General features: G+C 34.4%; 4 protein-coding genes across 8 annotated transcripts; 2 read left to right on the top strand and 2 right to left on the bottom strand.

Moving 5' to 3' along the window:
* Positions 1 to 21: 21 nt before the first annotated feature.
* On the bottom strand, positions 22 to 6125 carry LOC133668880 (histone acetyltransferase MCC1-like). Of its 3 annotated transcripts, XM_062088875.1 has the most exons (8): positions 5950 to 6125; positions 5781 to 5835; positions 4290 to 4503; positions 4033 to 4177; positions 3494 to 3593; positions 3172 to 3400; positions 2078 to 2178; positions 1606 to 1761 (listed from the first exon to the last, which is right to left on the bottom strand). In XM_062088875.1, coding segments are annotated over exons 3-8 (684 nt in total). In that variant the 5' UTR covers positions 4397 to 4503; positions 5781 to 5835; positions 5950 to 6125; the 3' UTR covers positions 1606 to 1759. The 3 variants fall into 3 exon arrangements, with proteins under 3 accessions (XP_061944857.1, XP_061944859.1, XP_061944858.1); XM_062088874.1 differs by lacking the exon at positions 1606 to 1761 and having other exon boundaries at positions 1914 to 2178; XM_062088873.1 differs by lacking the exons at positions 2078 to 2178; positions 3172 to 3400; positions 3494 to 3593; ... (2 more) ...; positions 5781 to 5835; positions 5950 to 6125 and adding exons at positions 22 to 574; positions 1855 to 1998 and having other exon boundaries at positions 775 to 1761.
* Positions 6126 to 50240: 44115 nt separating this feature from the next.
* On the top strand, positions 50241 to 56093 carry LOC133670111 (heat stress transcription factor A-1e). The gene is made up of 3 exons (XM_062090575.1): positions 50241 to 50633; positions 53898 to 55210; positions 55788 to 56093. Exons 1-2 carry the CDS (start codon positions 50409 to 50411, stop codon positions 55170 to 55172), a joined length of 1500 nt encoding a protein of 499 aa, XP_061946559.1. The 5' UTR covers positions 50241 to 50408; the 3' UTR covers positions 55173 to 55210; positions 55788 to 56093.
* A 1654-nt stretch (positions 56094 to 57747) lies between these two features.
* Positions 57748 to 59823, top strand: LOC133669476 (NAC domain-containing protein 71-like). 3 transcript variants are annotated; one of them, XM_062089640.1, is made up of 7 exons: positions 57748 to 58122; positions 58212 to 58241; positions 58381 to 58572; positions 58663 to 58925; positions 59049 to 59166; positions 59252 to 59352; positions 59420 to 59823. In XM_062089640.1, exons 3-7 carry the CDS (start codon positions 58404 to 58406, stop codon positions 59603 to 59605), a joined length of 837 nt encoding a protein of 278 aa, XP_061945624.1. In that variant the 5' UTR covers positions 57748 to 58122; positions 58212 to 58241; positions 58381 to 58403; the 3' UTR covers positions 59606 to 59823. The 3 variants fall into 3 exon arrangements, with proteins under 3 accessions (XP_061945624.1, XP_061945623.1, XP_061945622.1); XM_062089639.1 differs by lacking the exon at positions 58212 to 58241; XM_062089638.1 differs by having other exon boundaries at positions 57749 to 58241.
* A 1712-nt stretch (positions 59824 to 61535) lies between these two features.
* LOC133670119 (protein TORMOZ EMBRYO DEFECTIVE-like) lies at positions 61536 to 70984 on the bottom strand. The gene is made up of 14 exons (XM_062090585.1): positions 70561 to 70984; positions 70246 to 70428; positions 69056 to 69205; positions 67273 to 67490; positions 66836 to 67121; positions 66289 to 66423; positions 65965 to 66083; positions 65126 to 65282; positions 64793 to 65039; positions 64625 to 64701; positions 63361 to 63480; positions 63025 to 63155; positions 62765 to 62939; positions 61536 to 62167 (listed from the first exon to the last, which is right to left on the bottom strand). Exons 1-14 carry the CDS (start codon positions 70858 to 70860, stop codon positions 61859 to 61861), a joined length of 2607 nt encoding a protein of 868 aa, XP_061946569.1. The 5' UTR covers positions 70861 to 70984; the 3' UTR covers positions 61536 to 61858.
* Between the last annotated feature and the right edge of the window lie 1105 nt (positions 70985 to 72089).

Here is a 72089-nt window from a genome sequence, read left to right as displayed (position 1 = left end):
ACGTGCGCGCACTCCAAGAGAAACACCAAGAGAGCAAGTGAATTATACATTGAATGTTGGCACGTTGAATTTGATTTTCTACAAGGAATGACTTTTGAAAAGCTATACAATTAAATTTTCACCTCTCCCTTTAATAGTACGTTCATGGCTTGCTAAAGTAAGGTCCAGCATGACTTTGTTTTAGGGTTCCAGACAGCAGGGATCAAGAACTTCCTACCCCTTGATCCATGGCCATTAAAACCCCCTCCGGTTTCTGGATCAACACGTACTTTTCCGGTGTAGCCATCGAATGCTCCGCTTCCGAAAATGCCCCAGCAAGCTGATGCGGCCTCCACGGTTTTGTTGGCATTATTACTGTTGTCCTGGAAAAATCCAGTCTTATATGGGTTGGTCACAGCTTCAACCAACGCCCTTGCGAAGGCGATAACCATGGCATCCACGCCCAAATTGCCATTTGGCGGGTTCAATGTTATAGATAGAGGCCCTTTGTCTGGCTTTTGGAATGGCCAAGCACAAGACCCTGGGCATTCACTTTCTGGATTGCCCACCACAATATATGGCTGCTGATGATCACCTGCTATTTCAAATCAGTAATCAGTACCAATATAAAATATAATGAGATCGTTGCATATGTTCTCAGTGATTTTCTTTTCTGATAGCGATATTTTCCGATGATGTGATCATGCAATGAATATTGATATTATCATTTTTTTCTGATAAATGCAACTAAGCTAAGACTATCATTGATAGAAAGGAAACATTAAATAAAATTACCAAGCATTCCATGTTGTGAGCATTTTGTGAAGCACAGCCCCTGCATTTGAACATCTCTAGCAGTAAGAATAACAGGGATGGTGTTGGAGTCTCCACCAGTCGCCTTCCGCAAAACTTTCTGAATAAATTCGCTAGTAACAACTTTCCCTGCTGAATATTTTAGATCATTCACTTGCTTCACAACTTTTACGTTGATAGGGCTGCTTCCCTTCCCGGCAACCTCTTGGTAGCTCTCAACAACATTCCACCATGACGAGACTTGTGGCTGTAAGTTGGCTCCCGCATTGTAATGTAGAGATTCAACAAAGGCCCTAATGACATTTTTATGGACACGCCCAAATTGACCGTACCAAATAAGAGCTAGGTTTAGGTTTCCTGTCAGGAGAGGGCCCCCATGGTAGGTTATGGAAATGCTATCGGTAGCAAGACAGACAGGGAAGAGGAGCAAGTAGAGAGAAAGAACAAGAGGGCCACTTGGGAGAGATGATGCCATTCTCAAGATTTGCTGCCTTTCTATTCCATCGGTCACCATACATCCATCTTTCAATTTATGGCTAGTTTGCTTCCATGGATAGGATGTTAGTACTCTAAAAATAGGCAGGTTATGGTTACAAGACAGCTGTTCTTACTCGAATCCTTCAAGGAGCTAATTTCATGGAGCTCATTGCCACAGTTGTTTGAGTTTTTGCGGGCATTTCGGTTTTGAGACAGGAAACGCTTTATTCATTCAAGTAATTTTGTGTTGGATAGATGGGCGTGGGAGAGACAACTAACTCCTCCCTGTTGTCTAGAGAAAAAACAAACTCCTCCAATGCAAACACACATTGAAGATGCTAAATGACTTATTACATCCTTTTATTAAGCTAGCAAGGTAACCGAACAACACAATCAAAATTATACGGCGATGTTATATTTACAACTCTGATTACATCAGTAAGCAACCAGGCATTCACACAAGTCTTGATCATAGACATGCCAGCACATATCCTGCAATGGAAAAATCAGTAATCATATTTATGGAACACATTGAATGACTAATGACTTTTCGCAGAAGTGATAAAAGAAGCAAAAACAGGTCACCCCTTAATGAAGAAGGAGAGGAGAAACCAGATGATACATAGAAACTCCAACAGTGCAGGTAAGGGGAGAACATTTCGTATGCATCAATTTATTCCTCCTTTTCTTCCAAATCCAAGTGTGTCAGACAACAAAGTGAGCATACATTACACACATTCATAACCAGTGCATTGGGTTGTGATGTTTCTCTTGGTTTGCATTGATATAAGAGATTGGGTATCTTTACATTTGGGCCATTTTGCTGTCTTCTCTTCATTTTTCCTTATCCTTGCAGCTACTGACTTAAGACCACTTGTCACGTAACTCACCACAGCTAAAAGAAGCTCTCTGCACACAAATTAAAAAGAATCTTCAACATTAAGAATTCTGGAAATGTTTCTGGCCACGTCAAACAGAACAAGATATAATAAAATGCATGCTGCAAGAATATCACGCTTATAATGAGAAAATACGGAAATAAACAAGAAATGAAGAGAAAAGTGCATAATGCAAAATCTGGCATCATTACATGCTTATGATGCACATAGCTGCTAACATATACATGGAATGTTGTTCCATCTTGTCAGATTGAAAACAAATTGTCAGCCTAGTGCCAGTTGAAATTTCATAAGTTATGAGTATCACAGTTCAGATGATCGTTTAAGAAACTCAGAATTTGCAGAAAGAAATAACAAAAGTAATGCAATTTATAATTCAATACCTCCAGTTACTATTTTGCAAAATTTATGTATGATCATCAGTTAACAAAACCATAAACCACTCTTACTAGTAAATTTATTTGAAAGAGCCATTGTTTTGTCTCCAATGAGGAAATCACAATTTCCCTTTTCCAGTTATACTTAAAAAGTTAAATTATATGTTTATTTCCTGTCACTGGTGTTTTTTTTTTATATGGTGATCATAGAATTAAAAATGAAAAAGCAAAACAGAAATCTATGGATAAAAGAATGGAATACAAGGAGATATTCAAGAAAAAATAAAAAGAAATACATGGACATAAGAAATTACGACCATGTTCCCAGTCAGAGCGACAAAACAAACAATAGAATGGGCACACACTGACAAGGTCAGTTATCCAATCAGACTTTGGTCTTCTAAAATTTATGAGAGCATGTGAGAAAATTTCAACTGTCAGGGTGAATAAAAGAATATAACCCAAAAAATGTCTCCTGGAAAATTTCTACCTTTCTGTAATTTATGTTTTCCTCACAAAACAGCAGATACCACCAAAAATATTAAAAAACAAATCTTGCAGAAAGGCACAAATGCAAATTATCAAATAAAAGGATATTATAAATAAAAGAACTGCTTTCTACTTACAATGGTGAGCAAGGAGAACGACCACCATTTACATAGTAAACAAACAAGAATGAATCATAATGCTGGCCGTTGATTAGATAAAAACCTTGCAACCTTCGTATACACTTGAAGGACATTTTTTTGTACAGATGAATGGCAGGAATGTTGTAAGAAATCACATGCAGGTAGACTGCACGGCATGTTGGAACACTTGAAGCATATTTAATGACCTGACGAATAAGAGACCTTGCTGCAAATCAAACAACCAAGTAATTAATCATAAAGCAAGAAATATTTCAAACAGACATTTCAAAGTAAAGTTCCTTTGCGGTGCATATCCTACCTATACCAAGATTTCTGTAAGTTTCTACTACTCCAAGCGTCAGGATATAAACTAATGTTTGATCTGGTTTTGAGGGGTCATATCTGAGCAAATCTCCTATCTACAAAGCAGTTGTGAGTTCACATGAGTTAGTAGAAAGGGAGACATAATTTGTGGAAAGCAATAACGATATCAGAATTACACATGTTATGCATTTGGGTAATGAAAAAAGAACAAAGCTTGAATGAAGAATCCAGGTTGCATCCTACATATGATGAATGCATGTGGGTTGCAATTACAATGTTAAAAACCAACCATAGCTCAATCCCACTACAGATGCAACATTAAAATACCATGGGCGTTAGAATGAGGAAATTCTTTGGCTCATATTTGTCACAGGAGTTGCATAAAGCACATGAGCTTGAGTTATCCAGTCATAACTGGCTTGACACATATAGGGAATATCTTTTATTAGTTGCTGCATCACACAGGTATATGCCAAATATGCCTATGTGATGCACAGATGCAAGCGATGCCCCTTGAAAAAGTAGAAAACCCACCCCAGCTTCTTTTGCCATTGCAATCCGTGCAGTAACAAAACCAATAAGTTCATCACTGTGACCATTAGGTCGGCTGCGGTCGACTGCAGCCCAAGAAACAATATCACGTTCATGGACAACACTTTGGAAAAACTCTGACTCGTACCTGAAAGGAGGAATGCATTTCCATTTAGAAGCAAGAAAAGCATATTACAGATTAAAACCCACAAAAAAAATTCAAAAGAAAAGGAAAAGGAGCATTAGATGAAGCTATCAACCTGATAGGAAATATCTCAGCATGGATTCGCTCTAATACCTCCAAATCAGAAGGTTGTATAGGTCTGTAGCATATGGTTGGATGATGAGAAAAGTTTTGGTTTGCCATTGATGGTTTTGCTTTTAATCGCCTTCAAAGATATGGTAAACTTGGAGAACATGCAGCTGGACTTCTTCCATTTATACCACATTAGTCATGTCTCCAAGCATCAGTTGCTGGAACACACAGAGGATTATCCTATCATAAGTTTGTTACCGTGGAAAAATACACAGAAATTACCAGAAAGCAGCAGCACAGACAAGAAACACATGTCAGGAGATAGAAAATAGGTAAGAATAAAAGAATACATAACATCTTCTTCTTCTTTTTATATGGGAGGAGTCATATGAAAGGTGCATAAACCCCAGATCATGAGAACGATGCTAAACCATGGACCGCTCAATCATGAGCAGGTCACCCATACACAAGCTTTTTTGTCCTGAAAAACATGAGGGAGATGAACGTGGATGTGCATCTTGAGCTCATCTCTTTGCCACTTGAGCCAACCCCACAGGATTAAAAGAATGGCTAAGATCAGAAGATTGTTGGCCTCCCATTAATCCTGTTTTTGCTTACCATAAGCAGCCAACTTCATATAACTTTCACAACTAATATCTTTGCCTTAACATATTACATTCTTTGAGCTACAGTACATGTATTCTAGTATGTTTTGTCCATAGGCAGCAAGGATGACAGAGTCTTAATGCTAAAAATGTTTTCCTAAAGAATACTGATTCTAAAAACTCGTTACTGGGTTCCCATGCTCCTCAAGTCATTCCAGTATGATTCATATGATTCTAATGATTCTAATTGATTCCAGATTGGGAATTGCAAGAATCAGCACTAAGACGTATCACCCATTCCCCCACTAAATCAAAAGCACTACAAGTGTACAATAAAATAACACTACGAGAAAAAAAAAATTCCCATGCACAAATAATTAAGCAAAAAGCGGATAGAGATTGCACCATTCCACTCTCTTGAAAATAGCAACTTCACATCATTTCATTCAATTCAATTCTTAATAATCAGACGATAACAATTTAATTAAGCTGAGCAACAATACCAGGGTTGACAGAGACAGAGACAGAGACAGAGACAGAGACAGTAAGCCATGTTATCAGTTCTCCTTTCCAAATTTGAAACCCACAATCCCCACAGAAAAACAGAGAGTGTCAAAAACTAGCCATCTCTAAACTAAACTACAATCCCAGTTCTTCCTTCAATCTTCTTCGATTCATGTAAAAAAAAAAGACTAAAACTTTCGAATTGCAATGTCAAAAAGCAAAGAGATCAAACATACACGACTGTTCTACTGTAACAAATTCAAACAAATATTAATTAACAAAGCGAAGTTGAAGAGAAATTTAATAACAAAAAGTTGTCAAATTTGGAAGAAAAAACAAAGACCCAGATGAGATCTAATATTGAAAAATAGAATAAAAGTACTTACCTGCTTGATTCTCTGCAGGCAGCTTTGGAGGCTGATTATTATCTTGAATGAAAAGCTGTAGAAAGAGGAGAAGATTGGGAACTTTTATGGAAAGAATGCAAGAAAGAAAGAAAGAAAGAAACAAGGAAGGAAGCATGCTGAGATTCTGATAAAGGAATCTGATACTTGCCTTTGCTTTTGATGGAAAACTGAATCTTCTTCTCTTTAATAAACCAGAGAGTTTTGTTCTCAGATTATTTTGCAATCTTGGAATCCTAGTCTACTACTTTTCATTATATTCCGGTGACTTGACTTTTCACTTCTCTTTATTTTTGTATCACCGGCACAAGAAGGTCACCTTTGTATTCCCTGTTGTCCTGTGATTAATTTTTTATTAATATAAAAAAATTATCATGTGATAATAACGATTCTAGAAGGAAGAAGAAAAATTTAATAATCTGAAAAATAAAAGATATCTTACAGACTTACATGTTACAAGAACGATGATCTAGAAAATAAATAAAATAAAAATGTATGAAAAGAGTATCTTATACTTACACTCAAGTAATTAATTTAATTTAATTAAAAAAATAATTTTTTTATTTAAAAAAATCTAGATTCAACAAAAACTAAAAATAAAAATATAAGTTAATCCTTTTTACTTTTAAAATGACAAAAAAACTCATTGAAAACAAATAAAAAAATAATAAAATGTTGGGATGAAACCCAAAAAAAAGCTTAATAAAGGAGAAGAAAATCAAGTAAGTTCAGGTGAACCTTGTAAACCCGGGTTAATTTCTCGAACTTGTAACACATTAAATTATAGACCTGGAGTTAATTAAAAACGCTCAAAAATTGCTCAATTAAATGTTGGAAGATAAAATTAATAAATTTAATTTGATTAAAAAACAAAATTCCTTTAAAAAAACTAAATATAACAAGGACAAAAGGAACCCTAAGGAAACCTTTGTTATTTTAAAAAGACTGATAAATCTTATAGAAAGGGAATAAAAAGAGTGTTCGAGGATAAAATCAGAAAAAAAATAAACTTAAAAAAAAAGAAAAAAAATCAAGTAAGCCTGAGTGAACCTTATAAGTTCAGGTTAAACAGTTAAATTTTAGACCCGAATTCAACTCATAAGCTCAACACTTGAAAATTTAAATATTGGAGGATGAAAGCAATTAATTAAATTAAATTAAAAGACATAATTTATTTTTAAAAAAACTAAATCTAACAAAGAAAAAAAACCTTAAGGCAACTCGTGTTATTTTTAAAATGATTAAAAAATCTCATAAAAAATAAATTAAAAAAAAACTAAGGAAGCTCAAGTGAACTTTATAAACTCGGGTTAATTTTATAAACCCACGAGCTGTAAGATTTTAGACCCGGGTTCACCTAAGAAGCTAAACACCCGACTAATTAAATGTGTAGGATAAAACAATAAAAAAATCAATTTAAACAAATCTTCCAAGGTAAAAAAAAATAGCAATATTAACAAAAAAACTATATATATTATATTTGATAGGAAAAAAAACTCAAGGATTAAATTGTAAAAAAAAGCACAAATTTAGAAATAATCTTTTATAAAAAAATAGTAATCAAAAGAATGAAAGCCAAATTTTAAACATTAAAAAATCTACGGGGGATGAAATTGAAAAAAATCTTTAATTTCTTTAATTATTCTAAATAAAAAAAATTTATTCAAGAGAATAGGGACTAAATCTTAAGGATAATAACCTGAAGGGCTGATTTGATTTTTTGGAAGACCAACGTGAAAATCGAGTAGAAAAGAGGAAATAAAACATTCACACATGTCAAACCAGTTACAATTATGTAACACAAGTTGCTTTTAAGTGGAGGGGACACCTAAACACTTTAGTCACTGCCCTGGAAGCTAGGTTTTGACCACTGAACAACATCACACGTGTCTTCTGAAGGCAGCAGTTGTTGTTCATCCATTTCTCTCTTTTTTTTTAATTTTTTTACTTATGAAATTATCCTACTGCCTCCAATGACATCTAATAACTATCAAATATAAAAGACAAAAGAATCTCTAAGTCAAAGGCATTTTTTTTTTAATTTTGAAGAGCAATGAATAACATAACTATGTAAAAATTAAGTAAAAAACTAAAAAGCCTATTAACCCAAGTTTTTTTTTAAAAAAAGTAATTAAGTAATCACACCATGCAATGAAAAAAAGTAAAATTACTATGTAACCTCATCCTTTCTCACAATAATCAAGGTGTCATGTTAAAAAGATTTTCCTATCTTTCTCACAATAGTGTGAGTGTGCAAAATGCACATTAAAACACTAATATCTTTTAGCTTTATTTACACACACACACACGTTTACATGAACACCAGTTGAATCAAAAGTTATTTAAATATATAAAAAAATATTCAAGTCATAAGAAATTATTTAGTATTATTATTAAACTCAATCTAGTAGGTTAATTTTAAAACCTCTCGACTTGATTACTTGTCTTGACTTGATCCAGTCGATTTGACGAACATTAAAACAACTCGAATACTAAGCAAAAAACGTGGTTTAGGTTTAAAAAAACTTCAAGATGACATTAATATTTTTTTAATATTGAGACAAAAACCTATTATATTGATCCGAAATTTACAACTTAACTCATCAAACCAACGATCATGGTCATGGACTTCACTGGATTTAATATTTTTCTTTTTAAAAAACTATTTTTTACTTGGGCCTTGTTTGTGTTACTGGAAAGTGTTTTCTTGAAAAACATCTTTTTTTATTTTCTCATGTTTGGATATATTGTGAAAAATTAATTAGTCAAAGGAAAACATATAATATTATTAGATGGAAGGAATTGTGTTTTTGTTTAAAATACTAAAGAATACTTTCCATGAAGGATCCAAAAACTAAAGTGGTACAATACTTCATTATTATTTTATATATATATCAACAATAATATATTAATAAAATACTTTAAAATATAATATTATTAGAAAATAATAAATTACTAATATATTTATATAAGAAATAATACATTAGGATATATTAAGATATAATATAAAAATAAATTAATTTGATATATTGTTGGATATAATATTTTAATTTAGATAATATTGCTATAAAATAAATTCAAATACAAAACATTGTTATATTATAAAATAAAAAAATATTTTTTAAATCAAGCTAATCAAAATTTCTCATATTCTAATTAGACATGACAAAAGTTAAAAGACACACAAATGGTGTAATTGAAGAAAACTGGTTGTAATTGATAAAGTTAAAGGACCAAGGACAAAAATTATCAAATTTACATAATTTAGGAGATCTTATTAATTCAGTCAGGGGTTTAATTGAATAAATTTCTAATTTTATAGAAAATTTTAGCTTTAATCGAAAAGTTTTTCAAATCCAGGGACCATTTTAAAAATAAAAGAAGTTGAAGGGATTCTTTAATTTTTTCTAAAGACCTAATTAAATAAGTTTATTTGTTTGGTTTGATTTTTTTACTCAATTGTATAATTAAAACTTTGAGGGTATTAAAATAAAAAGGTGCTGACATTTAAGGAACAATTTAAAATTTTACCTCATTAAACATTGTCGTTTTGTGATTTCTATTTATATCCTTAATGACCCTTTGTCTTGTTCTTCAAATGCCAAAACTTAGAAACCTTAGTTGCTTTGTTATTTTGCTCTCGGCCTAATCCTCATCACCAATATTGGTTGGCCTAGTTTAGGCATCATTTCGATTGATATTTGTGTCTATCCTTCATGTTTTTTAACGTGTTGTTTGAGGTAGTTTTTATTCTCAAAGTAGATATAAAGGCCTTGATGTTTTTTTTTATCCTCAATGGTTTTCTTGGTGATTTTTGTAAGAGAGCATTTTTCTCTTGTACTGGCCTATCAACTGGGTATATCCTTTGTTTTGTTTTTTTCATGTTTTCTAACGTGTTGTTTGAGGTAGTTTTTATTCTCAAAGTAGATATAAAGACCTTGATGTTTTTTTTTTATCCTCAATGGTTGTCCTGATGATTTCTGTAAAAGAGCATTTTTCTCTCGTACTGGCCTATCAACTGGGTATATCCTTTGTTTTGTTTTTCTATTAAAGGTTTAAATGGCATATCTGCGATCTTAGGATTAATGTTTTTTTTTAAGGTCTTGAGCCTAAGTTGGTTTCCCTTCCCTTTATAAATGTGTTGGTTTATGGTTTTAAAAAAGGAGTAACGGTAAGAGAAAGAGGAGATTGATGACATAAATATATAGAGACAAATGGTAAGAGGAATAAAAAGGATTAGCTAAAGGAAAATTTAAGGTAAAGATTAAGATTGAAAAGATTACGTTTTTAGGATTCCAAACAAGAGAATTGTGAGGATTCTCAGTACTCAAGTTTGGGAAATCTAAGGCTTTTAAGGAATCCTGGGTGGATAACTCACTGTCCATTCTAGCCATTCATTAATCTTTCAACTTCTGTATATTTTTCTGTTTTTCTTATTTTATTTAAGTTTTTAATGCTTGTTTAATGTTTATGAAATTGTGTGTATGGCTATAAGTATATGGAAAACTAATGTTGTTTGGTAATGAATCCATTGTTATTGGAACTCATTTTGTATGCCTTTTTTATAGGAAGTTTTGATGGTCAGTTATTGATGAGGCTTATCCTTGAAGAACCTAAAAGAAAATTCACAGCCTGAAGTTAGGCTAGTAGGGGTTTGCATGCTCACTCTTGTTTATGTTATATTGAAAGCTTAACACTTTCTGTTATTTAGGACATGTGTATGTTGGGTTAACTAGGGTTTTGTTTTTTGTTAATCTAATGTTGTTATGTGAGCATGGTACCCTTATGTGTTTCATAGTATGGTTGCTAATTTATAAGTGATTGTATGGTTCATTCTTTTGTTGTTGCCTACTATGTCTAAAATATGCATTATAATCATAAAAAAGTCTTTATTTTTTTTTTGAGTTAGCAGAACCAAATCCAAGTCAAATTAGGTCTTTCAATAGACCTTTCTAACCTCCTTGTTTGTTTTAAAATCTATTTAGTTTTCATTTTTTTTCTTGCATTTGGTCAAGACCATTCTGGGTTTCTTCTTGTGAGTGACATGTTCTTAATCATATCTTGCATTGTTATTGCTTAATTGCATCTTGATTCTAATTTTGAGATTGCCTATGTAGTAGGTAAGCTCTTTATCAGTTTTCAACAAAAAAATTAAAATAAAATCACACATGTATTTGAGCTTTAGAACAAGTTTATAATGCCTATTGGGTTGACCTATATTAAAAAAAGTTCACATTGGTTAAAATTCCCATCATCTAAAAAAAAACTTTTATTTCCTTTCAAATCATATAAAAATTATGATTTTTCTTTTGTTATTCACTCGTAGTGTTTTGGGTAATGAACTTATAACAAGCTATTACCTTTGATATTAATAAGGATTAACACCTCACTCCCTTTGTTTTCAAACAAAATCAGAGAAATACTTTCTTTTCTTTGTATCAAAGTTAAGTTTTTGATTTGTTATTTATTCATAGTATTTGGGGAAAATAGACTTACAATAAGCCACATTACCTTGGACACTAATGAAGAGTGTCGATACACGACGTCGGGCGATGGCTCCCGTTTTTTTTTGTTTATTTTAACAAAAAGGGGTTTTTTTTCTTGATTGGGGGAAACAAAGATTTTATTGGAGTCGCCATCTAGTAATTTGAGGGAACTAGAAATCCCAAATTAGACACTGGTCCCAGAGATTCGGGTACGGGGTTAGTTATGATTAAGGGAAGGTAGACACCACCCTTAAAACATCCTTTCAATAGAAAGGTTACCCTTACTTGTGTGTTTTCTATTTGATTCAAATGCGATTATATTTTGGGCTTATTGGTAATTATTTTAAAATGATTAATGTCGGTCCCTAAAAATAGGAGACACATTAAAAATGACATCAGTCCCTAAAAATTAGGAGACTCGTCTAAAATATTGACGCTTGTCCCTAAAAAGGAGAATTACGTCTGGATTACCAAAAGAAATAATGGATATAATCCATTATATTTTGGGTTTATTGGTAACTTGTTTTTTTTAAATGGTTAACGTCGGTCCCTAAAAATAGGAGACGCGTTAAAAATGACATCAGTCCCTAAAAATTAGGAGACTTGTCAACTTTGGTTTTTGTATTTTTTTACAACATGCAAGAAAATTTACAAGCATTTATATATAAAAAATATCAAAAATACCAGTTGAAACCCAAAAAATTACCTGAGTGTCAATGTATAGGTAAAAGACTGAAATACCCTCGGATTTCTCGAAAAATTACGAAAATGCCACTGGCGGCGCGTGTGGCACACGCGCGGTTACTGTGGGCGGCGGCGAGTATTCCCGGCGAGATTTCTGTCCAACCGACGGTCGATCCTGGTAGATCTGAGAACGAGGATTCTGATGGAGGTGGTATCGTCCGCCGTTGATGGCTGACGAAGGAGAATCAACGACTTGAAGCTTCGGTGGCCGCCGACAATCGCGCCCCTTTTCCGGCCAAATGAGGCGGCGAAATCAATGAAAACCACCGGGGTTTTTCTTTACATCAGGGGAGAAACCTTTCTGTGGTTGTGCGGAGGCTGGAGACGGCCGGAGATGGGAGATCGGGGGAGAGAGAGAAAGTCGCCGGCGAGAGGAGAGAGAGACTCTGAGCTGTGCTATGGTGTGAACGCGCGCATGGTTCACCGGTGCATCTAAAGACTGCGAACCGTTGGATCGTCGTTGAACTGATCCTGCGGCTGCGATTGGATGGATCTACAAGTTGATCGGACGGTCCGGATGAGAGGATCCTTGATCTGGTGTGGCGCGGTGCACCGAAAGCTCGGTACACCGTGTGACGTGGCGCCACCGGATCTAAAGGAGAATTGTTTTAAGGGCTGAGATTGATTTGGGTTTTAATTTGGTGTGGTAAGCTCTATTGTACCCTATTAAATCAACGGTTCAGATCTAAACACTATAGATCTAACGGTTAGGATATATTTGATATTTTTCAAATTGTTTTTTTTGAAAATCAATATCCTACTCGCATGAAGAAATAGTGAAAAAAACATGAATAGTAAAGATTTTTTCTTTGTTCTTTTTCCTCTTTTTCTTTTTTTTTTTCCTCTTCCTCCCTTCCTTCTCTGTCGAACTATCACTGGCTATTTATAGCCAATGAAAATCTTCAAATATTATTTTTTAAATCACCGTTTGCTTTTGTTATTTGTTTAATCGCCGTTTGCTTTCGGCGCAACGCGTTACGCCGTTTGACAATTTATTTTATTATTTTTATTTATTTATATTTTTTTTTATTATTATTATGTATAATACTATATATTTATATAAGTAAAAATTAAAAAAACTAGTATTAGAAAAAATCTGATTCAACCACTAAAAATCCATTTTAATGACCGAAAATTATTTTAAACACCGGGAAAAAAACTTTTGATGGGTATCAACCCAGTGAACTGGGTTTTGGTCGAAAATGATGGTTTTTAACCCGAAACAGCTCGAAACTCATTTTTTACTCTGGTCGACATGGTTTGACCCGTATTGACCCGGTGGACTCGGTTTTGGTCAAAAATGACGGTTTTGACTCGAAACAGCTCGAAACTCATTTTTTACTCTGGTCGACATTGTTTGACCCGTATTGACCCGGTGGACTCGGTTTTGGTCAAAAATGATGGTTTTGACCCGAAACGGCCCGAAACTCATTTTTTACCCTGGTCGACATGGTTTGACCCGTATTGACCCGGTGGACTCGGTTTTGGTAAAAAATGACGGTTTTGACCCGAAACGGCCCGAAACTCATTTTTTACCCTGATCGACATGGTTTGACCTGTATTGACCCGGTGGACTCAGTTTTGACCAAAAATGACGGTTTTGACCCGAAATGGTCTGAAACTCATTTTTTACCCTGGTCGACATGGTTTGACCCGTATTGACCCGGTGGACTCGGTTTTGATGGAAAGATGCGGTTGACTCGAGAAAAGTATATTTTTTGAATTTTTAAACTTTTTTTTCTTAATTTTTTTTTGGATTTTTATAAATAATAATAGAAATAAAATAACATTCGAGAAAATCTAGGTGGATCCAAAATTAGGTTACAACAGTGCCCCCTCTTTACAATGCTTACGGTGCAAAGGCATTGGAAAATTCATTTTCTTTTGACTTTGCATAGTAAGTTTTGTAAAGAAAAACGATGGAAGTGTTGAAAAATGCACAGATTGTTCGGTTGGTCTAATTGTTATGGGCGACCTGCCCAAGTGAAAAACATGAAAGTGTTTTCAATATTGATCTTGTGAAATACATGGAAGTGACTTCAGATTAATGTTGTGAAATACATGAAAGTGATTTCAGATTAGCATTGTGAAATACATGAAAGTGATTTCAACAATGGTTTTGTGAAATACATGAAAGTGATTTCAAAATTGATTTTTTTTTTTTTTGTGAAATACATGAAAGTGATTTCAACCTTAGTCTTGTGAAATACATGAAAGTGATTTCAAAAATTGATTTTTTTGTGAAATACATGAAAGTGATTTCAACATTGGTCTTATTTTCCAGGTGACCACCCTGATGATAAAATGCGAGGAAACTCGCAAGTGGTCTAATTGTTCCAGGCGACCTGCCCGATAGTGAAGATGAAAGCAAAAGAATTTGTGAGTGGTCCAGGCGACCTGCCCGATGATAAAATGCGAAGAAACTCGCAAGTGGTCTAATTGTTCCAGGCGACCTGCCCGATGATAAAATGCGAGGAAACTCGCAAGTGGTCTAATTGTTCCAGGCGACCTGCCCGATGGTGAAAATACGAGGAAACTCGCGAGTGGTCTAATTGTTCCAGGCGACCTGCCCGATAGTAAAATGCGAGGAAACTCACAAGTGGTCTAATTGTTCCAGGCGACCTGCCCGATGATAAAATGCGAGGAAACTCGCAAGTGGTCTAATTGTTCCAGGCGACCTGCCCGATGGTGAAAATACGAGGAAACTCGCGAGTGGTCTAATTGTTCCAGGCGACCTGCCCGATGATAAAGTACGAGGAAACTCGCAAGTGGTCTAATTGTTCCAGGCGACCTGCCCGATAGTGAAAATGCGAGGAAACTCGCAAGTGGTCTAATTGTTCCAGGCGACCTGCCCGATGATAAAATGCGAAGAAACTCGCAAGTGGTCTAATTGAAAATACTTTGGAAGTGATTTCAATATAATTTTGTGAAATACATGAAAGTGATTTCAGCAATGAGCTTCAGGGTTGATGAAAAAATTCTAAAGGAAGTCATACCTGTATGGTTGAAATCTGATTTGTAAATCGATCTCAGAGATGGATCCCAAAAACGAGGAAAGCTTCTCAAGAAAGTCTTGTATGTACGGTTGAGATTCGATTTGTGGATCCCAAAAATGAGGAAAGCTTCTCAAGAAAGTCTTGTATGTACGGTTGAGATCTGATTTGTAAATCCTAAAAATAAGGAAAGCTTCTTAAGGAAGTCATGTATGTATGGTTGGGATTTGATTTGGATCCCAAAAATGAGGAAAGCTTCTCAAGGAAGTCAATGTATGTATGGTTGGGATTCGATTTGTGGATCCCAAAAATAAGGAAAGCTTCCCAAGAAAGTACTGTATGTACAGTTGAGATTTGAGCTGCCGTTCAAAAAGATGGTAGGAGTAAATTCCTTATAAATCACGCAGTATTTGGCAAAAGACATCATCAACTTCTTGCATTTTCAAGACTCTCAAAGTTCTTAACTTTTAAAGCTTTAATCATGTCTTCCTCTTCTTCCAATGCTAACCCAAACCCTGTTCCTGCAGTAGAGCCTGCAGTTTGGCGTACTAGCTTTGAAGTGAATGGTCGTCCAGTTACAATAGAGGATACTGTAATGGACAACGAAGATATTGCTGTAACCGTGGCTAGAGACATGATCCTTCCTCGTGATGAAATAATGCTAGCTGCCAGGACCGATATTGAAGCGGTGAATCAGTCACTTGCTCTCAGTATCAGAGCTACTTCGTCTTTGGTGAACGTTGCAGAGCGTCTTCATGCCAGAAGACTTGAGTTGAATACTCAGGTTCTTGATCTCCATCATCAGATTGAGAATTTAAGGAATAGACTCCGTGATGAGAGACGTCACAGAAACAACTTGGAGAGGAGAAACCAAGAGCTGAATACACGTGTTGACTTTTGGCGGGACTATGTTAACACACGACACCTTGAGTTCGAGGAAGAGATGGAGCGTATGCATAAACAATTTGAGGAATTTCGAGGCATGATTAACCATCAAGATGAAAATATCCCTGATCGTCCTCGCACTGTTTAACATTTGTACTTGTAAACCCCTTTTCCCATGAATAAAAATCCATCTTTCTTATCTTCATTTATGAATTTTGCTTTTGTGGAATTGCCATCTTTGATGTGATTTACAAGAACTTCAATTCATGTGAGTCTCGTTGGATCCCAATGGGAATTTTGTTTCGTGAAATATCTGCAAAACAAATATGCAATGCTCGTGAAGTTAGATGATATGCAATGCATCTTACCTGTTTTTGAAATATAGGTTCCCCCTCTTTGATGCTTCATCGTCATAGGGTGGCTTTGTTTGCATTCCAAAACCTTATTTGTTTTTCGATGCATTGGCTCATTCATGTGCTAGCCATCCGCTCAGTTGTACATGCAGTGCCCATCTTGGGCTATCCGTGATGATTACTGCTCTCGCTGTTTATCAAGCTTGACAATGCCCCCAAGTGTGGTGTTGCTTGATTTATCATTAAAAAGCTTAACAAATCGTTCATCTCCTGGGTTCTTTCAAGAATTGTTCTCTGATTGATTGTGTGCATCGTGCCAACACCCATCAAGATTGTCAATCAGCTATGAACTCACCTCCAGTTGAAACATACCCTTCAAGGATATGCAGTCATCCACTTTTATGGAACTGTCATGTCATTCAGACCTGCATTTCATACTTTGCAGTAAAAAGCTCATCGTTGTATGCTCAATTTCTTTCTCAATAAGTTCTTCTCAACTCATCTAACCAGATTGTGAAAAGAAATGCCTCAACCTCATTAATGATGTCGCTTTTATCACCCATACTCATGTGGTGCAATGCGCATTTGAGCTTCAAATCAGATGGTCCCACGATCAGTCTAGGCAGGTGTGGTGCATTCTCCCAACATTCATTCAAAGGCAATCATGTGATAATATCTTTCAATAGTCATAGCCATATTGGAGACGATAAACCAAGATGAAGATATGAAGATGTCTTTTAGGTACATCCTTGTTCTCAATTGTTGTCGGGGTTTACTGGATCATAAACTGTTCTTGAACATCATTGCCCGTAATTGATCTGAATGTGCTCATTCACTGATTATCTTGCTTTGAACCATATTGTCCTCAGTTCATTGATTCATCATTTGATCATCTTTACCCCCTAGCTGATTTAAACACTGTTTGTTTTCCTTCTCGGAGGTCCATTGTGTTGCCCCCAGGAGTGTCGAGGAGAATTGACGTCATTTCTGTCAGGAATCTAAGAACTCGGTCGATGTTTCTCCTATTTAAAAATCTTTCTTATTTTGGAATCAAATCTCACATTTCAAAGATCATGTCAATTCAAGTCTGATTGTTGAAATGAAATCAGAGAGATGTCAATTTTTGAAAGTACTTTTGGAAATCAAGCTTTGTTGGTCAAAGATCCAACACACGCTATTCAATATAGTCCTTTGATTGTCTTGTATTTTGAGAGAGAGAAAAAAAAATTGACTCGTTGTAAGATTAAAATGGCTTTTTCCATGGTTCTTTGTATCCATTTTAAACTCTAATTTTGGGTATACCTTTTGATTATTTGTGATGAGGTGACCTTTTATGAATTTCAAGAAAAACAAGGTACCCGAGTCAAAACTTGAGGCTTTATCAAGAAAGATTGTATCTTTTCTTAGCACTAATTTTATCAGCATGCATAATAATCAGTAGCTTAATTCATGAAGTCATGACCTGTATGAAACAACTCTTCAAGTTTTGAGATCGCCATTTATCGGTTCAGATTGCTTACTTGATTAAAAAGGACTTTCTAAAGCACGTAATGTAGGCTATGGTTCATGGCTATGAAAGAAAGGAATTTCACAATCTCAAAAGGTGTTTGAGGGTTTCAAGAACCTAGGATCACCATCAATTACTCATCAATCTCTTTTCCTCATGTTGTCTTTGTAGAGATAGTGACATATAACCTTGTTAATCTCAAAAATCAACATTTGTTTAACATAGGTCATAACGCAAATCCAACTTTTCTTTGATGAATAACCAATCTAAACTTTTGAGGATTATAGAGGCTTTACCATGAACACACCGAAAGACATCACACTTGAAATTTTTTCGAGTTAACTTTTGGCATTTGTTGTGTCTTTATCAATCTTTGGCTTTCTTCTTCTAGCCCTTTCTCAATTATTGGACTTTTGTTCTAAGCCTTCCCTTTATCCATTGACTCTAACATTGTCTTCGTCTTTTCTAGGAAAAGACTCTCATTGCCCCCAGTGTGGGGTGTGATCCTAGTCAGGGTTTTTTATGAAAGAAATATTCTATCAGCTCAAAATGGGACTGCAAGGGATATATATTTCAAGAATTGTGAAAGGATGAAACAAAAATGGCCTTTTCTCATTTCAAGCAAGGTCGGTTAGAACCGATAAATTTTGACCTCATCCAATGTAATGGTTTAGACTTGTACGAATCATAATTCATGAGTCCATAACTACTGAATCCACTATATGTCATTATGCATACTGCTAAAACTTAGCTACATGGTGTATGGTTCAATTCATGTGTGAGCTCAAAAGTTTCTTGGTCACCTCATATCATTTCAACAAGCATCGAGTCATTCAAGCAAAATAATTTTAATCTTCAGGATTGACTAATCTTAAACGCATGTTGGAGTTTGATCAAAATATTTTGTAAATAACCTTTTGAAAGAAACATCTCATGCGTTCAGAACAACAAAGGGACAAAGAAAAGACATGTTTCGTTAAAAGATGAGATGTGATCCCAAAATAAAATGCAGAATGACAAAACTCATAACAAAAAGGATCGACAGTTTAACACTCTTCTTGGATAAGCTTTTCTGGCGATATCTGTGTTTTGCCAAGCATTTCGATCACTTGTCATTCTGAGGATGTTGAGGTGGCAATATGGCCGATGATGTCATTTTTCACAAACTCAACTCAATTCTTTAAATTCTTGCAAATGTTCAACTGAATGACACAAAATCCCCCAATGATATTCATGTATCTTTTACTAAGGGGTGAGGGCTCAAAGGCGCACTCAAAAGGAGTTGAGGGCTCACAGACGCACTCAAAAGGAGGTAGGGTTAGAAAACGCACTACCAAAGGGATGAGGGCTCAAAGGCGCACTCGAAAATAGAGGTGAGGGCTCAAAGACGCACTCAAAAGGAGGTAGGGTTAGAAGACGCACTACCAAAGGGATGAGGGCTCAAAGGCGCACCCAAAAATAGAGGTGAGGGCTCAAAGGAGCACTCAAAAGGAGTTGAGGGCTCAAAGGCGCACTCAAAAGGAGGTAAATTGGTGGAGTCAGGGCAATAAGTCCAGAGTCTAACAAATACTGGTAGACAAACTCGAGTGGTCGAGGTATGTCAATCTTGGCAAAGACATTTGAGCAATTGATGCTACAGTGAGACCTGGTTGAACCATATAATTAAGGCTTCCCATCGTCAGGCTTATCCTTTGATTCATCTCTCATTATTGTTCTAGAATTCTTGGTAGAATCTTCAATCATTCCCCTCTTCATAGCTTGTTCAATTCTTTCGACAATCCTCACAACATCATGTCAATCTTCCCATGTTATTGTGGTTATTTGTGGATTGGTAGAAACTTTCCAACAGCCAGTGATCTTAGTAACGCATAGAAACATGCAGCACCACCACTACCGATGTGTGGAATCACGCGTTGTCTCAACTGGAAGAGAAAATGATGAATCTGAAACCATTTTGTCTCCTCTTCGATTCCTCACTGGCAGTGCAACAAACAAACACCTATAATGGGAATTCTGCTTTGTTAAAGTTGCAATGCCTGCTCTTGTTTTTCTCAGAGCAGCATCCGATACTGCTGGACCGGAATGGTGTTCACAATAGAGATGTCTGGAAAGAAGGCCAATGCACTAGGAACAGAAAGCTAGCAGCTATTATGTGCTCTTGGAATATGTGAAGGCTTTGAACGACTATCAGTGCAGTTGAACGAGAACAAGGGTTGTCGTCATTAATTGATGACTGAAGGCATTGCTGTCATTGTTCATGATGAAAAAGGAGAGGTGCAACTTCAATGGAACGTGGACAAGTAGTGTTCCCAGCAAGAGACTGTGCAAACATTCCCTTTCTATTCTTGAAACTCAACACTTATTCAAACAGATTTATGAGTCGAGCTACGTCAACTTTACTGCTCTCAACTTCCTTTATCAAACCTCTGTCTAACCTCTGTCTTTATCAGTCCATTAGACCTCAGGTAGGGGAACGTATGTTTCAACCGTATGCATGCTTGATAAATAAATGAAATGCACAAATGAATGTAAAATGTCATATGTTTTATGCATGCTTGTTATTTGTTTCAAGGTTTCCTTATGACGAGGAATAGACCAGATCAGATTCTCTTAAGAAAGTTCTCACTGAGGACTCCAAACCTACAGGAACTTGAACCGATTTGGGGGAGAAATTTGATGCCATAAATCAGAATCAAAATAAACATTTCTCATAACAAAAAGATGATGAAATTGCCTTTTATTAATTGATAATATTAAAAGTACAATAAGTCAATCTTTCCAAAGCCTTGGACCGTCATATGCTGAGATCTCATTAATTCCATCTCTGATCAACCCAAAAAACTGATGGAATTCATTTCTGGTCATTGGCTCACCATCTGCTACTTGTTGGGCTAGGCCTCGTAATCCTAAAGCATAATTCTTGGCATCATCTGCTTGTACATGATAGCGCATAGCTTCAGAAGCCCAACGTTCTGCTTCTCTTTCTGCATTTTCTTTTTCTGCTGATAAGGTTTGCTCAACAGAAAGCAAATGGTCGACATGCTCATTTAAATTGGCAATGACTAAATCTTGATTTTGATGTTGCTCTTGAAGTGATTCATTTTTCTCTTCCAATTTTAATACCATTTTCTCAGCTTTTGATGCTCTTCTAACCCATCTCTTCAAGTTGACATCTTGCTTCCTCTTATCTTCTGATAAAAGTACATATTTTCCTTGCAATTGCTGGAACTGAAGTTGTTGATGTTGTAGCTGAGCTGACAAGTCATCCTTTTCTTGTTTTATGATAGCCAAAGTTGTCTCTCGAGTGGCTAGATTAGATTCTAACTTTCTTTTTTTAGCCCATAACTCTTCTACTTCAGCATTCAAACTTAGGTTATAAGATTCTTGCTGGGCGCAGACTTCTTCGTGTATGTCTTCAGCAGACTGAATCAAAGACCTGGGTGGCCCTTCAAAAGGAGGAACTTTGTACCCTTTCCCTCTCTTCTTTTGCCATATTGGATATCCTTCAGTTGTTTTTCCTTCTACTCTCTTGGCAGAAGTAACCCTACCAGGATGTTTCCATGCCTTCTTCACTGACTCCAATAATTTCTTCGAGGTCTTGAAATCTTCATAAAATGTTCCCAGTTTGGTAGTCCTTGGAATAAATTGCTCAAATCCAAACTGTCGTAAGACCATGTTGGGACAGTAACTAATACAGCAGCGGGCTCCTATCAACGGGACCCATGGGTACTCACCACAGTATGCCAGATAAGATTTGAAATAAGAGTATCGACTTCTCCAATGAAATGGAGATTTACTTAGACTCAAGAACATTGATTCCCATGTGGTTCTTCCTACTTCATGCAAGTGTTTTTCAGCAAAATTCTCCAGCTGAGAATAAAGATGCCATGGGGTACCAACCAAACCTGAAATCTTCCCCTCAATCATATGACTCACAGTCCAGACAAACAACAACTGCAAGCAACATCTTAAACGACCCCTTCCGACTTTTCTACAATAATTCAAGGATGAGAAAGTTTCTGCCAATATTGTTGTAGCCGGGTTAATTTTAAGGGTCACCACATTTTTAAATACATTGACAGCCTCAAAATCGATCATTCCTTCGGCAGATGGGAAAAGAACCAAACCATATATCCCTAAGGCCAAAATTCTCAATCGAATTTCATTGCTTTCATCATGTAATCTCCTCTTGAATATGGCCTCTAGTTCATTCCAAAACCAACCCTGGCTATTTCCTCGTTTAGTTGCATGTGATTTTGCTAGTTGACAGTCTGTCTGGGTAATCCAAGCAAAGTTAGAAAGTGCATGCTCTATAGGTGTGTAAAAGTACACCTTTTCTGACTTGGGACAATTTAGCAGGGATTCATACTCCTCGATAGTAGGAGTCATATCCACAGTATCAAATGTGAAGCACCGATATTCTGGATCCCAAAACCCTATCATGGCCTCAAAACAAGCATGTTGGACCCTAATTTTCAGTAATTGTGACAGATCCCCATATTGTTTCTGGAAAGTGATTTGATCATGAGAGGATAACTTTTCCCAGCAGTCTAGCAGTTGTCCTGTACCAAGTGGTCTGTCCTCTAATTTAACATGTGCTGGTAATTGAGACTCAAATTCTGATGGCAAACAATCCCCTTCATCATGTTGGCTCAATTCTGATCTGGTCAAAAATTCCTCAATAGTAATGGGTTTTTCCATCTCACACTTCCTGTAAGGATCGGTGGAGACTTAATGAGCATATGAAATGTATATGAACATGTATGTTTATGCATTGACATTTGTTCGTGTCCTAATGGGTATATCCTACTCGATAGGATCTAGCTCATAAGGTTTGGCTCAGTTTAGTCTATCCTTAAAGATATTTTTTGGTTCTTAGATTGCCCGAATTACTCATGAAGTAATCGGCCTCTTAACCTTATACAACATGAGTAGGGGAGAAAGACTCCACAATACTAGTTGCATAGGGTGAGTTACAATCCAAGCGAAAGTCCAAATGAGCATCAGTGGACATAAGTCACACTTGCCACTTGAATCTTTCTTTTCTAATCTTAAAAAGGGCGAGCTCGGGTCCAGAGCTTTTATGAGTTCACCGTGAAGTGTGTGAAAACACAAATAAATAACATGTATGCATGTGACGATATGAAAATTGAAAATAATCACAGTAGATATTGCATAAAATAAATAATGCAAATAAAATAAATACCCAAAAAAAAAAATAGCAATAAAAAAAAATGAAAAGCAAACACAAGCAGTTGGCTCAACCCTAAGTCCCCAGTGGAGTCGCCATTCTGTCGATACACGACGTCGGGCGATGGCTCCTGCTTTTTTTTGTTTATTTTAACAAAAAGGGGTTTTTTTTCTTGATTGGGGGAAACAAAGATTTTATTGGAGTCGCCATCTAGTAATTTGAGGGAACTAGAAATCCCAAATTAGACACTGGTCCCAGAGATTCGGGTACGGGGTTAGTTATGATTAAGGGAAGGTAGACACCACCCTTAAAACATCCTTTCAATAGAAAGGTTACCCTTACTTGTGTGTTTTCTATTTGATTCAAATGCGATTATATTTTGGGCTTATTGGTAATTATTTTAAAATGATTAATGTCGGTCCCTAAAAATAGGAGACACATTAAAAATGACATCAGTCCCTAAAAATTAGGAGACTCGTCTAAAATATTGACGCTTGTCCCTAAAAAGGAGAATTACGTCTGGATTACCAAAAGAAATAATGGATATAATCCATTATATTTTGGGTTTATTGGTAACTTGTTTTTTTTAAATGGTTAACGTCGGTCCCTAAAAATAGGAGACGCGTTAAAAATGACATCAGTCCCTAAAAATTAGGAGACTTGTCAACTTTGGTTTTTGTATTTTTTTACAACATGCAAGAAAATTTACAAGCATTTATATATAAAAAATATCAAAAATACCAGTTGAAACCCAAAAAATTACCTGAGTGTCAATGTATAGGTAAAAGACTGAAATACCCTCGGATTTCTCGAAAAATTACGAAAATGCCACTGGCGGCGCGTGTGGCACACGCGCGGTTACTGTGGGCGGCGGCGAGTATTCCCGGCGAGATTTCTGTCCAACCGACGGTCGATCCTGGTAGATCTGAGAACGAGGATTCTGATGGAGGTGGTATCGTCCGCCGTTGATGGCTGACGAAGGAGAATCAACGACTTGAAGCTTCGGTGGCCGCCGACAATCGCGCCCCTTTTCCGGCCAAATGAGGCGGCGAAATCAATGAAAACCACCGGGGTTTTTCTTTACATCAGGGGAGAAACCTTTCTGTGGTTGTGCGGAGGCTGGAGACGGCCGGAGATGGGAGATCGGGGGAGAGAGAGAAAGTCGCCGGCGAGAGGAGAGAGAGACTCTGAGCTGTGCTATGGTGTGAACGCGCGCATGGTTCACCGGTGCATCTAAAGACTGCGAACCGTTGGATCGTCGTTGAACTGATCCTGCGGCTGCGATTGGATGGATCTACAAGTTGATCGGACGGTCCGGATGAGAGGATCCTTGATCTGGTGTGGCGCGGTGCACCGAAAGCTCGGTACACCGTGTGACGTGGCGCCACCGGATCTAAAGGAGAATTGTTTTAAGGGCTGAGATTGTTTTGGGTTTTAATTTGGTGTGGTAAGCTCTATTGTACCCTATTAAATCAACGGTTCAGATCTAAACACTATAGATCTAACGGTTAGGATATATTTGATATTTTTCAAATTGTTTTTTTTGAAAATCAATATCCTACTCGCATGAAGAAATAGTGAAAAAAACGTGAATAGTAAAGATTTTTTCTTTGTTCTTTTTCCTCTTTTTCTTTTTTTTTTTCCTCTTCCTCCCTTCCTTCTCTGTCGAACTATCACTGGCTATTTATAGCCAATGAAAATCTTCAAATATTATTTTTTAAATCACCGTTTGCTTTTGTTATTTGTTTAATCGCCGTTTGCTTTCGGCGCAACGCGTTACGCCGTTTGACAATTTATTTTATTATTTTTATTTATTTATATTTTTTTTATTATTATTATTATGTATAATACTATATATTTATATAAGTAAAAATTAAAAAAACTAGTATTAGAAAAAATCTGATTCAACCACTAAAAATCCATTTTAATGACCGAAAATTATTTTAAACACCGGGAAAAAAACTTTTGATGGGTATCAACCCAGTGAACTGGGTTTTGGTCGAAAATGATGGTTTTTAACCCGAAACAGCTCGAAACTCATTTTTTACTCTGGTCGACATGGTTTGACCCGTATTGACCCGGTGGACTCGGTTTTGGTCAAAAATGACGGTTTTGACTCGAAACAGCTCGAAACTCATTTTTTACTCTGGTCGACATTGTTTGACCCGTATTGACCCGGTGGACTCGGTTTTGGTCAAAAATGATGGTTTTGACCCGAAACGGCCCGAAACTCATTTTTTACCCTGGTCGACATGGTTTGACCCGTATTGACCCGGTGGACTCGGTTTTGGTAAAAAATGACGGTTTTGACCCGAAACGGCCCGAAACTCATTTTTTACCCTGATCGACATGGTTTGACCTGTATTGACCCGGTGGACTCAGTTTTGACCAAAAATGACGGTTTTGACCCGAAATGGTCTGAAACTCATTTTTTACCCTGGTCGACATGGTTTGACCCGTATTGACCCGGTGGACTCGGTTTTGATGGAAAGATGCGGTTGACTCGAGAAAAGTATATTTTTTGAATTTTTAAACTTTTTTTTCTTAATTTTTTTTTGGATTTTTATAAATAATAATAGAAATAAAATAACATTCGAGAAAATCTAGGTGGATCCAAAATTAGGTTACAACAAAGAGTAACACTTTTTTTTGTTTACAAATAAATAATGTGTTCATAAAATTGCTAAACCTTTTGAGTTCATTATTCGTTAATGGTGCCCATATTCCAATTGAGACTATTATAACCTTTAGTAAGCCACATTTCAAAATGCATACCAATAATAAGGATAAATATAAGAACTTTGATGATCGAATAAAGTTGTCCATTTACTGTAAATATGCATCATTAACAAGTCTTACCAATTAGTGTATATAATATTGATTCAGGGCAACAATTAATAATTGAAATATTAATGTGATTGCTAATCTTAACAACACATCTTAAGGAAAATGAATCCATAGAGATCATTGTTCAAACCAAGTCCAAAAATGAACATTCATGCTACTGGATCCTACTTCTAAGTAGATGAACCTACAATAGGACATTGTTTGGATATTTAAGGCTAAGGTATAGAACTTCATTCAGAAAAATATGAGTGATACTTGGTGTTATAGGATAAATGGACTTTATCCAGCCATTATCTGTGGACCACTATTGCATAAACAAAGTGTTTAGTGACAATTCTTAATAGGATTTGGGTTGGGTTCAATGAGTCCAATAAAGACCAACCTAATTATTTATTGATATGGCTTGATAAACCATAATAGGTCACATGTTATGATATGTGATATGGTTCAATGAGTCTAGTAAATGGTCATATATATGTCAATTCATTAAGCTATTAGGAATGACAAAATATCTTAAACCTTAGAATGGATAGGCTTAAACCATCCACCCAGAATTTAACTCATTGTAGTATATCTATTTCTTTCTTTTTTACAAATATAGATAGATCACTAGTATATTAGGCACAATAGACCATTAGAAATAAAAGACAAATAACAATGCAGTTTACCTCAAGTGAGATGTTTTAGGATGATGACATCTTTTCCTTAGCATAATCGGTTTCTTACTTCAAAACTTTAAAAGACCAATAAGGATTCCTGGTGATCATAATACTAGATGGTGACTCATTTACATTTAACACAACTTTTAAAAATTTCTCCCTCTAAACACAAATACCCTTTTCTCTTTTAGGAAAGAGGATGAGTTTCCATAATGTCGCAATATCAGGTGTGACACCCTTAATTTGCCATTCTTTTTTAATATAGGGACTATGTTTGACATCTATCCAATATATCTTATTGACCTAATAAATCTAGCTTTCGGGAGCCATTCAATTTCCTCCACGTGATTATGTTGGGTCTCTAAAAACATATAAATATAGTATAAATAGTAATTTAAAATTTTTTAGGAAGTCGCTAAAGATCCCATTAGACAATCTAAAGTCATTTAGGGTTTGAACAAATATACCTTAAGATCATTTCTTCTTTTGAGATTTTATCAACTTTTCAAGTTTAGGTTGTCATAAACTATAAGTCACCAATTATCTGACCTTTAACAATTGTAATATCCCAAAATAAAAATAAAAATAAAATGGATTTGAAAAGTTAATGGTGCCTTTTGTGCATTGTTAAGGGTATAAATAATTGATGGATATTTTGGGTATTTTCATATGTTTTGATATATAAATAGGAAGTAAAAAAACTAAGAACATGATTATTTGAGAGAGGACAACAAGAGAGGAAGAGGAAAAGAAATAAAAAAGAGGAAGGAGGAAGAAGAAAAGGGAAAAAAAGTTAGAGTTAGAGTTAAGGGTTTCTAAGGTAAAATATTGATGTTCTTTTTATGCTTGAATATATTGGTTAAGTTTTATTTTAAGGTTTGAATGATTTAAGAGATTTAATTGATGTTTTAGGGTGTTAGTTTGGCTTAAAACAAACTGATATGAGGACTAAAATTATGTTTTTTTGAGGAACTTGTAAATTATTTTTGGGATCTGCAGTTTGGGAGACTAGCAAATCAGGATTCTAATATGCATGTAATATAAATAATATATGTATTTTATTATATAGTGAGTACAATTGGTTAATTCTTGAATATATATATATATATATATATATATATATATATATATTGTTTTATTTTATGAGGATTCATCCATTCTTGAATTTGCACTCACATTTCATTGAATTAAATTTTATTCGATATGACATTCATTTGCTTTGATAACTATACGAGTATTTGTTATGTATACTTGTTAGAAACTTCATACTAACAGAGAGTAGTTAGTTTATTTAAACATAATAGTCTGTATATCTAGCTAGTGAGAGAGGCAATAGCCAATGACAACTAATCCTCCCACAGTTATCAGGGCAGTAAATCTCGTTTATTATCGAAACTTTATGATTTTGTATGTTATCTATTATTTGACATGTATTCCACTACCATATTATTATCATAACAGTGAATGTGTGTGTGTGTGTGTGTGTGTGTGTGTGAGATATCAAATTTTGGCCTATAACTTAAAAAATATCTACAATGTATATTAAATATTATTTTCTCACTGAGTTGGTTGAACTGACCCTTCTATTTTAATATTATTTTAAGGTTTTTAACTTTTGTTAGCAGGTTAACCTTTGGTTGGGATTTCTTGCAACTTCATTTGTTAATATGCCTTACTTCCGCAAGACTTTTCTTCTTATTCTTTTTTATTTAATATCTTAGACACTTCACTATTATGTTGTTTTTATTAAAGTTTAGATTTTTATTTTAAATATTAGATTTTATTTAATGTAATGAGTATTTTGAATTACTAATTGTTTTTATTAGTTTTGAGGAATATCTTGAAAGTTTATGAAACGTTACGAATTTTGTATAATTTATTTTATGAGACTTGGCATAGGTGGGGTGTCATCTTAGGCACCACTCTTGCGTTGTCGGTCATGGATCCAAGTTCAGGTCATGAAAAAAAAAATTCACATGAAACACTTAATTAGAAATCCCCTAAAACCCTTTTAAAAGAGATACATTATTATGTTTTAAATGCTAGCCTTTTCTTTTCTCTACTCTGTTTATTTTTATAGTTGTATCTAATTTTGTGTACATAAATTATTAAGCATAACATTTTACTTATATGGAAACCTAATAACCCTACTTGATTTTTCTAGGTCTAGAATTGTAATTCCATGTATAAACTACATTTCAGTCTTTAATTTCTAAAACTTATTTACTGTCATAACCCATTTTTGGGTTATTCTCCAATTCATATTTTTTCTCTCTTCAAAAAATACAAAAAAATCAAAAATATTATCAAAAAAATATAACAATGAAAAGAGAATGCTATAATGCTTAGAAAATGGTCAAAAATTGGTTGAAGAGATTCTAAAATACAAAGATTGAAATTTGACGATATTTTGTTGACTGATGAGAGCCCTGTTAACAAAGAAAATTCAATTTGAGGAAGAAAAGTCCAAAAATAAGATGTTTATTGATTCAATTAAATTTTAGTGAAGGTTTAATTGAATTTATGGTGGGTTTGATTGCAAGAAAAATTGATTTTGAAGTTAATTTAGGCTTTAATTGGAAGAAATTAAAGTTTTGGGGTCAAATTATAATTTTTGAGAATTAGTTTGATCAATTGATGGTCAAATTGCATAAATTCAAGATCAAGGATCAAAGTGAAAAGGGCGGCCGACTTCAGGGCTACTGTTTGATTTTTGGCAGGGATGCAATTGCATTGATTTTTAAATCAAAATTTCAATTTAGGACTTGATTGAACTAATTACAAATTGAAGACTGATTTGGACTTTGACATAAGTTTGGTGATGTAACCATATTATTCGATAGTTTCACCCACATTTACCTAATGTTTTGTCCATGTTTTATATATAAAATGCCTTGATATTCTTTGTTTTATGTTTTGAAGGCATTTTTGGATGAAAGATGCAAAAAGGAGTAAATTTGAGGTAATTAGCAGATTTGACGTTCAGTCGATGTTTTGTGCAGAGCGTGAGTTCTAGAGATTGAAATGAAGTGATTCCAGTGGCACTAAAAAGATAACATCCATACCTTTCTGGAAATGTAATGCAAGAAAAATAAAAGGAGAAAGATCATGGAACTCACATCCTGCAAAGTCAAATCTCGCATTCTGTCAGTATTGACCTTTGTCCATTCAAAATTTAATATCTGGAGCTACAGAAGTCCAATTGATGAAAACTCAATTTTCTTGGATTCCTAATTCAAAGACCTATCCACGCTCACAATTTCAGCCAAAAACAATGTCATATGAGGGAGATATGAGTTTCCAAAGATGACAACTGAATTCTGCCAGCAAACAGGTTTCGTGAAGAAACGAGTCCAAATTACATTCCGAAGCATCTAAACCGACATCCAAGTTTTTATATCAGCAATTTAGCTCCTCTAAGTCAGAGTTTGAAGATTTCATGCAAGGCAATTTCTCCTTTTTAGGAAAAATAGTTATTGAAGTACTTAAATGTAAACTGTCAACTTCAGGAAGGACTATTTTGTAAAATAGAGACTAGGGTTTCTTAGCATATGAAAAGAGGGAGAGCAGAAGGAGGCAGCAGCCAGCAGAGAATAAACACAAATTCTCTCCTCTACAAACCCAAAAATCATGCTCTTTTCATTCTTTAGAAGTAGTTGTTCAATAGTTATGCAAGGCTAAGCTCTTTTCTTGGTTGCAAGGACACAACAAACCTTCGGATTTCAAGAACTGTGAGATTTATTCTTCCTTCTATTTTCAGTTTATGTTATGAATGAGTATGATTGTTTTCCTATGCATATTTTCTATGATTGTTGTTGATGATTGCTAGAGCGGACTCTAAGTTATTGTTGTGAACAATCTATTGCTAAGTTTAATATCAAAACCGGAGTTGTGATATATGAACTTGTGAAGCAACTAAGCTTGATAATTGTGGCGGAACTACGTTATTGAACTTAGGGAGAACATTAGAACAAAGTGACACAAGCTGCGGACAGCTTGTATGTTAATCTTGATAAAATTATCTAGTTCTTAAAGCTACCATTAAATTGAATCATTAGTGCGGACACTTTGATTGTTTGTTGGTTAGGATTAGTTATACGGCGGATCCGTTAATTAATCAACGTTAAGAAAAGATAAAATTTCAGAACATAAACTGCAATTTTTGTTTCAAGGATCGGTTCTAATTTCCGTTGGTGGATGTGTGCTTGCGACCAAGGTTTGTTTTCTTGATAAGTTTCGGTTTTAATTGATTTTGTTTGCTAGTTTAATTGCTGCCATAGTTTAGATAATCACAAACCAAATCCCCCCAATTACATAACGTACAACATAAAAATCTGACTTGAAACTTCCTCGTGGGATCGACCCCTTGCTTGCTCTATACTATCTTGTGTGTTTTAAGCTAGGGTAATTAATTTGTGCGACCGCGACATCGCAACATTTGGTGTCGTTTTCATTTGAATGAAACGACGCGTTTTGGCTAAAACGACGTCGTTTCATACACTGTTAAAAAAACAGAGACCAAAATGGTGCCGTTTTGAACGACACTGTATCCTTTCTTCTTCCCCTGGACGTATAGAAAATAGGGGAAGAAGAAAGTTTTGTTCCCCTATTTTCACCGACTTTTCTTCCTCTAAAAAACTCAAAAAGACGCCGACCCAAAGCACCCACTCGCTAAGCTGGCCCGTGGCCTCCCACGTGTTGGAGAAACAGTGGAGATGTGCCTCCTTAGGCAGTTGTGGGGCAGCTGCACAGTGGTCCCCCTGACCTCTCTCTCCCCTCTGTTTTTACCTATAAATACAAAGGGGGAGAGCACAAGAAGAGAGGATAGGGCAAAAAAGAGAAAAAGGAGAGAGGAAAGAAAGAAAAAAAAATAGAGAGATCAAGAGAGAAAAAAATGAGAAGAAAAACAGAGAAAAAGGGAGAAGAAAAAAATAGAGGAGTTGCCACCAACACCGCCCCCGTCTAGAACCACCGCCACCGCTGGCCATCACTGACAACTGAGGCTACGTTTCACTTCTCCAGGTAAAAACTCTGCCCCTTTTTCTTTTGCTTTCGTTTGTTCCCTCGCCACCAACTGATGTGGGCTAGGCTCATGGATCTTGGGCCGAGTCCGGTCTAGCCCAACAATGGTGGGTCGGGTCCGGCCTAACAAAAAAATATATGTTTAAAATTTTGTGATTTCCATGCGTTTTGTTTTATGCTATTTTGTTTAATACCGGTCTGTATTTTATGCCATAAACTACAAAAAATCCAATATTAAAACTCCCGGTTTTCGTCAACTTAAAAAAAAATTAAAAAAGAAAAAAATATTTTTATGCATATGGCTAAGTGTCTCAAAGCTAAAAAAAAAATCATGCTGTGTTTTTCATACACCAAAAAACAATGTTTTAGCATGCATTTTGGCTTTAATAAGCAGTTTATTAAAGTCAAAAGAACATTGGCCAAAATTTCAAAAAAAAAAAAAATTATTTTGTTTGTCTTTTAGTATCCGGGGTATGACATTACATGTAATACGTATTCTGGATATTAAATTCTTTTTTTTTCAGACACTAGAACGATTAGGTTTCACCCCATTAAGATGAGAATCTCTTTATTGAGGAGGGCTATTCTTGAATCTTAGACAAACAGGACCAACAATTAGAAAACGCAACCAAAACCTTCGATTTTATTAAACGACAAAATAATGCAGCTTACCTTAGGTAGGGCGTATTTGGTGTGCTAATACCATCCCTTTACGCAACCAGTCTCCATACCCAATCTCTGAGACCAATTAGGGTTCCTAGTGATCAAAATACACTACAAGATTTAACAGTTTTACCGATGGAATTTTTCCGTCGGTGTAAGACACATATTTCATCGGTAATTATATTACCGACGGAATCAAAGACGGAAATAATTCGTCAGTGAATCGTTCGTCGGTAATGTTTTGTCCGTCGATAAATCCGTTGGTAATATAATTACCGACGGATTTACTGACGAAATAGACGCGTCGGTAATAATTTTTTTATTATCAACGGAATTACCAACGGATTTACCGACATAAATTCCGTCGGTAATTATTGAAAAACATTTTTAAAAAAATTAATTTTATAAAATTATAAAATAATGAAATTAACATAAATTAACACTGTATAATATATACTCAAAATGCTTGGAAAAAAATAAGAAAATCAATTCAAACAAATTTGCAACAAATAAATAAAATAAAAAAATAAATTCAACTAAAAAATTAATTCATATGAAAAAAATGAAGTTGCAATTGCTAAAAATTTAAAAATCCTATAAATAAATCTACTAAAAATTGATCTCATATGAAAAAAAAATCTCACAACAACATTTATACAATTATTAAGAACAAAAAAAATTAAAAATAAAATAAAAAACAAATATAGTGAAAAAATCATGAAAAAAGAAGAAAAAAGAAAAATCTTACCTTAATGTAGTTGCAAGTGAAGCTAAGGAGAGAAAAAAAATTTCATTAAGCATATTAATTAAAAAAAAAACTAAGAGGATAAAAGAAGAAAGAAGAAGAAGACATGCCCAAGCATGGAGGAAAAGAGAAGGAGATAAGGAGAGAAAAGAAGAGAAAGAAATAGATAAGAAATGATGTTTTTTACATAAAGTGAAGAAGAAGAAGAAGAAGAAGAAGAAGTAGAAGAAGAAGAAGGAGAAGAAGAAGAAGAAGAAGAAGAATAAGAAACAGGCCTGTCTCTTGTGAAATTAGGGCATTCAGGCTTTTTATTGGGACACCTTACCAACGGATTTACCGACGGATAATTAAATATTAATATTTTTTAATTATTCTGTCAGTAGTTCCATCGGTAATATTTAATTTAAATTTTCAATTTCGTAAAATTTTTTCAGAAACTGCCAAAAAATTACCGATGATTTTTAAATCCGTCGGTGATTCTTTCTGTAATATTTAAATGAAAATTTTAAATTAATTGAATTTTTTCAGAAAACCGCCAAATAACACCGACGACTTTTCAATCCGTCGGTGATTTACTCTCTGGAAAATACCGACAGAATTTTCCGTTGGTGATTCCCTTTGTAATTAACATGATGAATAGTGTTCACAATTTACCAACAAATTTACCGACGGAATTACAGACGGAATAAATTCTGTCGGTAATTCTGTCGGTAAATTTGTTGGTAAAAATGACACGTCATTATTTTTTTTGCTTTGTTTTAATTTTTTTTCCCATGGTAATTCCCTCGGTATATACCGAGGGAATATTTTCGTCGGTAAAATCCCTCGGAAATTTACCGACGGAAATATTCCCTCGGTATTTTCGTTTGTATTTATCAATTTTCTGGTAGTGATACTAGGTGGTGACTCTCATTTCATATTATACTGATAAGAGACAAGAATTCCTTATCTCTCCATATTTGTCAGATAGACCTTTTCACGTCCACCTTGAGTGGTGGACGATTGCCATAACGTCGTACACGTGCGACAATACTTATTTACAATTAAGTCATACTTGATTAATCATCCAATTTTAATTTCTTATCAATTGTTCTTTATGTGTGGGACCCATTAGATTTTCTGATATATTGACCCAAATATAAATCATAATTCTAAATAAAATATAATTAAATAAGTTAAATAGTGTAATTTATAATCCATGTAACAATTGATTGATATATATATATATATCACAATGAAATATTTTCCCATGTAGGGTAGCCATATCAAATAACATCAGTTTTAAGAATCATTCAAGGATTCAATCCTTTAATTATCCTTTTCCATGCTATCTGTCAATGTATTTAACATTAAAGTACTATCTTTTACTTCATGTCTATTTGGGTCAGCAATTTAGAATCCTTAGCTAACAATTCCCTTATAAATCTCACAATTAATTGACTACTAGCAAGCATTCTTGCCATTAAAAATTTGCATATCTAACATGTATTTAATTTCGGTCTTGATAGTTTATTTACCATGGTTTTACAACATTATAACAAAATCTCTTTTTCCTAATGCATTCAATGTCCATGCCAATTTCTATTCACTCTTTTACATTAGACAAAAACAATTTGTCATAATTGGCTATAAACAGTTCATTATTACTAATAGAATTTCATTTGATTGTTATACTTGCCATAAAAATTATATCGCATTAGTAATCATACAATCTTCTTTTTACGGCACATTTTCATTATCTATAATAAATTCATCGTCATTATCTATTTAAACAGTATATGATTCACAAATCATGTTAATTATATTTTTTTATAATTTAAAATACAATAAACATATACCATCCATAACCTTGACGAGACTGTATCCCAACGATTAATAAACTTTTATTCAAGATATCTAATCCGAACATTTAAACTATAATATCATATCTTTCTTTTTTCTTTTTTCTTTTTTTTTCCTAGAGGCTACTTGTCCTTATGTTGGTTGGATTTACCAGTTTAACTACCATTTCATGCATTCTTTCTTGATGACAAAATCTTCATCTCCATCCTTCATGAGGATTAACTTTTTACATATTCAACTTCAATAATTCAACATTAATACCACAAACACGATTTCACCACCATAGTTTTATCATAACAATTTAATATTATACAACGTTTCATTAATGACTCAACGAGTCAATAACTCATGCATTAACACTTTCACACGAGCCACTAATCTAACCACACATTCCTCAATCATCAATGCTTTTGACACCACTAGCACCAAAATCGGGTAACTAGCTCTTCCATTAACCTACTTACCAGAGCACAAGTTCCTTCCTTAGCCCACTTACTAGGGCACTAGCCGTCACTGACCAAACCGGGCACTGGATTTCCTCAAATAGGAATTGCTAGAATTCCATCCAACAAGAATACTAGCCCACAACCTAAACTAGGCACCATATGCCATTCAACAGGAATCACCAGTATTTCATCCAATAAGAATATTAGCCCACAACCCAAACCACGCACCAGATTCCATCCAACATGAATCACCAGTCAACAGCCCAACCCAAGCACTCCATTCCTTCCAACATGAATCGTCAGTATTTCATCCAACAAGAATAATAATCAACAACCCAACCCGGGCACCCAATTTCATCCAACAGGAATTGTCAGTATTCCATCCAACAAGAATGCTAATCAACAACATTCAACATGAATCGTCAGTATTTCATCCAACAGGAATACTAATCAGCAGCCCAACCTGAGCATCAAATTCCATCCAATAGGAGTACTAATCAATTTAATCTATATATCAGAATTCAAATAATAATCAAAATAATTCCACGACATAATAAAAATGTAGACCATATAAGTTAAAATATTTATGGTGCTAAGCACCTACTTCCTTCATATAAATTATTTAAACACATACACATCATCAACATACATGTATAAATTGAGCATCACTAATTTAATCACAATATACCATTAAATTATCATCCTAAAATCAGTACACTTCATTTTTGTTATTACACATCTAACTCGATAATCAGTACATTGCCGCCATCAACTCTATTCAAGCCAGCTAGTCCACTACATTTTTCTTGACATAAACATTCATAATTTCACAAGTACAAGTACATTTATAGAAAATACCATTTATTTAACTATGTGAAACCCTAAAAAAAGATTAAAATAAATTGTTAAATTTTAAAGAAATAAAGAAATAAATAAAAAATAAATAAAAATAAAAATAATTCTCATATTGACTAGTTTCACTCTATTGAGCAGAACGCTCAATCCGACTGTTAGATCGAAGTGAAATTTTACTAGAAATCTCATAACATATAGTCCTATATTTGATTACAATTTTAGAGTAATCCGAGTTCGGGAAGATATTTTAAAAAAATACTAATAGTCGGATAGTAAATAACATAAAATTCATCAATGGCAGTTTTGTAAATATTTGATGAGCTGGCAAAGTCTAGCAATTTATTCTCCCTTCTTTTGATGCCAGAAACAGAGGTAACAAAGGGATAAAATAGAGAGGAGAGATAAGAAGGAGGGAAAAATGCATGAAACAAAAACATTACCTTGAGAGAAAGAGTAGAAATTGTGTAGAATCAAGGATCTAAAAGGTGTAAAAACCAAATCAATCCCTCAAGCAAGGATTTAAGAAGAAAAATAAAGTGAGGGAGAAAGGAGAGAAAGGGGTTGTAAGTCATGGCGAAAAATAAAATGGAAGGGGAGGAAAAACACCATCATGCTAGCTTTCGAAGTTCATTTTAGTGTTGGGTAATGAGTTCTAAGTTGTTTAAACAAGTTTGGGTGGAAAGAAATAGATTTAATGCATTGTTCTTAGGTTTTTTTTGAATTAGGGTTCTTATGAGAGAATTTGGGGAAAAATGTGAAATTGTTGAAATTGATACATTATGATAAGATAGGTTGATAATGATGCAAAATAATGAAGAATGGAAGATAAAAAAAATTAGGTGTTATGAAAAACAACAATGCCGATCACATTTGAAATAAAGGAGTATGAACATGGAATGTAATAAAGCTTGTATAATTGTGTGTGATTGTGGTGTGTTGATGCATAAATGATTAAGTTGTATATATGGATAGAATAATATGTAGAAAAGTTAAATAAATAAATAAATGGTTAATGTCAATTCATGCTAATATATAGAGGTATAGAATTCAATGTATTACAATGCAAATTATTGGAAAGAGTATTAAATTATATGCTCATGAACAAGTTAGTTAATTATGAAGGTATAAGGAATGGTGTAAGGATTTATTTGGATGATCATATGACATGGTTACTTTGCTATACTTAGTAAAATCAAATATAAAAATAAATTAATTAATTAAGGAGTTATGAAAGAGAAAGAATTGAACTATGAAAGTGTAAATTAATGAGGATTGAAGGTATTTACTACCGATAATAAAAGATGCATATTTAAGGGAAATTAAGTTAGGAAAATATGTATTTTTTATAAGAAATACTAACAGAAGAATTAATTAGTATGAATGGAAATTAATGTTGAGTGAGAATTATTGGAACATTTAATGTTGAAATATGTAACATGACAATGAAATTATATACATGTTACAATTCTGGATATGAATATTGTAACAAGCATACCTTCCTTGTATTTATAGGAGGAGCATTCGTGGCTGGAACTTTAGCGGAGCGAGCTCGAACACCTGGAGCTGCAGGTAGGAGTTTCGCTATGTAACTATGTAAAGTTATTTTAGTTGTTCTTTAGTTTTTTTATATGTGATTGGGTTGTCTTTGTTATATACGTTTGATAATTATTAGAAATAAACTATGTCATGGTTGTAAGAGAATTATGAGAAGACATGGTTAAAAATGAAAGGAATTATTCCATGAATGAAATTAATTAATATAAAAGATAATGTGTATGACTTAGTTGTCTAAACGGTCAGAAACTAAAGAGATATGAATATTTGATTTTGACTTAGCCATTCGCAAAGGCATGGCTAAGGTGGTATGGACAGATGACTTAGTCATCCGTAAGAACGGAAACCAATGTGTGGTTATAGAACTTAGTCATTTATGTATGAAATGGTTAAGATGGTAATGGATTTGATCAGGAATTGAGGAAGACCTAGATTATTTGTGTGATTACTTGGATTTCCATTAAGATGGGGCCAAGATGGCAAAAAAGAGTAAGCTTTACAAGCAAACTATAAAACTTGGTAATGGATAAGTCATCTCAAGTAATTAAAGTTGAAGAATATGTCTACACAAGATGTATTAGAGATTATGGTGTTAAAAAGAAAAAAAATGTGTAAACTATATATATGTGTAAACAAATTAAATTAGTATTACTAAATAAATTATGTTGCATTGTTGCAGGTCCTTCTCATACCGCAGGATAACCTTGATTCTCTTCTTTTGTAGGTAGTTATTGACTAGGTATATTTTGGGTATGTGGATTATGTAATATTCTAGTTCACTAGGATTTGAAGTTATCTTTTGGGCTTGTAATTAGTGTTAAGTCATGTACCACTTTTTAGATAATTAAATCTCTTTTGCGTAGGCATTAAAGAATTTCAGTATGCATGTAGATAACTTTATAATATGTTTGTTTTAATGACATCTTATGTGAAGAGAGAAAAAATATGACACTACTATTAGAATGCAAAATGGTGAAGGTATAAGTCAAAGTGGATGATGTGATGAGAAATCAGATTTTGTTGAAGAAGGTCTAGGATGATTGGATCATAAATATGCAGAATAAATTGTGTTTTAGGTTGATGTCGACACTTAGAAAAATTAATTTACAGAGGAGACTCCGCCGAATTTTTTATCACTATAATAATAATAATAATAATAATAATAATAATAGCAATAAGCTTGTAAATAAAATTAAGGGAGTTACAAACTCTAACAAGTATTGTAAAAACAAAAGTTTGAGGTACAAGGCACCTACCTAATACTTGAACTTGCGCAAAAGTCTCATATTACTATACAGATCCTGCAATCTCTCTTGTATCATTAAAGATACACATCAAATGTGGCTCCATCATAATTAGGTCAATTAGAGGTCCGAGTAAATTTAACAGCACATTTTCATTATAATTCCATGCACACACCTTAATTTAACCTTTTTGTCCCCTTTTTATTATTCATTTAGACAAACTTAAAACTCCACAAAAAATGAAATTTTCCTCACATTTATCTATTATTTCAAACATAACCCAATTCATTCGGCATTTAACAAACCACAATCCCATATAATCCCCATAACATTAAATCGAATAAACTCAAGCTCAAGATTTTCATTTTTGGTGGAATTCCATATTATGATGGGAATTAGGATTTTTTAAAAATTCTTCCAATTGACACTCTACCTAATTTTCTTTATTCACATAAAACATCCATACATAATTTACATATCAAATGAATTGAAATCTTATCTCCTTATTTTTTTTATTTATTTGGTTGAATGCCTTCATTCATGGTGAGGGATGATTTTCTTTTTAATTATTCCAATTAAACCTTTACCCATTCATTTCATATCTATTCTAACCTCATTTAACTCAAATTCCATAGCAATTAAAACAATTAAGCTCATCCCCTCATTGATATATCTAGGCCGAAACTACCCCTAGCATGACCATGAGTTTTTTTTTTTTAACTTTTATGAAATTTAATCCCTTACCCACACATTAAACACTCCTATTTATCTCATTAATACATAATTTTCATGTCAATTTCAAGCAACAATTCCAAACCCTTTAAGTTAAGTTTGGCTGAAACTTTGCATTAAAAGAGGGATACAATTTTCTTCAAGTTTTCTTTCAATTACCACAAGACCCAATCTTTTTTATTGCCTAAAAACATATATTTAACATTAAATCAACAAACTCAATGTCTCTTCATACAATTTCAAAACTTCCATAACACACTTTACAACACAATCATATTAATTTCATGTCAAAACCTCAAATTAAGCTTTAGTCAATATTTCTTACCTCTTAATTACAAGGAATAAAATGGTAGAGAATCCAAGCTTTTCTCCATTTTCTTCTCTTCCCCTCTTCCCCTCTTCAACTTTCAATTTTCATCTTTTCTTAATTTTCTTCACCATTTCTTTTCCTTTTTTTTCTCTTAATCCATCAAAATCTTGTGTTTAATCAACATATCTCTCAAAATCACTCATGTTTTCTCATTTTGGAAGATAAATCCTTAGAATTTTGGAAGAAAAATGACAAAACCCTCATCACTCCCTCTACCATGCTGCTAATCGAAACTTATAATGAGAGAGGATGAAAGTTTGCTTTTTGACTAAGATGCCTTTCATTTAATCCTTTAGGTGATTTTGGTGTAAAATACCAACTTTTGACTGTAATAAAAATCAAAGCAAACTTTTCCTTAAAAAAATCCCTGCTTCTTTTTAATTCAAATTTTCCATTTGAACTATCTTAAAAAGTTTCAAAAGAAAAATCTAACTATATTGAAAAACACATTATCAAAATGTTTTAACTATAGAAAATGGATTTTTTCATCTTGTTCCTTCTATTGCAACTATAAGAATCTTCCCTCCAAATTGGTATTTCAAATCCCTATCTTATTTATTACAAGACAATACTTCAAATTACAGGATCTATCAAATTCAAACATTTGAAACTATAACAAAATCATTCCTAATATGCCTACTCCACATGCATCATCCAAAATATCATTTATCCTTCTAATTGAAAACAATCTCTTCACCAAACAATCCAATTTCTGATCAGTTACCATGTCAAACTTGGTGATTCCATTGCTTGTTCTTATTCATACTAGGATTATTAACAAGCATGGTTCAATGCCTTTGTTCTTTAAAATAATAAAGGTATGCACTCCTGGCTATTATATTTCAATAATTCCATTAAGACTTCAAACCTACCAAACTGGTTCCTTTAATGGTAAGATTACTTTGGTTGTATTTACAAAGTAAAAAACCCCCATCCTTTAGTTGAAAATGGCTACATTTACTTCAAACAAAATTTTAAACCTTCAGAAAATGAGAAGAAATTCCCATCAATTCTCATGTTCTGTTCCAAATTCTTTGTTCCTTAGGTTTGTTCTTGGTATTTTGACTAGAATACCCAACATGGGTATCCTATCCTCATTAGAAGATACAAAGTAAAATGGTGGGACTCTTTTGCAATAGAAAGCAAAAGTTCCAAACTTGCTATAACGGAATGGCTTCAACAACACTAGAAGGCCTAAATTATAGACCTAAATCCTCAATCAAAATTTCTAGTGTGAAGATCTCATCCTTTTACTCTTATCGCCTCAATAAAATATGAAGAAGAGTATTTTAAAATCATGAAACAACTCCTACAAAGCATCAAAGATGATGAATCCTCTTCGTTTTCATCTTCACGTTCTATTGTTGGCTTATGCGATGGCAATGAAGATCATTTTTACGAAATTCTTCCACTTATACAAAAATCACAGGCACTTGTTGTAAAAAAAAAAAGAGTATTTTTTTAGGCCTAAAAATATTCTAGCCCATTCTCAAAACTTGTTGGCTCAACTCCTCCTGCCGGCATAAGTGGTTAAACTAACCAGATTTCAATTCAACTTTTCAAAAAAGTTGACCCTTCACTTATAGAGGATGACAAACAACTTTCAGAACAACAGACAATTTTTCCAACTTTTTAAAAAGCAAATCATTTACTTTAAATTTTTTTCAAAAAGCCAATCTCAAACTCATTTATATAAAGAGGCTCCTCCCAAGCTTTAAAGGTAGAATTACATAGACAAGTTCATCTACAGAAGGCATAAAATACTCTCCTTTTGTAATTACCTGTAACCTCCTGTATTGCTATCTAATATCCTGTAAATAGATCTATATTTTTTTATCCAAACCGCAGAACTTATATATCATGTACTGGTTTCTATAAAAAAAAATTAAGTAAGAATTCTTTAAATCTCATTTCTAGACACACATACACACATATAAATTCTTTTTGTTATTCTGTATTTATATTTTTGCAAAATTAAGTATGCTCTATATTTGATAGAGGATCTTATCACTCATAGACTTGCCTCTTTATTCACATCAGAAATATGTTTATAGTTTTAAAAATCAAGTTTAATATCTAGTAAAGTGTCATGATCCTCTAAATTTTAAGAGAACCATATATGGTTTAACTTAATATTTTAGTGATAAGTATCATAATGTAATTATTATATTTCATTAGGAATTTCCTAATTTAGATATTTGAGCATGAAATGTATCTTCTTTGTCAAATCATATTTTCTCTCAACACTATAATTATTAATTATTTGAATGAGATTTGAAATTTTTTTCAAAGCTTATTTTACTTTGCGTAAGGATTTAACAATCATTACTATTTTAGAATAGGTGATACATTTATTCTAATTAATGTTGTGTGATGAATCCCTTATTGATCATTAAAATACCTTCATATAGTTCATAACAAACCCAATACACACACACACACACACACACTCTTGATTAAGGCAATGTATAGTTAAGATCAAAGCATAACATTTGCTATATAAGATAAATTGATGATCTAAAGTCTATGGATAACTTATATAACTATCATATGAGTCTTTTTATAGACACAAATGATTTCTTCATATGGAATTCTTATACGGGTTAGTTTAATGTACATGTCATCAAATAAGAACCTACATGTTAGTTTCAAGTATCTCTCATACCTTATCTTATGAGAATAATTGTTTTCTTTTATAAAAAAAATATATAATATGTATAAGTCTTAGCAACTCTAATTAATATCCAGTTTTAATAGAACATCAATTAGAAACATTTAGGAAGAATGCTTTAATTCAATAAGAATTCATAATTATAACCACTTTGTAATTTTCTTTGCAAAATATTTTTGTTCCAAGAACTCTATCTTTACTCTCAATTCATTAATTAAATATAAATTAATATTAAAGATAAATAAAGCCTTTATTGATAACAAATATATTTTTACATAAACAAAGTTAATACTAAATGTATTCGACCAAATGGCTATAGGGCATAAACGAAGCCAAGTTTGGAGCCATTCTTCATGGAGCTTGTTTGTATGGCTTAAATCCATGCTTGATTTGCTAAGGATGTTTAACTAAACTTCTATCTAAACTAGGCATTTCATCATAATCTCAAGCAAAAGAGTCTTTATAAGTGTGTAGCAATGACACCAATTTGTTCTAAAGTTTTTCTGGTATATTTTCACTTATAAAGATGGATTTAGGCTCATTTTAAAATCCTAAGTTAACTTCAATTAATATGTCCAGAACTTCAATTTGTTTACATTCATTTTTTATGGTGCTAGAGGAAAATTAGTTATATCGGGCAATGGCAGAGTATGGAGTAAATGGTTGTCATTTCTCTTGGATTAATGGCAGAGTGTTGAGTAAAATTGACAGAGTCTTAGCCAATCCTCTTTGGTCGTTATCCCAGGTGCATGTTCATTTTGGCAACTCTGGAGCTTTCTCAGACCACTCTTTTACCATTATTCACTTAGACTACCAGCATACAAGAGGTAAGAGATATTTTAAATTCTTTAATATGTGGGCTCAGCATAACAGTTTTCTAGAGCTAGTGGCAGATAAATGGACTCTTTTTGTCCAAGGTTCTCCTATATTTATTCTCTGCAAGAAACTCCAGCACTTGAAGGGCTGCTTAAAGGAACTTAATAAGCTTCATTTTAGTCATATATCAGAAAGGGTTTCAAGAGCAGAGATGGAACTTGAAACTCATCAAACTGCCTTTCATTATGATAAGGATAATCTTCAGCATCTTGCTCTAGATAAGCAGCTTCAACAGAAGTTTTTCTATCTCAAATCTGCTGAAAGATTATTTTTTGCTCAGAAGCTTAAATGTTTCTTCAAAGATTGTGACAAGGGCTCATCTTTCTTCCATTCCCTTATGAGTCAGTGACATCGAAAGAATTTCATCTCTGCTATTTAGCTTAGTAATGGTTCCCTTACCACCTCTATTGATGAAGTAGAGGATGCTTTTGTTTGCTATTTCAGGGACTTGCTTGGTTCTTTTAAGAGCACGTTTCCTTTGGATGTTGCAGTTTCTTAGTCTAGCCCTTGTATTGATCTTGCCTCTCATGCATCTCTCCTGGCTCTAGTCACTTATAATGTTATTAAGCAAGCTTTATTCAGCATTGATGATAACAAGGCTTATAGGCTGGATGGATACACTTCCCTTTTCTTTAAAAAATCCTAGGGTATTGTTGATAGTGATTTCTGTCATGCAATCCGTGATTTCTTTGTCTCTAGAAAACTTCTCAAGCAGATTAATCACTCCATCATTGCTCTCATTCCCAAATCTGTCAATGTTACTTCGACTGCTAACTTCAGACTTATTTCTTGTTGCAATGTGGTGTACAAAGTGATTTCTAAGATTCTCTCTGCGAGACTTGTTGTTGCCCTTGCGGATATTATTAGCCCTCTCCAAAATGCTTTCCTAGGAGGTAGAGTGATGGCTGATAACATTCATATTATTCAAGAGCTCCTTCGGCTATACGAGCGTCAGCATGTGTCGCCTCGTTGTTTGATGAAAGTTGATTTGAAAAAAGCCTTTGACTTTATCCAATGGCCTTACCTGCAGTAGCTTCTACTGTCTTTTGGCTTTCCAAATCGGTTTGTGCATCTTATAATGCAGTGTGTGGAAACCTCTTCTTTTTCTATTGCTGTTAATGGCAATATTTATGGTTTCTTTCAAGGAAAGAATGGGGTACGTCAGGGTGATCCTTTGTCTCCTTATCTCTTTATATCATGTATATAATACCTTTCTAGGATGCTTAAGATGGCTTATATGAACTCTTATTTCAGATTTCATCCTAAGTGTTGTAACCCAATTTTGGATTCACCAAGATTTTCTCAAATGTTATTTTATTTCTATTATTATTTATAAAAATCCAAAAAAATTAAGAAAAAAGTTTAAAAATTCAAAAATATACTTTTCTTGAGTCAACCGCATCTTTCCATCAAAACCGAGTCCACCGGGTCAAACCATGTCGACCAGGGTAAAAAATGAGTTTCGGACCGTTTCGGGTCAAAACCGTTATTTTTGGTCAAAACCGAGTCCACCGGGTCAATACGGGTCAAACCATGTCGACCAGGGTAAAAAATGAGTTTCGGGCCGTTTCGGGTCAAACCCGTCATTTTTTGACCAAAACCGAGTCCACCGGGTCAATACGGGTCAAACCATGTCGACTAGGGTAAAAAATGAATTTCAGGATGTTTCGGGTCAAAACCGTCATTTCCAACCAAAACCGAGTCCACCGGGTCAATACGGGTCAAACCATGTCGACCAGGGTAAAAAAATGAGTTTCGAGCTGTTTCGGGTCAAAAACCATCATTTTCGACCAAAACCCGGTTCACTGGGTTGATACCCATCAAAAGTTTTTTTCCTAGTGTTTCAACATAATTTTCGGTCATTAAAATGGATTTTTAGTGGTTGAATCAGTTTTTTTCTAATACTAAATAGAGTTTTTAATTTTACCTATATAAATATATATTATTATACATAATAAAAAATAAAAATAAAAAAATAAAAATAAAATAAATTGTCAAACGGCGCAACGCGTTGCGCCGAAAGCAAACGGTGATTAAACAAATGCCGAAAGCAAACGGTGATTTAAAAAATAAGATTTGAAGATTTGCATGTCCCCTGTGAGTGGCTATAAATAGCCAGTGACAGTTCGCCAGAGGGGGGAAAAAGAAAAAAAGAAAAAAAAAAGAGAGAAAAAAAGAAAGAAAGAAAACAAAAAATTACTGTTATATTTTTTTTAGTTTTTCTTCACGAGGGTAGGATATTGTTTTAAAAAAAAAACAATTTAAAAAATACCAAATATATCCCGACACATCTCAGCCTTTGAAATATTTCAAGATTTGATCTCGTTGCGCCACGTCATCCGGTGTACCGAGCTTTCGGTGCACCGCGCCACACCAGATCAAAGATCCGCTCATCCAGACCGTCCGTTCAATCTGCTAATCTAGCCAATCACAGCCATCCGATCATTTCATCTGAGATCCAACAGTGTACAGTGTTCAGCGGTACCGGTGTACCATACACTCGTTCACACCGTAGCGTAATCTCGGAGCCTCTCTCTCCTTTCGCCGGCGACGCTCTCTCTCTCATCCGATCTCCGCTTTCCGGCCTTCTCCAACCTCCGAACCACCACAGAAAGGTTTATCCCCTGCTGTAAAGAAAAACCCCGGTGGATTTCAGCGTTTTCTCAGCCTCATCTGGCCGGAAAAAGGCCGCGATTTTCGTCGGCCACCGAAGCTTCAAGTCGTCGATTCTCCTTCGTCAGTCATCAATGGCCGTCGAGACCACCGCCATCAGAATCCTCGACATCAGATCTACCAGGATCGACCATCGGTTGGACAGAAAACTCGCTGGAAAATCTCGATGTCGCCCACAGTAACCGCACGTGTGCCACACACGCCGCCAGTGGCATTTTTGTAATTTTGCGAGAAATCCGAGGGTATTTCAGTCTTTTACCTATACAGTGACACTCAGGTAAATTTTTTGAGATTTCTAACATTTTTTTATTTTGTATATAAATTTTCTTGCATGTTGTAAAAAAAATACAAAAACCAAAGTCGACACGTCTCTTTTTTTAAAAGGACCGATGTCAAAAATGTAAATACCAAATATGGATTATTTCTATTATTTCTTTTGGTAACCCAGACGTAATTCTCCTTTTTAGGGTTAAAACGTCAGTTTTTAGACGAGTCTCCTAATTTTTAGGGACTGATGTCATTTTTAACGCGTCTCCTATTATTAGGGACCGACGTTAACCATTTGAAAAAAAATAAATTACCAATAAACCCAAAATATAATGGATTATATCAATTATTTCTTTTGGTAACCCAGACGGAACTCTCCTTTTCAGGGACAAACGTCAATATTTTAGGCGAGTCTCCTAATTTTTAGGGACTGATGTCATTTTTACGTGTCTCCTATTTTTAGGGACCGACGTAAATCATTTAAAAATAATTATAAATAAACCCAAAATATAATCGCATTTGAATCAAATAAAAAAACACACAAGTAAGGGTAACCTTTCTTTTGAAAGGATGTTTTAAGGGTGGTGTCTACCTTCCCTTAATCATAACTAACCCCGTACCCGAATCTCTGGGACCAGTGTCTAATTTGGGATTTCTAGTTCCCTCAAATTACTAGATGGCGACTCCAATAAAATCTTTGTTTCCCCCAATTGAGAAAAAAAACCCTTTTTGTTAAAATTAAAAAAAAAGGGAGCCGTCGCCCGACGTCGTGTATCGACACTAAGTGTCGTCCTCTAGGTATTGGTCATCTTGCTTTCTCGGGGAGATAGGCAATCTGTTGCTTTTTGTATCAATAGCTCATATCATTTGGGCACATCTCTGGCTTGGTAATTAATAGAGAAAAGTCTTCTATTTATTTTGGCGGAGTTGGAGAGTAGATGAAGCAAGTTATTCTTCAAGACACGAGTTTTGTGAAAGGTCTCTTTCCTTTCCGTTATCTTAGTGCTCTCCTCAATCCCTATAGGTTGCTGGCTAGCCAATACTCTCTGTTATTGCAGAAGCTGGAATCTGCAGTCCAGTGCTGGTAGGGAAAGCATCTCAGCTATGCAGGGCGAGTTGAATTGATTAAATCAGTCCTCTTTGGCATGGTGCACTTTTGGCTGAGCATTTTTCCACTACTTAACATAGTCATTAAGCAGATTATTTGCATTTGTAGAAATTTTATGTGGACTGGAAATGTCTTGAAGAGTAATTCTGCCCTGATCGCTTGGAAAGTGGTTTGCCTGCCCAAGAAATAAGGGGGTCTCGGTTTGTTTGATATCAAAGCTCATAACAAAAGTTTACTTGCTAAGCAGCTATGGAACGTCCACCTCAAATCTGATTCTATCTGGATTCAATGGATTCATCACTATTATCTTCCCAATGTTTCTAGTTAGGATGTTGTTTCTCAATAAACTTCTTCGCCATTATGGAAGGCTATTATCTCCCTCAAGGATCAGATAGTTGCAGCCTACGGTAGCCAGCATCAAGCAATTGCTTTAATGTCTACTTGCGGCAGTGGTTAACTTTCTTTCACTGCTCAATCCTATGATTTCCTACATTTCAAATATGATATGATTCCTTGGGCTAAGGTGGTTTGGGAATCTTGGTCTATGCCCAGATATAACTTCATTTTATGGCTAGCGGTTGTGGGCAAGCTACGAACTTGTGACAGGCTTCGCTTCCTGCAACTCGACCCTTTGTGTGTTTTCTGTCGGGTTGATGAAGAGTCCCACAATCATCTATTTTTCAGTTGTCTATGGACCTCTCTTCTTCGGAGGATGATAAAATCTTGGCTTCATCTGCATAAAAGAATGTCGACCATTAATAATGCAATTCACGATCTTTCTTCTGGTAGAAACAACACTGCTAGTAGAATGTAAAGAGTCTCTCTTGGTATTCTTATCTACTTGATTTAGGAAGAGAGAAACAAGAGAGTCTTTGATAACTCTTGCAATCCAGTCCCTTTTTTCTTTCACAGATTCCAGGTTCTGTTCTACATGGTTTTGTACTTTTATGAATAATTTCTTATCTTTTAGTATGGCTCCTAGCATCTATTTGGTGGGTTTTTTATTTGGGTGCTCCTTCCAGTTTTGTCTAGATTTTATATATTTGGTGTGCTGGATGTTTATCCTGTTGTGGTTTTTATGAGATATCTTTCTTTATTTACTTTGAGAGTTGTCATCGTCTCTTTTGCTGCTAAGGATGGCCTTCCCAGATTGGGAAAGCTTGTTTGTCTGGCTATTGTCCATTCTTTGGGAGTCTGGCTGTGTTACTTTTCTTCTGCTTTAAAGCCCCTTCATTGATGGGTGTCTCGCTAGAGAGTTTTTGTTCCAATTTGTTGTAGCTGCTTCTCTTACTCAGTCAGTTGAGGCTGTTAGTATTGCTTTTCAGTTTGCATATTTGTCTTGCTTTGGTGCTGTAACTAAGAGGTCTTTTTTTGTTCTGGTTGTCGCTTTAGTCATTCTCGCTGTTTATTTTTTTGTGCTATGTGTTAGGTTCAACACCTTGTCCTTAATTAAGTTCCTCATCTAACCATTGTCAGCTAACATGTTCAAGGAGTATGTTCCTTTTTTTGTAAATCTTGTATATGAACTTGTTGGTTCTCCAGCCTTGTATATTTTTTGATCTGATATATATATATATATATATATATATATATATATATATATATATATATATTAATTTACCTTTGATAAAAAAAAAAAGATAACTCAGGTTATCTTCAAAATCAGTAAAAAATCCTATAAAAAGCAAATAAAAAAATAATGAAACACAATCTCCAATTAAATAAATGTTGTAGGATGAAACTATGAAAAGATAAATTTAAAAGAAAAGGAGAAAAAAAAACTAAGTAAACCAGACGAATCTCCTAAACCCGGGTTAATCTTCCAAATTCACAACTCGTGAAATCTTATACTCATGCTCAATTAAGAAACTCAATTCGCAACTAATTTAATGTTAAAGGATGAAATCGAAAAAAAAATCAATATAACAAAAATCACCAAAGTAAAATAAATAATAATAAAAAGAATGAGGATCAAATTTGAATAAAAAAAACTAAAAGAGAATGAAATCATAAAACAAATTCAATTTTAAAACTATCTCAAATGAAACAATTAACAATAAAAAAAATGAGGGTTGGATCTGACAAATGATAAAGATAAATAAAGGAGGATGAGATTGAAAAAAATCAATTTTATAAATTATTTCAAATAAAACAAATAGTAATATAAATTGAAGGGTTATTTTAAAAATTTGAAGAGTTATGCACAAAAATCAACGAGAAGATAAAAAAAAAATATCAAACTAGAGACATGTTGACCACATGTGTTGTCTAAGGATTGAGAACCAATTGAGACAATTTGAGTGTCGTCCTGAAACCATCATTTGACCACTGCGAGCCTTTTCACAATCTGTCTAAAAATTGTAGTAATAACTCATATTTATTGAATTATTAAATTGCTTCTCAATCTACTTGATTATATATATAAAAAACATGAATAAAAATATGTAAAAGTCTTGAAAGTTAGTTTAGTGATTTTTGTTTTTAAAAATAATTTAGTTATTAAAATATTTTGAAATAGATGGAAAGATTATGAAGAAATAATTTAAAATGATTTTTTAAAATAATTAAATAATTTATTATGAAGAAATATGTGAGAAAATTGATTTGTTTAATTATGGATTTTTTTTTTAAAAAAAATCATTTTATCCGCTTATTTTTAAAAAAAAACTTTATTTTTTTTTTATATATAAATAATCGGCATCCTTCTTTCTTTTTCAAGTCTTCTTCTTCTTCAACCCTTTCTCTACGTCGATCTTCACTGACAAATAAATAATATCCTCTGATTCTAAAATCCTCTCCCTCTCCAGTAGTAGTGCTACAGCTACATATAAAAACCCTTGCACCAAAAAAAATAATTCTCTCTTTCTTATTTAATTTATGATTAGAATGGATAGTGGGAATAATAACACGAACACGGTGCCTCCATTTCTAAGCAAGACCTACGACATGGTAGACGACCCGTCGACGGATTCAGTGGTGTCGTGGAGTAGCAGCAATAACAGTTTTGTGGTCTGGAATGTCCCAGAGTTTCAAACAGATCTTTTGCCTAAATACTTCAAGCACAGCAACTTCTCCAGCTTTGTCAGGCAATTGAATACTTACGTATGTGTTTTTATTATTATTATTATTATTAGGGTGTATGGATCTAGTTTCAATTTCTCGATCGCCCCTGTATTTGAATTATAATCGGAAGTTGGACAACTATGTTAATTTCACTGCATTTTGTGTGTCCATTTCTCCCAAGCTTAATGCCATGAAAGATAATGTATTTTTCAGCTTTTTAGTAATTCATTCCGGCTATATCACTAAGAGTGAGGTGGCTGCCTGCCTACCCGCCCTTCCAGATATTACCTACTTTAGAGTGCTTGTTATGTTATTATTAACCAGTTTTCTTCATCTTTTTTTTTTTTTTTGAGATGCTTTTCATTTTATTAGAGTTGTCGAATTTCTTCTATGGAGTTACTGGGTGGAATATGCTATCTGGTTGAAGCAAATATTGAAATATTATTTTGTTGTTGCTATCATCACAAACTTTCCTGAAGACCGTGCTTGCCCTGTATCTCACTGTAGAAACATTATGGCTTGCTAGTTTTTCTCAATAAAACCATATTAATCCTGCTCAGAGATATTTACTATTTATCGCTGTATTTGTTGATTTCAATTCTTCTCTTGTAATAAATTTTCTTTGAGTTGTAAGCTGGTATATTATGCAAGATTAACTCGAAATCAGCTCCGGAGTTGCTTTTAAAGTGGTTAGGGAATGTGAAATCCGTTACGATGAGACATAAGTGTTTTTAAAAGGTGATCTGAAATAAGAAGTACCTATTCGAATCATTGATGGTGTCTAATGGCTTCTATGGATTGTATCTTTTAAGTTCAACATACGCACAAGCATTTGGTATTGATTTCAGATAATTAAATGAGTGCCAAGTGCATTTTGTTTGTGTGTCTGCAGACACATGCGTGTGTGCAGGGTTTGTTCAACTTCAAATTGAAGATACGAGTTTGTTGGATTTATAGAGGAGAGTAGTTTGGATTTATTCAAATATAGAATATATGAGTTTGTTGGACATAGAAAAATTCCATAATGATGTTATGGAGCTCTACATGGAGCACATGCAAGTGCTGGTTCATTACTGAGGGTGTAGTTGAAATAGTAGATATGAGTTTATTGGACCTAGAATACATAATGATATTTGCAGCTCTGCTTGGAGCAACTGGAATTGCTTGTTCAATGGCAGGATTTGGTGGGTTGTTTCCCTATTATTCTACATGGTTTTTGGGTGAGTTGTGGGTTTGTTCACATATTTTTGGGATTTTCCAGCTATTTTATCTATGTTTTTTCTTTTTTGGGATTCCTTCTAGGGATGTCTTATCTCTGATTTTTATCTTCTGTTATCTCTTTTTCTAATAAATCTTTGTTCGATAAAAAAATTGAAGAGGAGTGTTCTTATTCATCTTAGCATGCATTCCCAGTTATATGTGGATAACTCATGCTAGATTTGGATAACTCAGCATATAGGATGACTGATTCAGTTCCTGAAACCACTCTTTTGTCATTTTAACTACCTAAGCCTACTTGATTCTAGGTTTGTCCTTCGGTTTCTCCTTTAATATATTGTTTCTACCATCATGCTTTGACCACTGGACCTCATGAAAATCTTTTGTTACTTTGTCTTGATCTCTTTTTATGTGCAAAACATTTTCTTTATAGGCATTTGAGTGCTTGGTTTTGAATTTTTTGAATTACATGGAATTGACTGCATGCTTGTCAAATTGTTCTTTGTTGTCAAGAAGTGCATAAAGCATGGTGTATATTAACCCATGTGCTCGAAAATTGCAGGTCAACTTATACCTTGATCGGGTATGCTTGACCAATGCTGGTTTTACTTGGCAAAAACATGGTCTGTCGATAATTGTGTTGGTATTGTGAGTTAACTGAGATAATTCCTATTTTAACCAGTTTAATCTTCAGATTGTGACTTGTAAGTTCTCCATGAAATCACATAATATTGATTTTTTTTTTTTTAATTTGTTGTGTATTCACTATTAGTTGTTATAAGCTTTTTTTATGGACCAGGATTCATTCAACTGGAGCTGTATTCTGTAAATTTTGACTCAAGTTTAGCTCTAGATTTTAGTTTTTTTATTTTGGGTCATAGTTCTCAGGGTTGTATGTATAATTAAATATGCATGCTTATTTGCATAAAAATAGTGGATTACCTGATATTTGCGTTTTTCTAGCGAATATAGGTCCTCTTGGTTAGGTGGTAATGAATGATATTTTACTATAAGGTGAATTCTAAGCATGCCATGTTTCTTTTTTATCTTTGTCTCTAACTCTCTCTCATTTTAATATTTGGAGGATACAACTATGATTGCCTTTTTGATCCTGGATTGGAGTCTGGATCTTTGAATCTAAACTTTTCTCCAAGGAATTGATAGAGTGTTCTTATCATTTAATTTATGGTTGCTGTTATCTTCTAGTGGACATTTTTTACATCACTTTTTGCTTATGCATTTTTCGTTCAGATTCTATATCTGAAATACAGTTGAAAAATGTTTGGTAAAATGTTGCTTCCTTGTTTCAATTCTAGAAACTTGAGTCTATTTTATACCCTATGATGATAATGGATGGCACTGTAAAACAAGCTTTAATTGTTAGTGTTGTAAGTCGTAGCGTAGAAGATTATAAATGTCAGAGAGCAATCCTGGAGATGATCAGACAAAGTGCAAATTCATGTTGCCATTTTTGCTTTAGTCAAGTTTCCTGGGAAATACATTATGAAATATTAGATACCACAAGATTCATGGTTATTATACAAAGATCATGTAAGGTGACTGCACTTTTGTAGACTGACTCACATGAACTTGGAAAGTTAGGCTACTTAAAAAGTTCAAAGTGCCCCTGTGCAGTCTTTGGATATAAATGTGTGGTATCATCTTTGCCATTTGTTAACTATCCATCGTCGTAAAACTTTTCGAGCATGCACATGCATCACTTATGACATTGAATTCTATTCCTTGTTGTCAGCCACGGTAATTGTGTGCTCAGTGGGCAGGTCAATGGAGATGGATTTTTTATTTTTGTTCATGTGCTTAAACTCAAGAAGTTATATTTATTTTGTGAAATCCAAATGAATATAAAATTAGTGGATGTTTGGACATTGGACCTTGAATTTGCATGTTGCTCCTTTTAGCTTTCTACTTTCTTTTTTCCTTTTTCCTTTTTTTTTTTTTTTTGATAAGCTGAAATTCAAAGCTTTCTACATTCTTACATCAAAATATTCTAGATAATGGTGAACAATCATGGTGTTTATATGGTATATCATTCATTTTTTTACCTTTTCTACCATGATTGAGCAGGGTTTCAGGAAGGTTGATCCTGATCGCTTTGAATTTGCGAATGAGGGGTTCTTAAGGGGCCAAAAACACCTTCTGAGGAGTATATCTAGGAAAAAACCTGTTCATGGTAACCTACCACCTCAAGTTCAGAGCTCTTCGGTTACCACATGCGTTGAGGTTGGGAAGTTTGGGCTCGAGGAAGAGGTTGAAAGACTTAAACGAGACAAAAATGTTCTCATGCAGGAACTTGTTAGACTGAGGCAGCAGCAGCAAGCCACAGATCACCAGTTGCACACTGTGGGCCAACGTGTACAGGGAATGGAGCAGCGACAGCAACAAATGATGTCATTCCTTGCAAAGGCCATGCAGAGTCCAGGCTTCTTAAGTCAGCTTGTACAGCAGCAAAATGAGAGCAACAGACGCATTGCTGGTGCCAGTAAAAAGAGGAGACTTCCAAGGCAGGAGGAAGAGAATTTGGCTGGTGTGCAATGCAAAACATCTCCTAATGGGCAGATTATCAAGTTCCATTCTTCAATGAATGAAGCAGCAAAAGCAATGTTGCACCAGATCCTGAAGATGAACTCATCACCTAGGCTGGAACCATCGATGAACAATTCTGGTCCCTTACTGATCGGTAATCATCCTTCTTCCAATGGATTAGACAGTGGGAGCTCTTCAACTCGGATGTCAGGAGTGATGCTTTCAGAGGTTCCAACAGCTTCTGGGCCATCATATTTGCCTATGGAAATTGGGTTCCCAGCCAGCCATTCAACTACTGCCATTTCTGAGGTCCAATCTCCTGCTTCTGTGGCAACCGACTATATTAAAACAGATTATACTGATGAGATGGGCATGCATAATTCTGGGCAAAATACCATCCTGCCCAACTTCACTGCAATGACAGGAATTGTGCCCGGAGGCTCTGCTGAAGGTCCTAACATGAATATTGCAGGGTCTGAGAAGGGGAATGCAGAGTTTTTTGACACCATGTCATCTGTGTTGGATGCGCCAGTGCCCATAGAAACTGATGCTCTCTCTCCCAGCCAGGATGAGGAAGTCTTTCTGGATGGAAACCCTAAGCTTCCTGGCATTAATGATGTGTTCTGGGAACAGTTTCTTACAGCAAGCCCACTCAATGGGGAGACAGATGAAATTAATTCAAGCTCTCCAGAAAGTAGCATGAGCAAGGAGCAGGAATTGCAATCATGGCAGGACAATGGATGGGACAATATTCAACATATGAATCGTCTAGCTGAACAAATGGGGCTTCTTACACCGGAAAGCTTAAAAGGGTGATACTTACCAAGTGTATATAAGTTTGTTACTATTCAGAGGTAAATCTTTCATCTATCATGTCTAATGACAAGCTGGATTGTCAATCCCTTGTTCATATACGCTGTCATAATCAGCTAGCAACTAAGATGGTCTCACCTGTTTTCAAAACTTCGGGACTTGAGTTAGCTTATTTCTACATGGTTATTATATGGTGCGTCCCTAATGACTTTTGTTGGCCCTGTTTGGGGATTGACCATTGTAGAAAGATATTTTGCCTTGCTGATATCAAATTGTAAATGTTTAGCACTTTGTTAGGAAGCAAAATTACTTCACATAGTATCAGAAATCAAATCAGCAGAACTATTATATTTCACCTTGGATTTTTCTTTTTATTTTTTTTCTTGCCAACAATGGAGGCCATTAATTACTGTCGTGCATGTGGTTATAATAAGCTCAGAATATGCACAAGAAATTTGTTTATTTTATGCCTTGTTTCTCCCCGTGATACAAATTGTTAGAGCCCTTTTCTGATCTATCTATCTATCATTTTGTGGTATTTTCTGATATATCTGTGAATTAATTGGAGAAAAATATAGTGCAGTTTTCAGAACTTCTTCGTTTCTATTGTTATTGCAGAGTTGGTGCTCTGCTGCTGGTGAGCAGGCAGCCTTTGATCCAGCCTTTTGATCAAAGGGGGACGACGAAACCCCTTTTTATTTTTATTTTTTGAAGAGAAACGTCTGACTTTGTTTTGTTTACCTGTACTTAGTATGTGTACCAAATAATTTAGCTTTTTTGCTTGGTTTTCTAGGAAATCCAACTTTAGGGCTTAAACATAACAACATCTATGAAATCTGTCTCTAATGTCCCCTCCCTCCTCTGCAGGGTTTTATAGATGGAAAAAATAAAAATAAAAACCTCAATCCATCTTGTGTTCAACAATTGGAGAATGAACGGAACTTGCCAGGCATTGAATGGCAAATTCCTGCTAATTACTAACTACGAAATCCTTATCTTTTAGTTTTTATTTTTCTAATTCATACTCGATCTTTTTCCTGGCTTAACATGTTTTCAGTGGAGGGAAAATGGGGGAAACAAAAAAGATAGGAAAGAAAGTTTGGGGGGAAAAAAGGGTCATTAAATTGTTAGGAAATACGAAGGAAAATCGAGAGAATGACAATGAGTGGAAAGTTTTGATGCTGGCTAAAAGTCACTGTTGTTCCTTGTACTCTCTGAATTTGATCATATTAAATCCTTGATGACACTGTTAATTTGGGTCCACAACTAAAATAGATTCTAAAATTTGAGATTTAAGAAAAACAATCCCAAAATTTTAAAAAAATAAAATTTGAGGGAGCATAAAAATATTAAAAAAAAAGGGTGAAGTTTCTCACCTAAATTAGATTATAGAATATTTTTCTGTAAAAAGATGAATGCAAGCTTCAACGAAGTCTAGAAGCATTTCATTAGCTAATGACAAAAAATGATTTGGATGTAATGGATATACTTAAAGTAAATTAATGTAATGAAGTTGGGTATTTTGGTTAAATGAGTTTTTTTATAGTGAATCTTGAACGTTTGAAAAAAATAAATACATAAACATAAAAAAAAATAAAGTTGAAATTGCAAAAATTTCAAAATTAAAAGTGAAACTTAACATTCAACATTGAAACTTTATTTTATATTTTTGGATGGATTTTCTTGAGTTTCAATTTTTTTTAATATTTTTCTACAACCACACCTCTGAACTAAACTTTAGTATTATCTTTTTTGTTTTCTCAATTTTTCTTTCTACTCTGCTTTTCTATTGTTAGAGAGTGTCATGCTCGTAAAATATGATGGTGGGAGAAGTTTTGCGAGAGGGAAAGCGGTGTTATTTTTCCTAAGTCGTCACATCATCTTTAATTTTTAATTTTTTTTTTCAAAACTCTAAATTTACACCTGTGTTTTAATTATTTTTTATCACAATATTTTTAATTTAATAAATTAATCTTTGTATTCTTTTAATTCATTCAATTAATCCTTCTGTTTTTTTAAAATGTTGTTCACTTATATATTAAAATAATATATTTTTTTATTTTTTAAAAATTATATTGGATATTAACTCATCAAAATGATCTAAAAATATCAAAAATATATTAATTTCAAGTAAAGAAAAAAAATTTAAATTTTAAAATCATATATTGTTCTTTTAAAAAATAATATATTTGATGATATAAGCTTTACACGAATATATTTTTCTAAAAAAATTTAAATTTTAAAATCATATATTTTTCTAAAATAATTTATTTGATGATATAAGCTCTACACGAATATAAAAAATAATATATTAATTGTTAATAATATCATAATTTTTATAATAGAATTGAGACTTGATAGAAATAGTTATTTGATTAAATAGATAAATTTAGAGATCACAGGTACCAGTTGATCGTAATAAAAAAAAACAAAAACTTCAAGAATTCATTGACCAAATTAAAAACACAGAGATAAAAATAAATATAAAGATAAATTTAAGAGTTTTGCCAAAATCATGTATTGTTCTTTTAATCAAATATTTGTTTAAAACAATCTCTGCCGTTACAAATACAATAACAAAAAAGATGAAGTTAGATCCTTTGCAAAAATCCCAAACTCTAAAGTAAATTTTAGTATTGTATCTCTTCTTCCTCTCAAATTTTCTCTCCACTCAGCTTTCTCCCTCGTAGTGAAGGTGATACTGGATCGGGATTGTGTGAGAACGTTCTGGAATGCATGGAAAAAGAAGATAGCGGGCCCTACAAAACTTGTAGAGAAATTCTGGGGGATGGAAGGTAGTGTTATTATTTCAAAGTCCCTTGCGTCTGTCATCTTTAATTCGGGAATGGAATCTTGACTCGTGACTCAACGCGGTCTGGGCAGCACTGTTGCCGCCCCCCTCTATATAAATGTGCTTCATCTGCTCCTCTGGTGCCACGGCCGCTCACACCAGGTAAGCCACTTTTTATATCTAAAAAAACCCTGTGCTCTCGGCCTCTCTTCAATTTAAAGCTTCATCTCCATTTACGATTCCTGTTTTAGGAAGAGGAATGAAAGGATTGCTTCTAACGTGTGAGTTTATATCTCTTACTTTGCTATTATGAAGTTGCTAGAGAGAGCTGCTGTTTTTCCCCCCTTTCCATCTTGCACTTGTAGCATATTGTGATTACTTGTTGTTGTTCGTTAATTTTGTGCTAAATATCTCTTGAAGGCATGAATATTTAGCGGTAAAAGATGACAAGCAAGGAAACATGTTTAGCATCTGACGTTGGAGATAGATTTAGTCCGACCAACGAAGAAATAATAAATCATTTTCTAAGATACAAGTTACTTGGAAATGATCACCTAGTCAGCAAAATCCCCCAGCTTGATATCTACCAGTTTGATCCCTGGGATTTACCCTGTAAGCAGATGGACACTCTTAAATATTTGTCTTTCTTCCTGCTATGAACATTTTGTGAACTTAATTTGTACGTTTAAATGATTTTTGCAGGGATAAATTCAAAAGATCGAGAAGGGTATTTCTTTTCTCCTCTCCATGCTAAGAACTCCTACACAAATAACGGGAGAATCAATAGGTCAACAAATACGGGTTCATGGCAAGCTAAAGGAAGGGATTGTAAAGTAACATCTGAACTTAATGGGGAAGTGATTGGAACAAAAAAGATTTTTGTTCATTCCTGTATCAAGGATGGATTCAAGTATGTGATGCACGAGTTCAGTGCAAGTTTCAATTTACCTAATTGCCGGGACCTGGTACGTATATAGAGTGTGTGTGTGTGTGTGTAAGAGACGCAGCATATTCTTATCAATCATACGATTTTTTTTTTTGTTGTGTTTTTCTAATATAAATCCTATTTACCCATCCAACTTTTGTAGACAGCTCTGGTTCTCTGTAAAGTAATGATGAAGACGCTAGACAAGAAGACCGAAGGATCATATAAGAAGGTTAAAGAGACAGAGGAGGAGGCTAGTAGTCCTCCAGCATCTGATAAAGGTTCTGGTTTTGAAAATTGTATTAGAGTGATCTTTCAACCTATAATAACATCTGTTCTAATATCATCTTAAAAATCGATGTGCAGATCAGCAGACTGACAATTTAATCTGTGATGATGGTGGAACAAATTGCTTAGCAGCTTCTGCTTCTGCGAACCATGTTGTAGAATTTACATTACCAGAAGTGGTGAGACTCGATAGCTGAGTCTTTTAATGTCTATCTAAGCCTGATGCTTTCTTTATTCCCTCTACAGGTGGACCTTGAAATACCACCACATCTGCAGTTGTTCCCCGGTTATGATCAGCAGGATTATAACCATGGATTCACATATTATGACCAGCTACTGATTCTTACAGGGCAACTACACACTGACAATGGCCCAGGAACTTCCAGTACTGAGGAAGATCTGTTCAACGGGCTCGGACCTCTCTGGCCTTGACCAGTCCGTGTAAACAGTTTCTTATCAATGCTCTGTACTGATAGGAAACATAAGCTAGAAACTAGAAAGTACGAAACAAACTACCTTTTCCCCCGAGTTGATTTGATCACTGGGAGTAATATTTACACCAGCAATCAGCAACTGTTTATGTAACTCTCATGACTCTGTAATTTTTATCTCTAGCTGTCTGTAATGTTTAAGCCTATGGATTTCTGCAAGGATGTTGCACCTCTGTATTATGATTTCTGAGTTTTAAGGATTGAAAGTGTTCAGGCATCGAGAATAGAGAGCAGCTGTCCCCTTGATGCTTAAATGGATGAAACAGGATATCATAATATGTGTAGATCATACAGGTAGAATTTGAACCGTAAAATAACTGGAGTTAACGACAAAAGAGCAAGCTTTCTTTCTGACCGCATCCATCAATAGCATTGTACAGTTCGGCCATTAGAAATATGAGCATTTCTCAGCAACCAATGTATAGTAAGTTCAACTACTGCCAGAGCACTGAGCAAGCATGCGTCACTGAACTTGATGAACACTGATTTGGGTATTCTTGCCATTCTGTAAGAAATGGATCTTAATTTTCCATGTCCCAGAAGATGAGGACATGTTAGCAATCAACACAGTAGGTGAAGAAACTATATGGATCTGTTTATACCAAAAACAATTACCCACTTTTTTTCTTTCTTTTTTTTCAACGGCCAGATCTCTCTCTCTCTCTCTCTCTCTCTCTCTCTCTCTCTCTCTCTCAACAGTTCTGATCTTATTGCTTTAGAGCGAAGATAAAGTAGAAAAATAAGGTGGGGGGAATTGAAGGTTGCCTTCTCTCAAGTTGACATTCACTCTTAATTTTATCATCATCATCATTTTCAAGAACATCTTATTTTTTATTTCTTAAAAAATAATTTTCATATTTCAATACCGTTCTAAAAAGTTTGGTCCAATCAATTTATTAACATCAAACATACTATATAGACATGTAATTGACGCGGGACAACAAGCAAAAGAATTAAAGCCGGGAAAAGAAAGAAGCCTAGAGGAAGAAGAGGAGAAGAAAAAAGCCAAAGAAGAAAAGAGAGGAAAGTAGGGAGATGCAAAATCTACAAATTTCATTAAACATCAATAGTTCTTTAACATTTAGAAAGGTAGGGTATTTATACTAAAACTCTAACTAGAATAAACGATTGGGCTTATGGCCCATTAAATAAAATATCCAACAATAATTAAATCAAATCCACAAATAAAACCAAATTCATAAACCTTAACTAAAAATTCATATAAATTAAGCCCAAAAACATAAGCTAAAGTCCAATTTCTCAATGGTTTGGGCTATCCTCCATCGTTTATAATTATATACGCGCGTAACCAATGTTTCTGGTTCGGTGTCATATTACTTATATTGATGTATTAACTTATTCATATAAAAATAACAAGTATTAGTTTGATGCATATAAATTTATAATTAAATTTTGATAAGGCCTTTAAATATAAGTTAGTCTCTAATTATTTTTATTTTCATGTAAATTAACAACTCTCTCTATAACAATTTTGCATGGATCTTCCAGCTGGCTAGGATTTCATTTAATGAATTATATATGTTGATGTTTTGGATCTTCATTTTAAGTTGACTTGTGTGCGTTATTGTTATTCAAGATTTTACAGTGATGGTGTCAATACGCACTTTGGAAGGATGAAGCTGACACTCCATGAATTGTTCTGGGAATTTCCACTCAAAACATCATGGTGAATTGGATTTGTATTTGGAAGAACAACGCAAGAAATACACTCAAAATAATGAATATTATTTTTCATGCCTTGATGTGTTGTTTTCATTTCTAGTTAGGGCAGCTAGTATATTTTTCATTTTTATTTTTTCTATTGGACTATTTACTATTGTCTAGCAACTTGAGTAAAGTATTGGACTATCTTCTCTACTGAAACATAATATATTTTCAAGTCTAAATTTGAAAGTGAGTTTTGTCACTTCACCAGAGAAGAAAAACTCTCTTACACCACTCACATGGACGAGGGAAGTAGAGTTTTGTCAATTTTGTACAGGTCAAAAAACAACGAGAATCAACACTCTCCGGTAGAAATATTGGTTTTCATACAACGTTTGTTACAGCGAAAGCATTGCGGAATCAAACAAACAGCTTACTTACTTGTACTGTCTTCAGTGAAAGCAAACCCCTACTTGTACGCGAAAACAAACAGATCACAGAGTGCAGTCATATGAATTGTGCTATGCGTCTATGCCTCCAAGGAAATTGGAGAAACGCTTGTGTAAGCAGCACCCTTGACTTTCTTACTTGAACTATCTTTAGATTTGTTTGATTTCCGTTTCTTTGAGGGAGCCTTCTCTTTCAACAATTCTGAAGTCAGCTCTTGCTCTTGATCAGCATCTTTCATTTCTGTTGCATTAGTATCTGGTTCAATAACTGACATTCCATGTAGGGTGTAGTCGAGCAAAAATGTGCTCCTCAAAAGTCTGTCTATCCTGCTTAAATGCCTTTGGGAATATGGGATAAGACCTTCAAGAAGTTCCCCGATGCCTTTTATCTGAACATTGATACCATCACACTGCTAAGTTGAACGTGCATATCTAGAGTTGACAAATTATATAAATGATGTTTGATTAATTTTTTTTTTCTACAAAAGTAAACTAAGAGAATGAATTGCCGAACCCCATGAAATACCAGTAGAATTATCCCTTCAGCAACCAAGAGTGATTAAAAAATTCACATCAACCACCTAATTATGTTCCCATAAGCAAAAAATGTATATTCATGGATTTTGCAACATGCAACAAGCATCAAGAGTATTATTACACACACAAACACAATAAACAAGCTTAGAGGGATCTATTATGAATTATTTATGCTAAGATAATTGTATGTAGTGGACGCCGAAGCAACAAATACTATTAACTAGACTTCAATATTTGGATTGTTCTGTATTCAAAATCTGGTGTATGAGTATCTACACAATGACTAAACTTGTAGTATCTAGAAGCCTGTGATATGCAGCATGCTATGAGCCATCTCTATGTTAAACTGAAACAGTTGACCCATGAGAGATTATTACAGAATCCAGTGAAATGCTTTTTATGCATGTGTTACCATGAACAACTGAAATAAGGATAAGTCAGACAATCACCTCAAGAATCTCTGTTGGAGGAAGGATGTTGAAAACTCCAAACAACACATATTGTGCAACATGACACAACTTTGGCTTTGTATTCCATTCACGAACATATTGAAAAAGTTGATGAATTTCTTCCTTGCCAAGAACATGGAGGGCTTTCTCTATCTGACTGCTACCTTCCTTCTTCCTGCAGGATACTTGAATAAGCTAATGGGATAGCATACAGAAAACACATACAGGCACATATTTATTGATGAAATATCATTTCCAACCTGCAAAGTTCAGCAAACAACTCAAAAAGTTTATTAGGCCTGTGAAGTTCAAATGCTATTTGGATAGCTTTAATGTAGTCAGCATCTAACACAGCATTTTCCAATTCTTGACCTCTTAATACCCCTTCCTCCTGCACATACCCAACAAGTATTATTAATAAACTAAAAAAACAATTCAAATGATATGACATCATTCAGCACCATCCAACACAGTAACTACATTAGGCATTGTACGACCAAGATAATAAAACTTCACGACTTGTAAGGTTCCATAATTCATTCTAGTTTGCTAAGCACAACCAAAAATAGCACACCAACAGAGTTGAACATGTTTACTTCTTTTCGGAAAGCTTCCTCTTTATCTGAAGCAGTTGAATCATACCACAGATTAACAACAGCATCACCACCGCCAGTTGCAAACATTTCTGTCTTTTTTCCAATTGCCAAGGCCCAAACCTACAAATCAAAATCTTACATTAGCAAAGGATGAGCACCACAAAATTAGTGAATGACTACAAAGCCTCTCAACTACATGAGCTGCTTGCACCAGAAAACAGAATTTGTCTGAGTATCTATCCAAAAAATTGGAAGAGGTAAATTTATAAAAGTATAGTTTGGGGAGAGAAAATAGTAAATTTAGTGCCTGTTCTTTGTCAAAATTTCTATTCCTATATTTCAAATTTTTTGTACATGAGTTCATGTACATTTAAAAATCAATCAATCAAGTACATTTACTACAAAAATAACCATGATGTGGCAATGGTCTAAACACTCTTGAGAAAGAGATCTAATCATGCAATAGCCGAATCAGCAACACCTTACCAACCCCTGATGGGGTATTTGGATGCATACAGATTGTCAAGGACCAGGCACAAACGCAGCTTTTCCCATTGACCCATCTAGCTCAGCCCACATCATTACTATTTTGTGTTAGTTTCAATAATCTAAAAGGATCATTCATCAGAGAAATGGTATCAAAGCCATAAGGAGCCTGAATAACTATTTGTCTATTTCTTTAATAAAGATCATCAAAATATAAGCATTATTTTCAGATGCATACTCTATCCTAAACTAACCCTGCTCCCCTCAAACTCTACCCAGGCCACGGCAGACTGATTACAAGTCACAAGAGTACCCTTTTCATTCCTGTCCCCCCTCACTTTTACTTTTGAAAGCAGTCAAGGAAGGATGCCGCATTGCAAAGTTGACCTTTCATGATTTCTAGTACAATGGTAAAACCTGACCTCCCATATTAATGATCATTTAGCACTGTTACTTGGACATACTTCTGCCTTCTATAGAAATCATACTGTATGAGAGCAAATGAAATCTAGGTTAATGCAATAACTGATATCCTCTGCGACCCAACAAATTGATAATCATCCATGCAGCCATGCATAGAAGAAAGTAAACTTCTTGCCCACTTGCATGTAGATCATCAACTCGAGATCATATTTACAGTTGTGCTGTTGTAAGAGCCTAAAAATTCTTCACTACAGTGTTTCAGTTGTTTTACACATCAGTATCCAGAATGATAAATGTAGAAAACGAGAGCTTTAGTTAGAGACAACTGGTTCAGAAAGAAAAAATGATTCATCACCTTGTCCTCATGTTGATCATATGTAGCAGTGCATTCATTTGTTTTGACTGTCCATAGCTTTACCAAACCATCAGCACCTAAAAATATTTATTCAAGCTGATTTAAAATAAGATCACAAACATTTAAAATTTAAAAGAAAAACTAAAGCAGCAGCATAAACTGCATTACCGCACGAAACAAATTGACTTCCACGAGTAAGAAATGATGCTCTTAAAACACTTGATGTGTGCCCTTCAAATGTTTTCAAGCATGACCCATCAGCTATAGCCCACATCTTTATTGTTTTATCACCAGATGCTGTTATAACACATTGATCAACTGGAGAAAACTCTACTGACCATATTCCTCTTTTATGCCCTTTAAGTACAACTACAGATACCAGATCTGGCAGCCTCCACACACAAGCAGTCCGGTCCTGAACAAAAAAATCAGGATTAAACAATTAACGACAGACAATTTATAGAAACTACGTAGAGAAGTAATGGTTTGTAGGCTACTAACTTGTGAACCGCTACAAACCAAACTATCATTTGGTGCAATAGCCAGCGAATTTATATCCTTGTCATGTGCTGCCACCACAGCTTTTGCTTTCAAATTTATAGGCTGGTCTGCATCATCTGAGATACCATCTAAACTCCACACCTTGATGGTACGATCGCTAACCAAAAGCATTATATAGGATATTTAGTGACATTCAAAATAAGAGAAAATATTGACTATTAAGTGTAAACTAAAGATAAAAAGATACTATCCAATTCTATAATGATATTATTTCAAACAGCAGCAGCAGCAGCAGCAAATGGAACAGAAAGGCATATTGAATTATTGTCACATTTAGCGATTTATGAGTAAGCTAAATATCAACATAAGTATTCTTAAAAAGAAAAATCTCAGATTGGCTTAAATAAGGCACAAAGGGGGTAAAACAATAAGAAGATTAAGATGATCAGGGGAAGAAGAAAAAAGAAACATGACAACTAGAGAATCAAACCAAACTCCTATGTGCATCAGTCTTAGGAGAGGAAAAAGGCCAGTATCCATCAAAAGTCCCAATAAATATAACCTATTGAAGACAGCCCTACTTTTCAGCATTTTCACAGAATTGGCTGCTCCATAAACTCAAACCTGCACTGTTGTGGACTTGTGGTTGAGGCTCAAGACCTCTAACATTACACTAGACTGATTTCTCAGACAGAAAGATACATATCATATAGGCAACATGACTTCTCAACACTTAACATTTTCTCATTATCCAATATTGCTGCCACGGAACACAACTGGAGCATCATCTTGTGAAATCCAAATAATGAATAAATAGAATTGCCTGGGAAAGTGCTCACCTGCTACCACTAACAAAGAAATTCTTCCACTTCTTTGAAAATGCAACAGCTCCAACACCTCCCATGTGACCTGTGCCAACACCAATGCAATTTCTGCTCTCTGAATTCCACAACCTTACCTATTCACAGAACAGACTAAGAGATTTAGCATAACTTCAAATGCAAATAGAGACTAAACACAATAACTAACTAGCATGTTATTGTTAAGATCAAATACCAAAGAAAAAGAGACAATTGCGTTAATTATTTTAGTGCATAACAGCAAAGGGAAAATTACAAACAAGCCGTTTACCACAACATTTTGTAGAAAAACAAGAAACTTACACTGTTGTCCTTACTTCCTGTTGCAAGAAGTGGCCTTCCAGAGCTTGATACACAGGTGTCAAGGCATAAAACAATTTCAGTATGACCTGCCAATACATAGGAGCATGACATAGATTCCATGTCATACACTTGAACCTGCATTGTGCAAATTGAGACACATGTTAGGAAGCAGCACTTCAAATAGAATTTCGAATTTATAACATTACAAACAAACCCAAGCACTCTAATTTAGCCAAGATCAGTATACATTGACTATCAAATACCCAGCAGTTTCATGGACATGGGAGTATTAAAAGAAAGGAGAGTAACTATAGAAGAGATGCTTATCAGATCAACATATCAAGAAACATCTATTTCTTTATGGCCAAAAACTAATCCAGTGATCATACTAAATATCTAGCATCTACAAGCAGCAATTGCTAACTACCAATTGTTGTATAAAACTCAAAGCAACCAAACCATATATCCAAGTACACTATATTAATTGCTAGCCTCCAGATATCAGCACATATATGATCAAGGTAACAGAAATTAACTAGCAACTTACCTGTTCAAGATTTGTAGCAACAGCAAGAAACTTTTCCTCCTCTCCCAGAAACCTCATGTCAAGAATCTCTTCATTATACCCAACAAGCCTCTTGTTCAGAATTAACTTGAATTTCTCTTCAGGGTGTCCAAGTAGAGAGTAGAACAGAAAGTGATGATCAACGGTCACACAAAGTAACCCTTGATCTAATGGAAGGATAACAGCAGCAGTGAAGCCTCTCAGAGAATCATCTGTGTCAGAGGAGACAGCAACATCTGAGGACTTCTGTTCATACAAGCTAACCCCACTGTCAAAACAAACAAATAATAAGAATGAACTAATATGGTACATTTCAATCTCAAAAGCACAATTCAAGATAAAACATGCAAATCAGTCCCCAAAGCATCCAGTAGAATAGATTTCACATTAATTAATTAAAAAGCATCTGTATATTTTACCATTCAGAATCCCATATTCGTACAATCCCACGTTCACCAACTGTGACAAAATAAATTGGTGATGACCTGTCTCTCCTCTTCCCACTTTGCTGATTGCATGAACCCAGAAATGAAGCTAACTCAGTCCCTGATTTAACTACACACAAACCTTCCAGCACTTCATAAGTTGGAATAGTCATCTTGCATACATAGTCATGAAGGTCCCACAAGTTTACAACCTAAAATCACAGAGAAATTGGTTTCTGGTTAACAGCTTGCATATGCAAAAAAGCCATTTGCAGATTGAGACCACTGCAGCATACTAAGATAGTGTTTGGTGTGTTGGACAATGATGTACTGGACATGATAATTTTTTGTGAAGTTGTTGGGTGAATCTTTGGACAGTATAATAATCATTTTTTGTCTTGTTCAAGGTTGTTCTAGTGAAGAAATTTGTCCCATAAAAAAAGGTAGGACAAATTCTCTTTACAAGGATTAACCCGGGGTAATCCAGTTCAACATAAGGATAAAATTAACTATTATCATAATTTTAAAGTCCGACTAAGAATTCAACCCGTGGCAAGGCACGAGTCACGGATTGGGTTGACCATTGACTCAGGTCAACATAAGGATAACAATAATTATTATCATTATAATTTTAAAACCTAACTCGGAGGTCGATTCGGAGCAAGGCCCAGGTCACAGGTCGGTTTAACCATTGACCATTGACCTAGGTCAACATAAATATAAAAGTAATTATTATCATAGTTTTAAAACTTAACTCGAAAGTCGACCCGAGGCAAGGCACGACTCATGGGTCAGGTTGACAATTAACCCAAGTCAACGTAAAAATAAAAATGATTATTATCATAGTTTTAAAACCCGACTCGAGAGTTGACCAGAGACAAGGCCCCGGTCGGGTTGACCATTGATCGGGTTAATGTAAGAATAAAAATAATTATTATTATAATTTTAAAACCCGACTTGAAGGTCGACCCGAGGCTAGGCTGAGGTCAGGATGACCGTTGACCCAAGTCAACGTAAGGATAAAAGTAATTATTATCATATTTTTAAAACTCAACTCGAGGATTGATTTGGTGCAGGACCCGGGTCATAAATAGGGTTGATCATTAACCCAAGTCAACACAAGGATTAAAATAATTATTATAATAGTTTTAAAATCCAACTAGGGGATCAATTCGAGGCAAGGCCTAGATCACGGGTCGGGATGATCAACTCAGGTTAACTTGAGACAACAATAGAATAAAAATGAGTATTATCATAGTTTTAAAACTCAACTAGAAGGTCGAAACATAGCAAGGCCTGAGTCACGGGTCAGGAGGGTCAACTTAGGTTGATCTGGGTCACTGGTCAAGAGGGTCAACTTGATTTGACCCAAATTAAAAAAAAATCAAAGCAACCTCGTTTTGAAAAAAAAATCAAAAAAACATCAAAGGATTTTTTACATGTGTTTTATCTCGGGTTGACTGGGTCCCAGGTCGACCCGGATTTTTGACTTGGTGAGGTCGGATCAACCATTCCTCTATTTTTTTAAGCTCGGACTGGTCCAGGCCTTGGGTTGGTTGTGTCCCGTCTAGTGTCTACCGAACACAAATAAAACAAATTGTCTAGTCCAATCCAAAGCACACCAAACACAAGACAAGAAAGTTATTTATCCTGTCTAATCTAGTTCAATTAATATTATCCAACATACCAAGCACTACCTAAATAAACCTAATTCAACATTAAGCAAAGTAAACTTTACATATTTCTTTTGATATTATCAAGATTAGTTAAGTCGTACCTTATCTCTTCCAGCAGTTAGCAATGTCCATCCATCTTCAGACACTGCCATAGACGTAAGTGCTGAGAAATGCCTTTCTAATGTTGCGATACACTTCTTTGCTAGAAGATCCCAAACTCGTACAGTAGCATCAGCACTTCCTGAGAAAAGCTATAAGAAAACAGCCAAAAAGATCAGCTATAACACAAGTAAAAAGTAGCCTCAGTAACTAAATGCATAGAAGCACGCAAAAAACATGTCTTCTTCATAAAGATTAATTCATCCAGCAATCTAAAATCATCCCGTGCTCTAACTATATAGACCATTTGATGTTATTAAAAAAAAAAAACCCACTAATAGTCTTTTTAAGTTAGGAAATGTCACCATGCATGCAGAGAAGACACACATTCATATTGTGGCCATCCAGCAAATATGATTCAAGATCCACTGAAACACATACTGCCTAATCAATTTTATAAAAAGGCCCAGACAAATCTTAAGGAGAATCTGAAAAGAAGCTAAACGAAAATTAGGGTAAAATATCCCATTAAACTACTCAAGAGCCAACTAATTCAGTTTCACACTTGAATATTAATAATTGGTTAACTATGTAGGCATTCGTTAAGATTTGAAGGAAGTTGTTACCTACCTATGTTTTTTCTGTTGTCTTTGCTCTGTTGTTTTTTTGTCAATGACAATATCCCTAAAATTAACAGTGACATGACACAATAACCTAGTTTGCATTGCTCAATATAACTTAAACTCTCCCTCTTTTTCATAGGGTTTTATGCTGAGTTTTTCAATAGCACTTTCAGCAATCCTCCTCTCTTCAAGATAATTTTTGGTAAATCCTCATTCTTTAGTCCTCTGTCTCTACCAAGTGACTGCACACATTTTTTACAGTCTCATGAGGGAACTACAATCCCCAAATCTGATTTTAAGTGAGAAATTGTTTTGTTCTAAAGTTAGCCATAAAAAGGAAAAAGCGATGCATAGTATTAGCAACCTCGAACTTAAATATAAATTCTAGTCTTTAACTTACATATATGTTGTCCAGTTATCATAAATTCAACATTAGACTTGAGACAAGAGGAAGAGCTTAAATCGAGTGCAGACCACACAAGGGGTAGAGGTAAATAAGGAAACAACAACAACAGCAAACATAATTATGACTCGGTAAGAAGTGTTGTCATAAGTTGCATAGAAGTTACCAGAGTTTTATTGGTATCAGGATGGAACATAATGCTAGTCACAACGTCTTTATGCCCCTTAAAGTAATGAGTACAGAAGCCACCATCAACATCCCATACAAGTACTTTCCTATCAGCTCCTGCAGTTGCAAGCAACCCTCCAGAAGCATGGCAAGCCATTGACATCACAGGACCATCATGGCCCTGCCCAATCGCAATAACACATCAACCAACCAAAACAAAACCACTAAAGTAATCACTCATTAATCAATGCAAAATCGATTTCTAAATCTAACCAACTTCGATTAAAACAGCAATAGTCAAAATTAAACATACCTTCCAAGAGCGGATGCATTTGAAAGTGGACAAGTCCCAGACCCTTATAAGCCTGCTGTGCCCGGCAGAAAAAAGAAATCTATCATTGGGGTCAAGAGCTAAGGCGGTTAGACCAGAATCTGTATCAACCTCTATGCTGGCTTTTATTGATGCGTTGGAAGAATCCAAAATCTTGATAGCGTCCCCGTTCGCGCAAGCAATGAAGGAACCATCAGAAGAGACAGCAAAAGGGCCTCCGCTGTAGAATTGCTGCAGAGACGGGACGCACCTGTAGTTTTTCTTTATTTGTAATGACGACATGAGGAGCAGAGTTAGCTTTCTGTGGGTGTTTAAAGAATGAAGAAGAAATTTTTGGTGGAAGGGATAGAGGAGGAGGAAGGAAGGTTTTGTTTGTGCTTGTAAGGGCAAGCCAAAGAGAAAAGTGATGTTAGGGTTTAAGGATGTGGGTTTATTTCTTGGTGGGTCCCGGCATTTTGCAGTTATTTTTAGGGTGGCTACTGGTTGAGATTTCTTCGCATTCATATTATATTTATTATTTCTCAAGTAAAAAAATTATATATTTATAAAATATTTATTATATATAAAATAAAATAGTAAATATATATATAAATTGTGTGTATATAAATATGTATGTAAACCCTCATTTTAAAATCGATAAATCAGTGCTAAAAATAATAAATTTTAATAAAAAAATAATAATTAAGAAGAAAAATTTTCTATAAATTGGAGGAGAACCTTTCGAAATTTAACTTGAATTTCGAATGAAATAAAGTAATGAATTGATTCATGAAATAATAAATGTATATGTAAACCCTCAACTGAAAATCAATAAATCAGTGCTAAAAATAGTAAATTTTAATAAAAAAATAATAATTAAAAAGAAAATTTTCTATGGATAGGGATGAGAACCTTTAGAAATTTAATTTGAATTTTGAATGAAATAAAGTAATGAATTGATATGTGAAATGTTAACTCAATAATGAATCGTGTAAATTCCTTAACCATGTAAAATAATTATCTAAAGGAAGGTTTTTATAAATTGGAGAGAAAAACAACGATACAATAATATTAATAGAGTAGAATTCTAAAAAAAATAATGTATGATTTTATATGCGAAAAATATTGATTGTCGTTATAAGACCCACATACAATCGCACTATTTTAACCAAAAATGATGAAAACTCTAAGCAATTTTTTATAATGGTTATGAATAAGAGTCATCAATAAATTAGTTTAAAAATTATGATGATGTAAGTAAATAAAATGGTAGGTAAAAATTTAGATTTTTTGCGTAAAATTACCTAATGTCTAGTTTTCAGTATCAATCATATTTTTCAATCTGACTATTGGATTGAGTTAAAGTTTTAAAAGTAGTCTCCTGACATGTTATTCTACTTTGGGTTAAATTTTTCAGGTCAATCAGAGTCTTGGAAAGACTTGAAAATGAATGAAAATTGACATTTGGGCAAATGAGAAACATCAAAGACTAATTAGGGGTCAAGTCGTGATTATCAAAAATTCAGGGCAAG

This window comes from Populus nigra, chromosome 12 (assembly GCF_951802175.1).
Source record: "Populus nigra chromosome 12, ddPopNigr1.1, whole genome shotgun sequence".
Lineage (NCBI taxonomy): Eukaryota > Viridiplantae > Streptophyta > Magnoliopsida > Malpighiales > Salicaceae > Populus > Populus nigra.
Note: the sequence above shows the minus strand (reverse complement) of the source record. Positions and strands in the feature narration are given on the sequence as shown.

What these genes read in the sequence shown, in the direction of transcription:
- LOC133670111 (XM_062090575.1), top strand. Translation starts at nt 50,409, where the DNA reads ATGATTAGAATGGATAGTGGGAATAATAACACGAACACGGTGCCTCCA. An exon ending in TCAGGCAATTGAATACTTAC is followed by an intron (nt 50,634 to 53,897) that starts GTATGTGTTTTT and finishes ATGATTGAGCAG; the next exon opens with GGTTTCAGGAAGGTTGATCC.
- LOC133669476 (XM_062089639.1), top strand. Translation starts at nt 58,404, where the DNA reads ATGACAAGCAAGGAAACATGTTTAGCATCTGACGTTGGAGATAGATTT. An exon ending in TGATCCCTGGGATTTACCCT is followed by an intron (nt 58,573 to 58,662) that starts GTAAGCAGATGG and finishes TGATTTTTGCAG; the next exon opens with GGATAAATTCAAAAGATCGA. An exon ending in TACCTAATTGCCGGGACCTG is followed by an intron (nt 58,926 to 59,048) that starts GTACGTATATAG and finishes CAACTTTTGTAG; the next exon opens with ACAGCTCTGGTTCTCTGTAA.
- LOC133668880 (XM_062088873.1), bottom strand. Translation starts at nt 1,306, where the DNA reads ATGGTGACCGATGGAATAGAAAGGCAGCAAATCTTGAGAATGGCATCA. An exon ending in CTCACAACATGGAATGCTTG is followed by an intron (nt 575 to 774) that starts GTAATTTTATTT and finishes TTGAAATAGCAG; the next exon opens with GTGATCATCAGCAGCCATAT.
- LOC133670119 (XM_062090585.1), bottom strand. Translation starts at nt 70,860, where the DNA reads ATGTCGTCATTACAAATAAAGAAAAACTACAGGTGCGTCCCGTCTCTG. An exon ending in AAGTCAATTTGTTTCGTGCG is followed by an intron (nt 64,702 to 64,792) that starts GTAATGCAGTTT and finishes AAATATTTTTAG; the next exon opens with GTGCTGATGGTTTGGTAAAG. An exon ending in TTGTTTGCTGAACTTTGCAG is followed by an intron (nt 62,940 to 63,024) that starts GTTGGAAATGAT and finishes AGTATCCTGCAG; the next exon opens with GAAGAAGGAAGGTAGCAGTC.